The sequence below is a fragment of the Rana temporaria genome, chromosome 3, assembly GCF_905171775.1.
Source record: "Rana temporaria chromosome 3, aRanTem1.1, whole genome shotgun sequence".
Taxonomy (NCBI): domain Eukaryota; kingdom Metazoa; phylum Chordata; class Amphibia; order Anura; family Ranidae; genus Rana; species Rana temporaria.
The window spans coordinates 140,145,407-140,206,354 of record NC_053491.1 but is presented as its reverse complement, the minus strand read 5'-3'; the positions used below and the strand labels follow the sequence as shown (position 1 = coordinate 140,206,354).

General features: G+C 44.7%; 2 protein-coding genes across 2 annotated transcripts; one reads left to right on the top strand and one right to left on the bottom strand.

Moving 5' to 3' along the window:
- Positions 1-13,834: 13,834 nt before the first annotated feature.
- Positions 13,835-20,653, top strand: EFCAB10 (EF-hand calcium binding domain 10). Its single transcript, XM_040343521.1, has 4 exons — positions 13,835-14,011; positions 17,518-17,682; positions 19,522-19,603; positions 20,542-20,653. Exons 1-4 carry the CDS (start codon positions 13,909-13,911, stop codon positions 20,582-20,584), a joined length of 393 nt encoding a protein of 130 aa, XP_040199455.1. The 5' UTR covers positions 13,835-13,908; the 3' UTR covers positions 20,585-20,653.
- A 3,175-nt stretch (positions 20,654-23,828) lies between these two features.
- On the bottom strand, positions 23,829-48,448 carry RINT1 (RAD50 interactor 1). Its single transcript, XM_040343520.1, has 14 exons — positions 48,214-48,448; positions 44,820-45,076; positions 43,697-43,938; positions 42,812-42,985; positions 42,562-42,717; positions 40,899-41,055; positions 37,393-37,503; positions 36,368-36,593; positions 35,826-35,963; positions 33,290-33,489; positions 30,429-30,643; positions 28,084-28,264; positions 26,717-26,835; positions 23,829-24,231 (listed from the first exon to the last, which is right to left on the bottom strand). The coding sequence occupies exons 2-14, from the start codon at positions 45,036-45,038 to the stop codon at positions 24,009-24,011; spliced, it is 2,361 nt and encodes a 786-aa protein (XP_040199454.1). The 5' UTR covers positions 45,039-45,076; positions 48,214-48,448; the 3' UTR covers positions 23,829-24,008.
- Between the last annotated feature and the right edge of the window lie 12,500 nt (positions 48,449-60,948).

The following is a 60,948-nucleotide window of genomic DNA, read 5'->3' as shown; positions in this document are numbered from 1 at the left end:
AAACATAACAGGAACAGGAATGGGCAAAGTCCTGAAAAAATATAAAACTTGTGGAAGATGTACCATTTTGAAGGCTGATAATCTACCCCACCAAGAAAATTCGAATTTGCTCAAAATCTGAAGGTCAGTTTGTAGTTTACTTCTAAGGGCAAGGTAGTTGTGTTCATATAATTTTTCGGTGGTCCTTGTGAGATGAACACCCAAATATGGGATGGTGGAATCCGCCCAAACATAGGGGAATTGATGTTGCAACAAATTTTTATTAACAGCATCAACTCCAATGTCTAAGATGAGTGACTTCAAGGCATTAGCCTTGTAAAATGAAACCTCGTCAAACCAGGATAGAAGCTTTTGGATTTCGGGTAAGGAGGAGAATGGATTAGTTATCATTAAGATGACATCATCCGCAAACAAGCTTATTTTATGTACTTGATTGCCAATATTAATTCCTGAAATTTTAGAATTAGTTCTAACATGTTCTGCCAGGGGTTCAATCAGCATGTTGAAAATTAGGGGAGAAAGTGGACACCCCTGTCGAGTTCCATTGGAAATATCAAAAGGTTTAGATAAAAGACCTGAGGTAAAGACTCTGGCTGTAGGAGTAGTATACAGAGCCAGTATTGCTTCAAGGATAGGCCCAGCAAATCCAAATTTCCGAAGAGTCAAGTTCAAGTAGTCCCAATTAACCCTGTCGAACGCCTTCTCTGCATCCAGAGAAAGAAGCAGAGAAGGCGTTCCCATCAGTCCCACATTGTGAATCACATTCACCATTCTCCTAGTAGCATCTGAAGCCTGGCGGCCTCTCATAAAACCCGCTTGGTCAGTGTGGATTAGGTCTGGGAGAATTTGATTCAATCTGCTGGCTATCAACTTGGCATATATTTTCAAATCAACGTTAAGTAAGGAGATTGGCCTAAAATTAGAAGGAGAGTTGGGTTCTTTACCAGGTTTGGGTAGAGTAACTATAATGGCCGACAACATTTCTCTTGGAAAAGCGGAGGTAGAAATCGAGTGGTTGTACAGTGTTGTTAAGTGAGGGGAAACTAAATCCTTAAATAACTTGAAATATTCCCCAGTATACCCATCAGGGCCCGGAGACTTAGAGGAAGGCAGACCATCAATGGTTTTACTGATTTCATTTATAGTGATAGGGGCATTCAATTGCTCAAGATGTTTAGCAGATAATTTAGGTAAAGTGATTTGATCGAGGAAAGACCCAATCTCCTCACTAGTTGGTTGATGGGTGCTAGCATCCAATTTGAGGTTATACAAATTATCATAATAAATGCCAAAGGCATCGGCAATGGATTGTGGATTGATGAGCTTTTCACCAGAAGTCGGGTGATAAAGGTAGGGGATTTTAGTTTTAAATCTAAGACCTCTGATGCGACTAGCCATTTGCTTCCCTGACTTATTATTAGCAGTGTAGGAGGCTGCTTTAAGTTTCCTCAAATTAAGTTCATAGGATTCAAGTAGTAAGGACCGTAATTCGTGTCTCAGCTCAAATAGTTGGGACCGAAGGTGAGGCGACGGAGTCGATTTATTTCTGAAATCAACCTCCTCTATCTTTTTGGATAATTCATCGAGTTTCTTAGTTCTTAATTTCTTAACTCGCGATCCGAGTTGAATGAAGAAACCTCGCATATAAGATTTGTGGGCATTCCACAGTACCGCCGGGTCGGACACCGAACCTACGTTGTTGGAGAAAAATTCCATCAATTTTTGTTTAAGAAATTCCTCGTGAGTAGGGTTTTGGAGTAGATAATTATTAACACGCCACAGGTATGAGTGCTGTTTAGAATTCTTATTAGCTATTTTAATACTGATTGGTGCGTGGTCCGACCAGGTGATAGAGTGGATGCGAGAGTCAATAACATTCTGTAGTAGCCATTTGTCAGAAATGAACATGTCAATCCTGGAATAAGTGTTGTGACGCGAGGAGAGAAACGTATAGTCCCTCTCCTCCGCATGACAACACCTCCATATGTCAAAAAGATCATTCTCTCTAAAAAAGGTGGATAGAGGGGAAGAAATCCTCTTGGGACCGGAAGAAACATCCATAGTGACATCTGGAACAATATTAAAATCCCCACATAACAGCAGATGACCTTCCTGTACTTTTCGAACCTTCTCAAGCACGGATCTATGAAACTTCAATTGACCGTGGTTCGGGGCATACAAGTTTGCAATAGTATACAAAACATTGTCTAATTTACAAACTAATATAACAAACCTTCCATTCGGATCAGTAGTGCAGGATATTAACTGAAAAGAAATAGTGTCACGGATGGCAATCAAGACACCCCTTTGTTTTCTAGAAAAGTCAGCCTTAAAAACATAGGGAAAGGATCTATTGTTACATTGGGGGGTCGCCCCTTGAGCAAAGTGCGTTTCCTGCACGCAAAGTACATCGCATTTGTGGGAGATAGCAGTTCTCCAAAGCGAAGAACGTTTTGCTGGGTGGTTCAGTCCCTTCACATTAAGTGAAAGAAAATTGATAGACATTGTGAATAGCGTGTAGAAGCTGCTGGAATGTGCCGATGAAGTTCAAATTTTGGGAGTAGTGTGCAGAAAATAACTACCTAGTACACTATATACTAGAATGATAAGGGGAAAAGAAAAAGAAAAACACAAAAACACAGGGCAAAACAAAACAAACAAACAAAAAAAAAAAGGCACACAAATATAATAAAAAATAGGTATCAGTGAGTTGCTCAATCAGAACAGGACCAAGGAAGTAGGATATTCAAGGCAAGATATGCTTAAACAGAAATATATCCTACAAACTTGGATAGAGCAATACCAGAACAAAAGTGTCAAATGCAACTAATGTCGGGTGATATTAGTAACCCGACACTATAACAGGGTAATGTTCAAACAGCAAAGGATGTAAAGACTGGCATCCAGGGAACATTGTTGCAGTGAAAAATAACATCAACAAATACTTCTTCAATGTATTACTTTGCAGCAGGGATGTGATGAGCTGTGTTGCTTCCTTTACCAAGATGTATACCGTCCATAGCCCGTCTTTCCTCATCAGATAGTTTAGGGAGAATGCCCCACGAGTGCAGCAAGCGAAGTCCATCCAGAGGCTTGGATATGATGATGGTTTTCCCGTTAGATGTTATCAGCAATGTAGCAGGATGTCTCCACTTATATGGGATCTTATGGTTGTTTAAAGCTTTTGTGACAGTTTTCAGCTGCCTTCTCATATTGAGAGTATATTTTGACAAATCAGCGTACATATGAACCTCCTTATAAGGAGCAGGGAGTTCAGGTTGGGATCGAGCTCTGGTCAGCAATTTCTCTTTAGTAGGGAAAAAATGTATTTTCATGAGAACATCGCGTGGGACGGATGCGTCCAGGTGTTTCGGTTTAGGAATGCGGTGTATACGGTCAATCATTCTTTCTATTGGGGATACGTCCGGTAACAAGGCCATTATCATGTCTCCCGCATACTTTTGTAGATCTGCCTGAGCAATAGATTCAGGAACTCCCCTCAGTTTAATGTTTTCCCTCCTAGAGCGATCTTCCAAATCCGCGATTTTAGCACGCATCCAATCTGCATCATCCATTTGATCTCTATATGCTTTAACCAAATTGTTCACAGTTTTTGATTGTTTCTCAATCTTATTTTCTACATGGAGGACCCTCTCTCCCAAACCTTTCATTTCAATAGAAAAGTTATTGAGCATAGCAGATATATTCACCATAAGTGACGATTGAAGGGATAAAAGCATATCCTTCATGGTAGTATCAAGGACCGGTTGGCCTGAGGTAGGATAACAGGCTATTGATGATGCCACTTTAAGGCCTACCTGGTCCTGGCTTGATGATGTCGCAGGAATTACAGGGGATTGCTCTGAATGGTCATATTTCATCCGCGTTTTAGCCGGGCTTTTAGAGGATGGACTATGAGGGGGAGACACCTCCGGGTTAAATACATGAGAGTCTGGATCCCAGTTGTCCTGTATCTCATCAGGGAGATCAGTATAATAGGAGGATGGCATTACCTCAGATCTGTGGGGGCCATTTTGAAGCTGATCCTCTGCTGCAGCTGACATATCAGACATGTCAGTCAGCTTTCTAAAGCGAGTTTCTTTAATCCGCTTGCGTGACTGCATCGAGTGTGGTCTCCCCTCACAGAATATCAGTCTCAGGCGATTCACAGAGCGATATTTTGATGGATTGGCCGAGAAATCCCCAGATGCCAGTCAGAGCTGTTAGCTCAGGCATCCATCACGATGCATGCAGGCCACGCCCCCAACAATAGGAATATTGATATAGGAGGTATAAGAAGTAGTTGCGATTAGACATGATATGCACAGTCTGCTGAAGCAACTCAGACATACAATGGAGAAACAACTTAGGGTCTGGTGGGACATCGCCACCCTGGAAATGTATATTAAAGACAAAATGACCCCTAGAAGGCTCAGATGGGACATACACCCTAATGACAGTATTAATGATGTAGCACTTATGGAGGAGTGGCACACATTCTTCAATAAGTGTTGAAAATGATTTACTGCATAAAATTGTCAAGAGAAGATAGTATAAGCTTAGGGGAGTGGAAGAAAGCATAATAGAAATTAAAAATCTGTTATTACCATTTGCTAGCCAAACTGATTATTGAGATAAGGAAAGAGAGCTTCAGGAGTTAATCAAGAAATATGATACTGAAATACAGGCAAAAAAAAATGAAGAAATTTAAAAGGGATGTCCTTGACTATAAAAGTATGAAAGTTTATAAATGGCACTACAAGACTTAAATGAAGAATTGCATCACACACTTATAAATGAAAGCCCGGGTGAGGCCTCAGGGGATATGAGAGTGGTAAATCTGGGAAGTACACCCCAGCAGGTGGGCACTACTAACCTGGGAACTTGGAACCAGGAATGACCCGAACCTCCTAATTGGTGTCCAGAAAGACCTGAAAGGAGGAGGGTTAACTACCAGGAACCAGATATAATGTGCCCACGTATATCAGGTTCTTGCCAATATGGAGGGATAATCATTATGACACATACCCTGACCACAGAAGAGACCCTAGAGACAATAGGGATTTTCCCAGGGGTGGACCACAAGACAGACCACCTGGGAGATGGAAACCATGGGTCCCCTACAGGAATCCTGGATGGAGAGGAATGAATAGGAACAGGGGGGAACCAGAGGAGGGAATCGCAGGGCCCCCGGACATCAAACCTCCGAGGACCACCCAGGGCATATGAGTTATGGCAATCCCAGAACACAAGGGGACAGCAACCAAGGAAGGAACCTGGCACCCATGCAAAGAAATCAGAAAAGAGGAAGAAGGCCAGAGGATTCAGGGGAGAGAAGAAGAAAACGGCCAAGAGAATACTAGACAAAGGTATATATAACCTTAGTGATGTCCAGTTTAATGATGAAGAAATGAGAATCCTTGACCTAGGCTTGAAATTTGCACCTGAAAAGCCGCTGGATAAATTCAAAGCTTTTATTGATTTACAAAAGTTTTTAAGGAAACTTAATATAAAGAAGCATTTTGCACTTAAAGCGGTAGTTCACCCTCCTTCACCCCATTATTCCATTACTTTCGGCATCGTAGCGCGAGCTACGGTATGCCGGTCTTAAATTTTAAATCCCCGTACTCACTGTGCTATTGTTGATTGAAGAATCCGACTCCCGCGGGGAATGGGCGTGCCTATGGAGAGGGAGGATGATTGACGGCCGGCTCTGGCACGTCACGCTCCCCGAAGACAGCCGGAGTAGGTCTCGGCTATTCACAGCGCCTGCGCACAGGCTATGCGCAGGCGCCGTGAATAGCCAAGCCTATTTCGGCTATTTCCGGAGAAGCGTGACGTGCCAGGGCCGGCCGTCAATCACCTTCTCTCACCATAGGAACGCCCATTCCCCGGATTCTTCAATCAACGATAGCACGGTGAGTACGGGCATAAAAAATGTAAGACCGGCATACCGTAGCTCGCGCTACGATGCCGAATTTAATTGTCTAATAAAAAAAAACTTTTTTTTTTTTTTTAACAGGGCGAACCCCCGCTTTAACACAGATACTGGAATTATAGAAGACCCAGAATTTGCCCAAACCAATCTGAAGAACAATTCCATCTTCAACCCGAAAACACCGGGCAATCAATGTATTACAGCTTTCAAAAAGATGGTAGAGGATGATTTAAGTAAACTCGGAAAAAAAAATATTAATAAAACGAAAAATGTCTGGAAAACCATTAAGGAAATAGGAAAGAAAAATGAAGTAGTGATAAGACCAGCAGACAAAGGGGAGGGCTAGTAATTTTAAATAAGAAGGATTATGAGGATGAGATGAATAACCTCCTTATTGTTAAAGATACGTATAAGAATCTTAGGGGGAACCCTAAAGCAAATTATATGAAAAGATTAAAGACTTTTGTGAAGAAGGGAAAAGATACTGGTATCTTAAATAAAAAAGAAGCTAAATATTTGGTCTCTAATTCCATAAAAACCCTGATGATCTACTATACTCCGAAGAACAACAAAAGGCTTGAAAAGCCTTCCGGGAGACCTATAATCAGTGGAATAAATTCGTTTTTTTTCAAGGCTGGGTGAATATTTGAACAAGTTCCTTAAACCCCTCATAAAACAGGGAAAGTCCCACTTACGTGACAGACAGGCCCGTCGCTACAGGACAGGCAAAACAAACTATTGCTTGGGGCCCCAAGCTGGCCTGGGGCCCCCAACTTCCCCTTCCCAGGCTGTAGCGTGGCCGAGCCCCTCTTCCTTCCACCTGGAGTCCTGTCAGTCTGACCGGGTACCGCGCGTGGTACAGGAGATTCAGTTTCCTGTTCCCAGCCAGACTGACAGGAAGTGCACACTGAGTGCTCACTTCCTTTCAGTCCGGCCGGGAAGACAGGAAACTGAATCTCCTGTACCACTCGCGGTACCCGGCACTATCTGATAGGGGACTGGGGAAGAGGCAGGGGAAGAGGAGCTCGGCCACGCTACAGCGGCAGCCTACAGAGAAGAACGGGGGGTAAGAATAGAAAAAAAATGTAGTGTAGCGTTAACGTAGGCTTTGCATGCGGGGGGGGTGCTTGGAGCCCCAAAATTCCTTCAAACGGCCCTGGTGACAGCCTACAGCTGATACAGGATTTACAAGGCCTCCATGGTGTCCAAGAATACCTATTGGCTACTATAGATGTCAACTCTCTGTACAAAAGCATTATCCAGAAAGATGGACTATTGGGCGTAGAAAAAGCACTACATGAGCTCACAGATATGAAGCAACAGCAGATTGATTATATAATAGAAGGAATACAAATTGCGTTGGAGTGAAACTACTTCTGGTATAACAAATAATACTATGTGCAAACTAAGGGGGTGGCGATGGGGGCACGCTATGCCCCTAGTGTAGCCAACCTCCTGATGGACATGTGGGAGGAAGAGTATATATATATGAGAAGAGACTTCCCCAATTAAAATTGTACCGAAGGTAAATGGACGATCTCATTCTATTATGGGATGGCACAGTAGAATCTTTTGAAAAATGTCTTAAAGAGTTGGACAATAACAGATATGGTCTGACCTTTACTGGGAAGTAGAACCACCAACAGATCGACTACCTCGACTTAGAGATTTATAAGCAGAATAGCAGGTTGCATAAGAGAACTTCCTTCAAGGAAACTGACCGCAATGGGTACATACACACCTCTAGCTGCCATCACCCTAACTGGAAAGGTTGTATCCCGAAAGGGCAACTTTTGAGATTGCGGAGGAATTGCGATACAGTAGAAGATTTCCATATGCAGGCCGATTATGTTGATCAATAGATTCCAGGAAAAAGGGTATGTCCGAGAGAAACTGCTGGAAACAAAAGGAGAAATTGCACATATGAAGAGAAGCACTTTGCTGAGTAAAACCAAGAAAAATGACAATCGCATGGAATTAGCCTTTGTTACAGGTTTTATAAAAAGATTTTGAACATATCTTGAAAAAGTACTAGCCCATTTTAAGAGAAGACTGGGTGTTGCAACACCAGGTTCTAACCAAAATATTGCCGCTAAATCAAAGTTTGTTTACAGACGAGCGCCCACACTTCGCAACCACATAGTGCATAATGTAATTGATTCACCTAAAGAAGTGAAGATTTTTCCAGGTATGAAGGGATTCTATAAGTGCCTGTAGAGTGAGTAGAAAGCAACCACAAAGGAAGGAAACGTTTAAATCCAAAACTGATCACAAACAATATGAAATCAAAGAATTGATTACATGTAACAGTACACACGTTACTTATGTTATCGAATGCCCGTGCCATTTGCAGTATGTTGGGAGAACCACCGGCCCCATCTGTGTGAGGATACGGAACATATTAATAATATAAAAAAGGGGTTCCCCAAACACACCTTATCTCGCCACTTTGATGAGGTTCACCATAGGGATCCAAGAGGACAATTTTTTTATGGCATTGACCTCATTAAAGACAACTGGAGAGGGGGCAATAAAGAGATTTTGATCTCGCAAAACGAAACCAGTTGGATATATCGTTTGGGGACTCTTGTCCCGAAGGTGATAGATTTTTTATATAGACCTCAACTGTTTCATTGCTAACCCATGAAATTGGATTTGGGCCCTGCTGGACCTAGTTCTCCCCCACGGGTCAGTCACACTTTCCATCTTGAGGTATTCTCCCCTTTTCTTTACTTATTTTTTTTTTCATGGTTTACATCCCCATCTGTGTACATTTTTTCGTGGTTCCCATTATGTAGACTCCCCTATTTTTAGTGGTTTATATGGCCTGGGCTACCCCTGAGTCTTAGAGGGATGGGAACTAGATAGTTCACTACGAAGGAGCTAGTTCCCATCCCGCTAAATGACCTTTCTTCATTATTACCATACAGGTCATATAGAGGGATGGGAACTAGAACGTTCACTATGAAGGAGCTAGGGAAGAGAGGGAAAAGGGGGGAGAGAGAGAAGGAGGGGGGAGGGAGAGAGAAGGAGGGGGAGAGAGAGAGGGAGGGGGGAGAGAGGGAAGGGGGAGGGGGAGAGAGGGAAGGGGGAGGGGGGAGAGAGGGGGGGGGAGAGGGGAGGGGGAGAGAGGGAGAGAGAGAGGGAAGAGAGAGAGAGGGAAGGGGGAGAGAGGGAAGGGGGAGAGGGGAGAGGGAAGGGGGGAGGGAGAGGGAAGGGGGAGAGAGGGAAGGGGGAGGGGGGAGATAGGGGGAGGGGGAGAGGGGAGAGGGAAGGGGGGAGAGAGGGAAGGGAGAGGGAAGGGGGGGAGAGAGGGAAGGGAGAGGGAAGGGGGGAGAGAGGGAAGGGGGAGGGGGGAGATAGGGGAGGGGGAGAGAGGAGAGATAGGGGAGGGAAGAGAGAGAGGGAAGGGGGAGAGAGAGGGAAGGGGGGAGAGAGAGGGAAGGGGGGAGAGACAGGGAGGGGGAGAGAGGGGAGATAGGGGAGGGGAGGGGGGAGGGAAGAGAGAGAGAGGGAAGGGGGAGAGAGAGGGAAGGGGGGAGAGACAGGGAGGGGGAGGGAGAGGGAAGGGGGAGAGAGGGAAGGGGGAGGGGGGGAGAGGGGAGGGGGGAGAGAGGGGAGAGGGGAGAGAGGGAAGGGGGAAGGGGGAGAGAGGGAAGAGAGAAGGGGGAGAGAGGGAAGGGGGAGGGGGGAGAGAGGGGAGGGGGGAGAGAGGGAGAGAGAGGGAAGAGAGAGAGGGAAGGGGGAGAGACAGGGAGGGGGAGAGAGAGGGAAGGGGGAGAGAGGGAAGGGGGAGAGAGGGAAGGGGGGAGAGAGGGAAGGGGGAGAGAGGGAAGGGGGGAGAGAGAGAAGGGGGGAGAGAGAGAAGGAGGGGGGGAGAGAGAGGGAAGGGGGGAGAGAGAGAAGGGGGAGAGAGAGAAGGAGGGGGGAGAGAGAGGGAAGGGGGGAGAGAGGGGGGGAGAGAGAGGGAAGGGGGGGAGAGAGGGAAGGGGGAGAGAGGGAAGGGGGAGGGGGGAGAGAGGGAGGGGGAGAGAGGGGAGGGAGAGGGAGAGAGAGGGAGGGGGAGAGAGGGGAGGGGGAGAGAGGGAAGAGAGAGAGGGAAGGGGGAGAGAGAGAGGGAAGGGGGAGAGAGGGAAGGGGGGAAGGGGGAGAGAGGGAAGGGGGAGAGAGGGAAGGGGGGAAGGGAGAGAGAGGGAAGGGGGAGAGAGGGAAGGGGGGAGAGAGGGAAGGGGGAGAGAGGGAAGGGGGAGAGGGAAGGGGGGAGAGAGGGAAGGGGGAGAGAGAGGAGGGGGGAGAGAGAGGGAAGGGGGGAGAGAGAGAGGGAAGGGGGGAGAGAGGGAAGGGGGAGGGGGGAGAGAGGGGAGGGAGAGAGAGGGAAGGGGGAGGGAGAGAGAGGGAAGGGGGAGGGGGAGAGAGGGGAGGGGGAGAGAGGGGGAGAGAGGGGAGGGGTAAGAGAGAGAGAGGGAAGGGGGAGAGAGGGAAGGGGGAAGGGGGAGAGAGGGAAGGGGGAGAGGGAAGGGGGAGAGAGGGAAAGGGGAGAGGGAAGGGGGAGAGAGGGAAGGGGGGAGAGAGGGAAGGGGGGGAGAGAGAGAAGGAGGGGGAGAGAGAGAGGGAAGGGGGGAGAGAGGGAAGGGGGGGAGAGAGGGAAGGGGGAGAGAGGGAAGAGAGAGAGGGAAGGGGGGAGAGACAGGGAGGGGGAGAGAGAGAGGGAAGGGGGAGAGAGAGTGGGAAGGGGGGAGAGAGAGAAGGGGGAAAGAGATAGAGGGAAGGGGGAGAGAGAGGGGGAAGGGAGAGAGAGAGAGGGGGGGTGGGAGAGAAGGGGAGAAAGAGAGAGAGAAGGGGGGAGGGGATAGAGAAGAGGAGGGAAAGGGAGAGAGAGAAGAGGAGGGAAAGGGAGAGAGAAGGGGAAAGGGAGAGAGAAGGGGGAAGGGAAGAGAGAGAAGATGAGGGAAAGGGAGAGAGAGAAGAGGAGGGAAAGGGAGAGAGAGAAGAGGTATACAGAGAGGGGGAAGGGGGGACAAAGAGAGAAGGGGGAAGAAGAGAGAGAGAAGGGGCAAGAGAGAGAGAGAAGGGGATGGAAGGGAGAGAGAGAAGGGGATGGAAGGGAGAGAGAGAGAGGGGGGGAGAAGGGGGAGAGAGAGAAGGGGGAGAGAGGGAAGGGGCGAGAGAGAAAGAGAAGGGAGAGGAGAGTGAGAAGGGGCGAGAGAGAGAAGGGGGAGAGAGAGAAGGGGCGAGAGAGAGCAGGGGCGAGAGAGAGAGAAGGGGCAAGAGAGAGAGAAGGGGGAGAGAGAGAAGGGGGGGAGAGAGAGGGAAGGGGGGAAAGAGAAGGGGTAGATAGAAAAGGGGCAGGGAGAAGGGAGAGAGAGAGGTATACAGAGAGAGAGGGTGGTATACAGAGAGAGAGGGGGTGGTATACAGAGAGAGAGAGAGGGGTATACAGAGAGAGAGAGAGAGGGGTATACAGAGAGAGAGGTATAGGTAGAGAAGTATACAGAGAGAGAGAGGGGGGTATAGAGAAAGAGAGGTGTATACAGAGAGGGGTATGCAGAGAGAGAGAGAGAGAGGGGTATACGGGGAGAAAGGAACAGAGAAGATATCATATGAAAGAAGATGGATGGACAGGGAGAGGGAGGGAGAGACTTCAGGGTGAAAACGTGAGAGACAGTGAGAGGAAGGGAGGGAGAAAGAAAGAGAGATAGAAGGGGAGAGAGAGGGGAAGGGGAGAGGGGAGGGAGAGAGAGAGAGGGGGGTGGGAGAGAAGGGGAGAAAGAGAGAGAGAAGGGGGAAGGGGAGAGAGAGAAGAGGAGGGAAAGGGAGAGAAGGGGGAAGGGAAGAGAGAGAAAAGGAAGGAAAGGGGGAGAGAGAGAAGAGGAGGGAAAGAGAGAGAGAAGAGGAGGGAAAGAGAGAGAGAAGAGGAGGGTAAGGGAGAGAGAGAGAAGAGGAGGGAAAGGGAGAGAGAGAAGAGGAGGGAAGGGGAGAGAGAGAATAGGAGGGAAGGGGAGAGAGAGAAGAGGAGGGAAGGGGAGAGAGAGAATAGGAGGGAAGGGGGAGAGAGAGTGAGAGAGAGGAGAGGGAGGGGAGAAAGAGAGAGAGAGAAGGGGGGAGAGAAGGGGGAGGGAGAGAGAAGTGGGGAAGGAAAGAGAGAGAAGGGGGAGGGAGAGAGAGAAGGGGGAGGGAGAGAGAGAAGGGGGAGGAGAGAGAGAAGGGGAGGGAGGAGAGAGAGAGAAGGGGGAGGGAGAGAGAGAAGGGGGAGGGAGAGAGAAGGGGGAGAGAGAGAGGGAAGAGGGAGAGAGAGAGGGGGAGAGGGAGAGAGAGAGAAGGGGGAGAGGGAGAGGTATACACGGAGAGAGAGAGGGGGTATACAGAGAGTGGGGGGTATACAGAGAAGAGAAGGTATACAGAGAAGAGAGAGAGAGAGAGAGAGAGAGAGGGGTATACAGAGAGAGAGGTATACAGAGAGAGAAGGGGGGAGAAGAGAGAGAGAAGGGGCAAGAGAGAGAGAGGGGGGGGAGAAAGAGAAGGGGGAGAGAGAGAAGGGGCGAGAGAGAGAGAAGGGGAGGGAGAGAGAGAAGGGGTGAGAGAGAGAGAGAGAAGGGGCAAGAGAGAGAGAAGGGGCGAGAGAGAGAGAGAAGGGGCAAGAGAGAGAGAGAAAGAGAAGGGGCGAGAGAGAAGAGACAAGAGAGAGAGAGAAGGGGCGAGAGAGAAGGGGCGAGAGAGAGAGAAGGGGGGAGAGAGAGGGAAGGGGCGAGAGAGAAGAGGCAAGAGAGAGAGAAGGGGCAAGAGAGAGAGAAGGGGCAAGAGAGAGAGAGAGAAGGGGCGAGAGAGAAGGGGCGAGAGAGAGAGAAGGGGCGAGAGAGAGAGAGAGAAGGGGCGAGGGAGAGAAAAAGAAGGGGCGAGAGAGAGAGAGAAGGGGCGAGAGAGAAGAGGCAAGAGAGAGAGAAGGGGCGAGAGAGAGGGGGGGGGAGAGAGGGAAGGGGCAAGAGAGAGAGAGAAAGAGAAGGGGCGAGAGAGAAGAGACAAGAGAGAGAGAGAAGGGGCGAGAGAGAAGGGGCGAGAGAGAAGAGGCGAGAGAGAGAGAAGGGGGGAGAGAGAGGGAAGGGGGGAAAGAGAAGGGGGAGATAGAAAAGGGGGATGGAGAAGGAGAGAGAGAAGGGGCAAGAGAGAGAGAAGGGGCGAGAGAGAAGAGGCAAGAGAGAGAGAAGGGGCAAGAGAGAGAGAGAGAAGGGGCGAGAGAGAGAGAGAGAAGGGGCGAGAGAGAAGAGGCAAGAGAGAGAGAAGGGGCAAGAGAGAGAGAGAGAAGGGGCGAGAGAGAGAGAGAGAGAGAGAAGGGGCGAGAGAGAGAGAGAAGGGGCGAGAGAGAGAGAGAGAAGGGGCGAGAGAGAGAAAGAGAAGGGGCGAGAGAGAGAGAGAAGGGGCAAGAGAGAGAGAAGGGGCGAGAGAGAGGGGGGGGAGAGAGGGAAGGGGGGAAAGAGAAGGGGGAGATAGAAAAGGGGATGGAGAAGGGAGAGAGAGAGGTATACAGAGAGAGAGGGTGGTATACAGAGAGAGAGAGAGGGGGGGGTATAGAGAAAGAGAGGTAGAGAGAGAGAGAGAGTGAGAGAGTATACAGAGAGAGAGGTATAGGTAGAGAGGGAGAGAGAGAGAGAGAGAGAGAGAGGTATAGAGAAAGAGAGGGAGAGAGAGAGAGAGAGAGAGAGAGAGAGAGAGAGAGAGAGAGAGAGAGAGAGAGAGAGAGAGGGGTATACGTGGAGAAAGGAACAGAGAAGATATCATATGAAAGAAGATGGATGAACAGGGAGAGTGAGGGAGAGACTTCAGGGTGAAAACGTGTACTGACTGTTTTTTTTTTAATAATGCATGCTATGCTATGCATGTTATTCCCTCCTATTCATTTCACGTTCCCGCCCTCTATTTCCTGTTTACTGGTCACGTGGTCAGTCTCCTAGTAACCACAAACGCTGAGTGAAGTCATGGCGGCCAGCAGGGCGATGGAAGCTGAAGAATATTTGCGAGAACACAAGATCACAGATCTGATGAATAATCTGACCAGCCTTCTGCTTTACCAACAGCCAGGTAATCAGTCACTTCTCCCGATCTCCACACTGCGATGGCCGTTTGTGTTACAGCTGAACTTCACAAGGAGTTATAGGGGAAACAATATTAAAGGAGTGCTATGGGGAAATAACTTGGCATTACCTAAGCTGTATTGGGGCTTGTTAATGCTCACAGCTGGGGGCAGTAAAGCTCATTGGTTGAAGGGATTGTAAAGGTACATTTTTTTTTTCTAATAACAAACATGTCATACCTCCACTGTGCAGCTCCTCCCGCAAGAACTAACCACCTTCATGAAAGCTCGCATGGTGGTTAGTTAGTTCTTGCGGGCAAGCTCCTGTGATACAGCCGGTGGCTAAAGCCGCTCACTGTATCACTCGGCCCACGGCGCCGCGCCGCGTCATTGGAAGTGATTGACAACAGCGCAAGCCAATGGCTGCGCTGCTTTCAATCATCCAATGTATGAGCCGAGAAGCCAGCGCGTTCATGGCATGGGACTTTCGAGGGGTCAGGTAAGTAAACAGGGGGGGGGGCTGGGGGGCCGATATTCCTCAGATGTTTTTTTACCTTAAAGTGGATGTCCGCTGAAACATTTTTTATTAAAAGCCAGCAGCTACAAATACTGCAGCTGCTGACTTTTAATATCGACACTTACCTGTCCTGGAGTCCAGTGCCATCCGCAGCAGAGGACGAGTGATCGCTCGTCACTCTGCTGCCCCCCCGCCATCCTCTGTGAGGGAACCAGGAAGTGAAGCGCTCCGGCTTCACTGCCCGGTTCCCTACGGCGCAAGTCGCGATGCGCCCTGCTGACTGGCTCCCGCTGTGTTCTGGGAGCTGAATGTTCCCAGAACACAATGGGGGGGGGGACAGGAGGTGACATCCTGCCCGCAGACTGTGTGGCCGGAAGTGGGTGTCTTTAGACAGGTATCTGCACCCCCTCCCCCCTGAAAGGTGTCAAATGTGACACCGGAGGGGGGGAGGGTTCCGATCAGCGGGAGTTCCACTTTAGGGTGGAGCTCCGCTTTAATGCATAGAATGTACCTTTTTAAGCTGTGCTTTTGTTGCCCCCACAATTGCTAACCTCTTATTCTGTAGAGGCAGTGGTTGGTAGTGTACATGTACCGCCTGCGCCTGTGATTCGAGGTTGCTGCAGGAACTATATCCTCTGTCGCTTAGAGCAGGTGTAGTGCCTGCTGAACGACTTATTCAAGTGAATGAGCAGATCAGCAAGTGCCCCACATCAATCAAGGGGTACAATATCTCCTTACCCCTTGTCCAATGCTCTCTGAAGAGCGATCTTTACAAGGATTGCTCTTTTGAGACCAAAGTTCATGTGAACAAGCCCTGCGTTCCCCCAGTAACCATTGTATCAGCTGCAAGTAATTCCATGTTTATCCTCCAGAACACTGGCCTATGTAGTCTCAATGGACTTTAAAGTGACATTGTCATCAGAGAATAAGGAAATGTATTATATAGGGTTGTCCCGATACCACTTTTTTTGAGACCGAGTACAAATATCAATACTTTTTTTTTTCCAAGTACTTGCCGATACAGATTACCGATACTGTTTTTTAATGTCATGTGACAGTGGCAGTATTTTTTTTTACATTTTTTATTTTTTTATTTTACAGTGCATTCTATTTTTTAGGGGGGGGGGGTGGATTGTCTGTGTGTTTTTTTTTTTTTAATAAAATTTTTATAATTTAAAAAAAAAAATTATTTATTGGATTTTTTTTTTCTTTTTTAGCAGCCCTGTTGGGTGGTCTTTGAGATATCAGGGGTCTTAACAGGCCCCTGACATCTCCCCTTTGAGACAGAGAAAGGGACTAAGGACACAGATTCCCCAGTCCCTTTCTCTGCAGCCTCAGCTAAAATGAATAGAGAGAAGCTCCTCTCCATTCATAAACTGAAGCATCGTAAACACAGGTTACGATGCTCAGTTATATGAATGGACAGAGTCAGTGATCACTGACTCTGTATATTCGGAAAAGGTAGGAGCCGGATTTAGCGGCTCCTACCTCCACTCTCCATCCTGACAGATCGAGGGGGTGGAGGAGGACATTGAGGGGGGAGAGCAGCACGGTGGGGGGAGAGCAGCACGGAGGGGGACAGCACGACGCACGGAGGGGAACAGCACGACGCACGGAGGGGGACAGCACGGCGCACGGAGGGGGACAGCACGGCGCATGGAGGGGAACATGACGGCGCACGGAGGGGGACATGACGGAGCACGAGGACATAGTGGGACAGCACGGAGTGGGGACAGCACGGAGGGGGACAGCACGGAGCACGGAGGGGGACAGCACGGAGCACGGAGGGGGGCAGCACGGAGCGGGGGGAGCACGGAGGGGGACAGCACGGCGGATGGAGGGGGACAGCACGGCGGATGTAGGGGGACATGACGGAGCACGGAGGGGGACATGACGGAGCACGGAGGACATAGGGGGACAGCACGGAGGGGGACAGCACAGAGCACGGAGGGGGACAGCACGGAGGGGGGGAGCACGGAGGGGGACACGACGGATCACGGAGGAGGACAGAACGGAGGACATAGGGGGACAGCACGGAGGAGGATACAGGGACAGTCAGTGGTGATCGGTGCGGCTTTGGGGGGAGTTACAAGCACCGATCACCGCAGTATAACTTTAACTAAAGCAGCTGAAAAGGGGGCAGATCAGTGCTTGCAACTCCCCTGCCGCACCGATCACCCTGATTGCCCAGGTATTGGGTGAAGCACCGGAGCATTTCCCCGAGTACAACTAGTATCGGTATCGGGACATCCCTAGTATTATACCTACCTCTCTGACTGTGTTGCCTCTGCTGCAGGGCTACAGCCTCCATCTGAATCTGCAGTATTTCACACTATAGGGCAGTGATGGAGAACCTTGGCACCCCAGATGTTTTGGAACCACATTTCCCATGATGATCATGCACTCTGCAGTGTAGCTGAGCATCATGGGAAATGTAGTTCCAAAACATCTGGGGTGCCAAGGTTTGCCATCACTGATATAAGGCATGTATCGTGCCTTTGTGTAGGTTTTGATTTTTTTTATACACAGACATACTCATTGGCCACTTTATTAGGTACATCTGTTCAGTTTCTTGGTAACACAAATTGCTAATTAGCCAATCACATGACAGACAGTAACTCAACTCATTTAGCCATCTAGACGTTTTAAAGATGACTTGCTGAAGTTCAAACCAAGCATCAGAATGGGGAAGAAACGGGGCTTTCATTGACTTTAAACATGGCATGGTTATTGGTGCTAGATGGGCTGGTCTGAGTATTTCAAAAACTGCTGATCTACTGGGATTTTCGCGCACAACCATTGCTAGGGTTTACAGAGAATGGTCTTTAAAAGAGAAAATACCCAGTGAGTGGCAGTTGTGTGGAGGAAAATGCCTTGTTGATGTCAGAGAAGAATGGGCAAATTGGTTCAAGATGATAGAAAAGCAACAGTGACTCAAATAACCACCATCAATAAATCAAATATTTATTTTGCCTGACTTTAGAATTCTGTTTGTAGAACGACCCCGAGAGTTTCTCATCTCTCAACTGGAACAGCTGAAGCTTGCTAGGCTTGCAGATTTGGAATATCCTTGTCTTTTTGATGAATCTAATGTGGAGGCAGTTTTTGGAATCCTGGACCCTGCTGGACAAGGTTACATAACAGGGACTCAGTACACTGAAGGTGAGAAACAGGGCACAATTCAGTTGATGCCTAAACTATTTTTTTTTTATATACTGCCATGTTTTATTATTTTACTTTATTGTTCTACTTCCAGAAATCTGCTATAGCCTGTTGATGTCACCCATATGTGCAGGATAACGAGCAGGGCCCCCCGATTCCTCCTGCTTTGAATTGTATTGTAACTTTAATGTCTGACTATATGTTGTAAAGTGCTGCCCAAAACCGCAGCAGTCCCTTCTTGCATCACAGGTGCCCGCAGCGAAGTCCCTCCTTACATCACAGGCGCCCGCAGCGAAGTCCCTCCTTACATCACAGGTGCCCGCAGCAAAGTCCCTCCTTACATCACAGACGCTCGTGAAGGCCCCGGGCAATATGAGATTATGGGACCCCCAGGCAATAGATTATAGGGCCACACAGTACACACACACACAGTATACAGACACATACACACACTGAAAAGGTACTGTAGAGACAGGACAGCTATAATCTTGGGATTTTTTTAAAAACACAGATTTTTACATACTGTTTCTGGTTTTACTGAGGCTGGCAACCCTGATGGGGCACCCTAGTGGCATGGGGCCCTCGGGCAGAGCCCGAGTGGTCAGTCCACCCTGCCCGCAGCAAAGTCCCTCCTTACATCACAGACAGTCTCCGCGCCATTTACAGAAGACCAGCTGAGCTCGTGGAGGCCGAAGGCAAGAACCAAGAGGTGGAGCCTGGGTTCCAACTATTGTTTCTTCCTCACAATATCTGGTCTTCTGTAAAATGGTGGACCTCTAATGGTGGCAAAATAATTAAAATATAAAAAAAAAATCTGGAAATTCCTGAAACAGTAAGACTGAGACAAAGGTCTAAATACCGGGAATGTCTCTGGAAATTCAGGACAGTTGGCAGCTATGTAAATCTTGTATTATAATTTCATACTGCCTCATATACACACACGTGTTTGAGCTGGAAGGACCAGCTACTGATTACATAAACGATGTTTGGATAACACAGTGATAACTAGCTGTAGACAACATTACAGCTTTTGTCTTAAAATGCCTCCAATGGTTGCTCTAGCCCAGGGGTGTCCAAACTTTTTTCAAAAAGGGCCAGATTTGATGAAGTGAACATGCGTGAGGGCCGACTATTTTGCCTGACATTCTTTGAACCATTATAATTCGGTCTAAGTGTGTTCGTCTGAGCACCAATACACTGCCCATCAAGAGTTCTCTTGCCTTTGTGGCTGGGTGTGGTGAAGAGATGAGCTTGGGCATGTTATTTGGATATACTGTATATATTTCTTTTGTGGCCCCAACGAATCCAAGAGTGCTGCTCAGGACTAAGAACGAGCTTGGGCGTGTTATTTGGATATACCATATTTATCGGCATATAACACGCACAAGCTTACCATTGCCATGAATGCAGTCTTACCATTGCCATGGATGCAGCTTCAGCATTGGCAAAAACAGATATTTAATTTTATACACTGTATAATAAAATAATGTCAATTCCAATACTTATGTTGCACAATAAGTGTTACTGTCTATCAAATCTATATTTTCAATAAAAAATACAAATTATTTTAGCGCACACATTATAGTAGCCATTTTTTTTTTGTAAATTATTAAAAGATCAGTTTGTATCAAATGAATAAATACCAAACCCGAAATTGTCCATTGGCAACACTCAAAAATCTTTTTACAGGTTATCAGTTTAGGTAACAGGAAATTATGTCCCCAGAATTGTTGCTGACACTTCTGTATGCACAGTAATACCAAATATGTATGGCATAATCTTCATTTTTGAAATCAAAGCTTTTCCTACTTCATAATTTTACTTGTTTTGTACCTGCAGCTTTAAAAACCTTGGGCATAGACATTGACAACTTACCTGCACCTCCGGAGAAAATCACACTGGAAGTCTTTAAACATGATGTGTAAGTGTGTATACTCTTTATATATTTGAAATACACAGGCTGTGCCATGCCCCTCCAGCCTGTGTCTTGGCATAAGAGGGACGTGAAGCCTCCATCAATTTACATGTAATATTTAACCCCCATGTGTTTAGCTGGTTAGAGGACATGGAGGAGGGAGTGGGCTGTCATTTACCACTGTGTATTCACCCACATGTGTGACTCTATAGGCACATGGGCTGCTCAGATGTGATAGGGAGGAAATGCTCAAGGTAGAAATACACTGAAAACTGAGCATGTGCACTAGCTGCCAACACTGCTCTGCAAAATCCCCAACTGCAGTGGGGACATGAACAGCAGGATCAACCAGATTTTCTGCAGAATACAGAAAACCAAACCCATAATGACTGAGTGAGTATGAACAGCATGCAATACAGCCATTATTGATAGTTTGTGCGTTTAGTGACACTTTAAGGTTGTGGGAAGGTTATGTGTCAATAAGGTGCAAACTGCCCAAGTAAAGGGAAGAATTTTTTATTTTTTTTGCGGCAACAGCAAGTGCAATTGTTTTCATTTTTGCCTTCTGAATCAATTTTATTGAACTGATTATAAAGCCAAGCACCAGAAGGGCTGTTATCAATATATTGCCAAATGATGTGTTTCTCTCGCATCTGCTAGTTATACTGTAGACCTTTCTCTAGATCAGGGATAATAAATTTGCGAACCTCCAGCTGTTGCAAAACTACAAGTCCCATCATGCCTCTGGGTGTCATGTGGCTGTCAGTCTTGCTTTGCCTCATGGGACGTGTAGTTCTGCAACAGCTGGAGGTCCACTAATTGCATAGCCCTGCTCTAGATGGACACTGTATAAGAGTTGTGTGGCTGACATGTGCATTTTATTAGGTAGATGGCATTGTAATGAGAGATACAACATCTAATATGAACTAATCTTTCCCCCACAGAAGAATTCATCTGAAAAAAATGTGTGCGACGTTTAAGGCATAGCTCCATTTAACGCTCACCACCTGTTCTGAATATATGTTTCTATTTAATAAAAAGTCTGAATTTGTAAAATGAGTCTCACGTTTAATTTGCTCTTGTGGGTGGAAAAAAAACTGATTAAACATTAAAAGGAAATAGAATAGGAAAGTTTGCATTTGTGTAGCATTCACTTGAGAATACCTTCATGAAACAATAAGTATGTTAGGCCATTAGCATGCAGCACCTGAAGAACAATGCAAATGCACTGCACGGAGAAGGTAAGTATACAGGAAAAGTACAACAGAGGCCCAAGAAAAATAAATCAGTTCTCGATTTGTTCTGTTAATTATATTCTGAAGCAGGGGCTTGATAAACAGCATAAACCTGAAAAATATAGTTCCGTGATATAAATGAGGTTGCCTGCCCAAGGAACCAAGCTTGCAAAAAGATAACCAAAGAATGTGAGAAACTTCACAGCCTAACATCTCATTAGAATAAATAAGAGACCCCTGAGACTGTTAGAAAATGTAAGGGTACCAACCATGAAATCATCAGGAATGAAAGGTATACTGCAACTCTAGAATGGTGTAGGGGAATGTCAGAACAAGATAAAGGAAAAACCTGCCACTTCAACAGCTGGAGATGCCTTGGGGCTAAAGTAACTCTGTAGGACATGCATAACCTTGAGCACAAAACAGTTTTAAGGATTTCCTGACCCACCATAGACATGTAGTGAGGGACAGGGAACTTAACCACCCTGCTAAGAACATTCACCTCAATGAGTGGAGAACAGAGGAAGTGATCTGGGGAAAATTCAAAAAGCTGTGGATCAGCCACAGAAGGCGGTAACAATGCCAAGACAGTGTTTCCTCAATGCCCTACATACTCCCCTATTATTAATGAATGGTTCAATGACACATAAGGTGTAGACCCTTTGTGTGTGAGTTTTATTAAGCAAAAACCGATCTTGGCAAAACTTGCAGGTGTTTAGAAGGGACATCATCTGAACATCCCACATTCGGGATGCCAGGAAAAAGCACTAGCGTAGACACAAGGTCAAGCGATCTGAGAAGTAACAGGTGCCTCCAAAAGGCCATTGAGAGGCCAGGCAGGGAAAATCAGAACTGTTCCTGGTAGACCTTGTAGGTCAGCAAGTTCCTCTAGAGAGGAGGGTTGCTACAAGGTTATTCAACAGTAAACAAATTTATAGGATTCTCCTGAAAAAAGGAGCGGAAGTTTAGGTGGGGTACAACTCCAGAAGTCAAGTCCCCACTTGAACAGGGACAAGGGGTCCCAGTTTCTGAAGAACTTAGAAGACCTGGGAAGTATCTTTACTTTGTGCCTTTGTAAAATAGGGTTTTCTTCCGTCCGCAAAAGCAGACCTTTGCGGACGTTAGCGGATGCATCATCCGCTAACGTCTGCAATCCCATAGGGAACCATTACAAGTCCGTAAACGGACTTGTAATAAACCAACCGTTTGTCCGTAGATGTGAATTTTCCCACATCTTACACTTGACTTGACTATGATTGCCACCGACATTTGACAGAGAGCTAGACCAGTGAATTAAGGAAGGACATTACCTGTCTGTGAAATTTCCAACAGGCGAGTACAGCCTCAACCAGTCTAGTGTAAAATTCTGTTAAGGTGGGTCACTGGTGTATCCATGGTAGGAATAATCCACCAATTTGCAAAGTTCTGTACAAAGGGAAAAAATTCTGAAACCCTCTGTTTTTCTTTTTTGCATACTGGTATTTATGAAATAGTGGGTGTAGTGCAAAGGTCTTTGCATTTGTAGAAGCGCTAAAAGACTCAAAGTGTAGAACAGCAGGCCGATCTTCTGGATGCAGGGTAATATGCACTACATCAATAGGACTAAAAACAACCCCCTATAAATCTATGTAACAACAAGTTGGCACATTGAATCTATGTCAGGGGCCACAGGCTGGGCTTGGTTTAAAGGGCTCAAGAGGGCTTTTCCTAACAGTGCTTAGGAAGACTATGAGAACAAAGTTTCCAGGTTACAGTTGCCAGTTCCAAGTAAACCCCCTCAGAACCACTAGATTATTTTTGATGGGGGGGGGGGTTTACTAGGACTAGCTTACAATTTTTTCGATTTGCCAGTGTTCCAACCTCCTGTAACCAGCGGTATACCTTGACTGTTTCTGAATTACTGCATCAAGAACAAAATACATTTTCAAAGTTCAGACACTGTGGGTGCATTTATTCACGCCGTTGCTTTGGTTTTTAAGCAGTTGCATGGGAATGTGTCCTAATTTCTGCGACAAATCATTTGAGATTGCAGCCATGGGTAATTAGTGCCTCAGCGCAAACTGTTAGAAAAATTATCTTCTTTTGCACATTTTTCCATGCACTTTGAGCTTGCTGCAGAAAATAGTGCAAGTTCTGTCACAGAAGCGACGCATCTGTAATTAAATAGTGCGGAGAGAAGGGTTCCTGCAGTTGAAGTGCCTCCCCTTGCTCCCTAACTAATTTCCATGCCCCTTCTCCTAGCTCCTGATCTTTCACTGAAGCGTATAAAGATGCGAGCGAGGACTAGTTTTAAAAAAAAAACACTTGCTGCTTGTTTAGAATATATAAAAATTCCAACATCTGAACCGGGCTCCTAAGAGTGCTGTACACACAGGCATCAAAATGGAGGACATTCCTTAAGCCAGTCATAGATGGTTCAATCTCAGTCCGTTTAACAAGGACCAGCCGAGATTTGAACCATCTATAGGCAGGCTTATTGTACCCAAGTCAAACCATCGATCAACTTGGGTACAACCAGCACGATAGATTTTTACATGTGATTATTGTCAGTGGCTATAGCCGCTAACAAAAATCATTTTTGTCAAATATTAAAGCAGCGCTCCAGCCAAAAGTGAATAAAAAAAAAAAAAAACACCACTAGATGTCCTTAGTATGATGGACAGCATCATTCAACTCACTTTCTTTGAGCCCATGCTGTCTTGGACCTTCCCCAGGTTGTGACTGGACAATGAAAAAGAGAAGCAGTGCAGTGATGAGCCACTGTGCTCCTCTTTCTTTCAAAATGCTGTTTATTGGCACATAAACTGATTGACTTGTGCTGCTTCTCCCTCTTACACTCCATCACTGCTGTATTGGGATTGCAAAAGGCTGATATCAGGTCAATACTTGCACTGCTTGCATTTACAAAAAATACATTTAATTAAGTATTTATACTTATAGAGCTGCATAAATGAAGTGTCTTTTATATCTGTCTAGAATTCAGCTTCAATACCATGGGTGGTAATTGTTTTACTTTTTAATAAAACATATTTACAAAAAACATAGTCCTTACCACTTAACATGTGTTATTTAGAGGAAGCAACCTTCCAGCGGAAAAGCTATAGTTACTAGCAAAGCGCTAGTAGATCTATTATAGCCAGCAGACAAATGACTGTTAAACTGTGCATATGAAAAGATTATTTTCCAGTATTTGGCCAATTGGTCCGTAGGTTAAAAAGAATTTCTACATCTTGTGGTGCCAGCTTGTAGATTCCAAGTTCATTTAGAGCTGCTGTAGCAGAGGGCACTTTGCTGTTGATGTCGGTACTATCTCCATTGTGTGCGGCAGACTGTAACACATCCCTTAGGAGTAGCGCTGGACCTATACCCAGGTTGAGGATAATGCATGCCTCCTTCACACTGAAATGAATGCACATATTCATTATTATTTTACAGATCATTTAACAGTTGCTACACAAATACTATTTAGCAGCCTGGATTTCATGTATAATTTTAGACCCCAGTAAAAGAATACATTTGTTCCTCTAAGATGTTTTTTTTTTTTTTGTTTTGCAGCTGGGCAGGAGTTGGTGATCACATAGGAACTTTGCTCTGTACACCATATAAGAGCTGTTCTCATATAGTGTATAGATGCATAACACAGCGCCCCTCCAACTCCTTTGTTTTCCAGCAGCATATTTACATGCTGACATATGAACACTTTTTCACCAAAACTGATGTAATCTAGGCCTCAGTATCTCCTCCAGCTAGCAGCACTTAATAGTTTATAGGTAATGCTAAATAGCTGAAATCATACACAGCCATCCACTTACTTTCAGTCCCATCTGCCAGCAAACACTTCAGCACATCTTCTTCCCAACTTAGTCTATGGAGGTCTGTGATTGACCACTAACATAGCTAGATTCTGCTGCAGCAATCGGAGAAGCCTCATTGTGGCGGTCTAATTTTATCTGCCTTTTCGCTAAGATCAAGTGTAGTATCTGTTCTTATCAGTTGCCAAGAGGTGGCGCTGTGCTAACCGTCCCTGTTCCAAGGCGGTGGATTAGGGATGGCGATGGCTAGGCAAGATCTCTTGGCGTAATGGCAACCAGGACAGTTAGTATCAGGGCGGCCCGAAAGTGTACTGCTCGACGAATGGAGGGACGTTACTAGGCCGCCTTTAGAAAAAGCCAAAAGGGAAGCCTCCTGATGAGGATTGAGAACCATTGGGTCTGGCTGAAGGGTCGAGTCCCTGGCCTTCTGGCCTAGATTTGCGTGGTTTCCACCCCTTTCAGTTTTTTGGTTGGGAAAGCCTGCCCCTTTTCAGTGTTCTTGAGGGGGAATTGGCCGGTACCGCCAAATATAATTAGGTGGGAGCAATAGTGGAGGTTTTGCCAATTTGGCTTCTCCAAAGGCTCTCAGTGTTCTGATACCTTCCTGGCTGGGGCGGGGCTGCATTCGTCTGGGCTGTTAGTCAGGGTTGAGAGAAAAGCCTGTGGTGAATGTGCCTCTTAAATGACAGTCCAGGGGTGCCAGAACTCGCACAAGTGTTGAGGGGCACTTTAAGATTTGGCACCTTGGTCACGTCACTACACACTTTTTTCGCACCTGCCTCTAGGGCCAAGCCTTTTGGCTAGGACCAGAAGAATTTTTGATTCCTGGCCGTAGGGCCGGCCATGGTATTGCACAATGGCCACTTTCACTTCTCCCATCTTCCTTCTTCCCACTTTCTTTTTATTTATCCCTGTGTTTGTCACTTTTATGTATTTTTTTTGTTGGTTGTTACACGTTTTGTCACAGTGTTTAGTAGGGTGTGGGACCTTGGGCCTACCCTGAACATCTTAGAAGGGGGTAGGCATGGCCTTCTGGCTGGGTTCGCCCCCTCTCTCATGGGGTCTCCCTTCGAGGGAGCTCCACCGAGTACTTGGGTGGGTCTGTTTCGGCAGACCCTCCAGAGAAAAGGGTCCCTCTGGTTTTGGCCAGATGGACCTAGTGAAGTACCTAAGCCCCCATCTGGAACCCCCAGGGGATCAGGGTAAGGTCCTTCCTAGTGGAGGACAGTGCAACACCCATTCCACGAAGCCTGTAGAGTCTTTATTTGTTTTGTTTTATTATTTGCTTGCAATAGGTTTCTTATGTAGATCGTTAAGTTGGAGTTTAAGGAGATGAGAGTTACAATAGGCACCTTTGTTAAGATATGCTGTATTCCTCTCACCTCTTGTGACATTTTGTACATGGAAATGATTATCTCTTGTAAACAATATTTTGCTTTGTAAACTTGATATGAATAATTTTCAATACAAATTATTGGAAAAGAAAGTATTGCTCAGAGCTGGATTAACTCTGTGTGGCAAGACTGGGCACAGATGATAGGAAATCTTAAACTGTACATTGTGACATAAAAAAAAAAAAAAAAACATTTGGGTTTACATCCACTTTAATCATCTATTTGTTACAAGCTCCTACTTTTTTTTTTTTTTTTTTTTACTTTTGTGTTTTTTTACCGATTTGAAATGATACATTGTTGTCGTCTATGGAACAATACACACAGCTGCACAAAGATCAGTAATACAGCGATGCGTACAAAGCCATAAAACAAAAACAGAAAATGTTACATATGAAAGCAGTGGTTTTTATTCGCATACACGTGTTTACGGGAGTATAAAGGAGTATATTACAACACTGACAATGAAGAATAATTTTACTCCTCTATACTCATACGCACCTTTACAAATCTATACTCAATATTACACACATTTTTTTTTCACCAAGGGACTGTCAAGTTTCTGAGAAAATATCAGTCAATTATGACACCCATGTGCAAGGGGTCCCAATGTACATGCTGTCAAATTTTACAGAGAAAATTGTATTTATTCTGTTACCATTTGTAAGGCCTGATACTCACTGCTTAAAGTAATTCTCTGGCCTCTTGCAGTAGTGTGAAAATAAAGGAAAGAGATTCCGGAACATATCAAATTGCAGTTGTGCTGCTCCTCCTTCGTTAAAATGATTTGCCAAAATAATCTGTAAAAACAAGATGAAAGCAACATCAGCTTAGCAGGATATGTACACTTTTTTTTAGCACTTACCCTTTCCTGTTGTCCCCTACCTCCCAGCACAATCCTAATAGATCATACATACCTACAACCCCACTCTTCTAAGATATTCACTGTGCAGCCTACCCAACACCACACAGCCCCTGCCTAAAATCTTCAAAGCAGAATTCACACGTGTGTTCTGTGGCCTCCATTCACTTTAACTGAAAGACCATCGTCAGCCTGATCGATTGGGGCTTCAATTAACATGCATGGATATCATGGCACACATGCACATGTAATGCTTTGAAGAATTCAGACAGGAGCTATGAAGTGCTGGGGTTGCAAGTAAGAATGACCTTATGTATGTAAACCAAGTAGTAGTAGTAGTGGTGGTGAAGATGAAAAAAATAACTACACTATAGGTGCAATTTATCTTAACACTGTGTCTCCACTGGCTGCCAAGAAACATCCAACCCAATCTGTGCCGACTGCAGCCATAGGAAGGTAAGGAACCAGCAATTTTTAGAAGCATATATACACATAGCCTCCATAACTAGTCAGAAACTTAGGTATTAACAGATTGCTTCCTGCTGGCCCCTCTAATACTGTTCTGCACAGTCTCCTTTGCCTTCTATTCTCAGCACTTTGCCAAAAATCATAGCAATCAGACAGTAACTTAGTCAGTAGGTGGCCATCTTTTGACAGGAGGGAGGAATAAAACAGCCTGTGCAGAGGAAGGACTGATATGGGAGAGAGAACGAGAAAAGCAGATGAGCCGACGGGAAAAACTATGCTGTTGGGGAGACACAAAAGCAAAGAGTTAAACTTACAAAGAGTGTCTTATTTTAGCAGTCTCCCTCAGCAGCACTATGGATTTGAGCACTCTGCAGTGCCTGCATCTCCCCCTCTTGCTGAGCCAAGACATGCAGTCAAGGCTGGAATTATACACAGAATTGGCGGCACACAGAACTGCAGAAAGTGACATATAATTTTTGAGACCAAGGACAGAGGAGAGTTCTCAACAAGAAAGTGACTGCTCTGGTCTCCAGCAAAATGGCGGCCTCCAGCAAGAAGAAACAGAAGCAATGCTGGAGGCAATTTACAGCACATCCTTATTTTCCTGGTATAATTATTCATGTAGAATGCATGTGCATTGCTAAAGAACATTCATTTTTATCAAGTTGTTATGAGTGAAGTTCTGTTTTAAATGCACCCAAAAAGCTTGTTTACTTACATCTTGATATATGAACAAATCCAGCTTTTCTGCAAGCATCTGCCAGACAGTTTTAAACAACGTATGACAAAGCTGTTGCTCCAGTTGTAGAAGGCGGTCTCTGAGTGCTAGCAGCATAGGGCAGGCTGTACTAGATAGTGACATCACAGCTTGTTCAGATTGTGACGGCAGTGAAAGCCACCTGGAATAGACAGAACAGAGGAGTTCCTCAAAATTCCAATAAATGCATTACATTTAGAAAAGTCCATATGAAATATTGACTGGAAAGTTTTAAATATTTTTGATTACTAAGCAGTATTTGAAGATGACCACACACGCACATGCCACTGTATAAGTGTGCAACCTCCTTTAGATTCACCAAGAACTATGAAGTGCAAGGATCTACCTGATTGGATATACACGGAATACAATTCCTAGCTAGACCCTTGCTCTTCAAAATGAGCATTAAGCAATTCCCACATCCTGCCCTGTTGCTAGGATGCAAAAACAGTTGTTTTTCACCCCTGTAATGCCGAGAGTGAGTGTCAAATGATATTCATATCCTAGTATAGTAACAAGACATGACTTAAAGAGGTTGTAAAGGAAAACATTTTTTTTCATAATAAGCATCCTTTACCTGCAGACATTATTCTTTTCACTTCCTCATTGTTTGTTTTTGCTCAGAAGTTGCTCTATTTCTTCTCTGTTCTGGTCACTTCCTGCTTGTCTGATTTTACTGACCACCGTGATGGGAGGCTTTACTGCGGTGGTCAGTGACGTGCTCACCCCCTCCTGGGAACTACATCTGTGTGGCAGGACGCTCTCTACGTGTTAGAGACTTCAAGGAGGTGTGAATTACTGGGCGTGCCGCACTGCATACTGGGAAATGTAGTTCTTACATGAACGAGCGCCGCAAACCAGGAAGTGAATGAGAGAATAGAAACTAGAATGCCCGAGGCGATATAGATGAAGGAATTTAATCGGTATTTACTCGTTTTTTAACAGAATCATTACACTATTCTGTCTGTCTACCTTGCAGACATTAATTTTAGGCAACATTTTTTTTCCTTTAGTGACCCTTTGAGTATTGTTAACTGAAAGTTTTTCAGGCAGGATTCTGGGCAGGCCAAATGGCCTACAGGTATGACAATAAAATACATGGACATGTTGCAAAGCTAAACCGTTTAATATCTACTGGGGCCCTCTAACTGCATAGGATAATTTCTGGAAAAGAAAAACTTAAGTCTTTAACAGTAACTCTGATTGCTTTATTTTTCAAAATCAAGCTGTAGTACTAAACTTGACAAACTATGAGACAGGTGGCTAGCTACCCCAGGTATTTGTTCCCTTGATCTAGTAACCTTCAGATTAATACAAGGTTATAACCCGTTTCTCTTTCTCCCTCTGCATGGAACGTGTTGTGGTTTATTATCACAAGAATTCTTACCCAAGTTTAGTTTATGATGCAGTCTGTGATGGGATGTGCCAAGATGTGAGGCGCGCCCAGGGGCAATATCTACCTCTGCCTAAACAACCTACCACATACAGGATCAAAGCACTGCATGTCAGAGAGGTTTGAGGCAGTGTGTGCAATTCAGTAGTATGAGGCACTGACTAATACAGAGGTTTGAAACACTGCATGTAAATTTGGGGTGCAATGATGCTTGGGAGTGAGGGTGCAGATCTCGCTGGTAGCATGAATACTGGCCAATTGGGTATATGCGTTAAAGTGCAGATCTCAATCTTGGCAAGGTTACTTGGCAGTGATGGTATGTTTTTGAGTGCAGTTCTCAATAGTAACATGGACATCTGATACTGAGGGGTATGTCCTTGATTGCAGATCTCACTGGTAACATGGATGCTGGTGCATGTTAATATGCATAACGGGGAAGGGACTGAAGTGTTTGCATTGCTCTGCAGATGTCAGTGGTGGCATGAATACCGTGAGATGTGGTCCCTGGAGCGCATGACTTTAAGAGTAGCATAGATACTGAGCAGTAGGAATTATGTCCTCAAGTTCAGATCCCACTGATAGCATGGATACTGGTGGGTGCTGATATGCATATGGGGAAGTAAAATGTGTGCACTGGTGTGCAGATCTCATAGTGACAGGGACACTATAAAAAAAAGCAGCATAGTATTGTACCACGTCATGCAATAAATCACTGACCACATCATTTTGATGTGAGACGAGTGTATTTATACATTACACTTCCCTTAGGTGCTAGAAATCATCGACTTCACATCCTTTGTGTATTAGTCTTGCATCCTACATTTCAGTGGAAATGTGAGTACTTTAGAGGATCACTGTAAAACAAAACGAGTTTGATATACAACCAAGACAGCTGCTATCTGTACAGACATACCTTTCTTTCTTGTACATCTTTGCTGCTTCTTTTACTTCTCTGAACACATGCTCTACCTGACGACTTAACATGTCATTTTTCAGTCTCTCAAGTAGGTTAATCATATCATCAAAGACAGATATTTCCATAGAAGCCAGCTGTCCCAGCTGAAGCTTACTGCTAGAATGAATGTCAGTGCAAACCTCCAGAGCAGCCTGCTGAAGCTGTAAGAAGAACTGCAAACAAGGATACTATGTAAGAGAATTATCATAGGAGTAAAAATATACAACAATGCTTGCACTGACATTTTATTGTAGGACTAAATTTCTCAACACTGGAGCAGAGCACAACCACAGCAAAACATGGGCTTCATTTTTCGAATAAAACAAATAATTTGACTGGTTGCAATATGCAACAGCGTAGCTGCTGTCCACTTTTGTTTACCCCCCCCCCCCTTTTCACAAATAAGCCCTATTGTGGCCTTTACACCGGTCTGGATTCAATTTAAAAGCAGTATTAAACCCAAAAACAAATGTAATGTATTGCAGCTTATCAATTCTTAGATGTTATGACTGCATTCATGTTTTTATTTTTTTGGCTTTTTTCCCCCCTTTAGTACCCCAGACAAAAAAAATAAGCCTTGTAGAATGTTGGCCTGTGTATATGGCAGCCGGTTTGACCGGCTTCTGTCGAAGGGTCATGACCGAAAAAGGTCTGGCAACCCGCTCCCGATCAGAACTCTCAGCCAATCGCTGACTGGAGTGTTCTGGCAGGGGGCCGCCCCCTGTCAGAACACAATATCAGAGCAGGGGAGATCGCTGTACTAACATTGGATAGTTAGTACAGTGGTCCGACCTGAGCGGACAGTTATTTTTTGTTCAACCCATTGGGTTGAATGGAAAAAAAACTAGAAGTGTGTACAAAGGCTTTAGGGTGTCTGCATTCTGAATGCAGTAATAAAGCAGGCAACATTGGATAGCAATATTGATGGTCTGGGGAAAGAGTAGTTTTAGACTAGCAGATTTAGATAGACCCGACTAACAAACTGAATTTGATCTCCAGCTACTATAAGCGGTTACAGCAAACCGTTTTGTTTCCTTTCGGGATAAAGGCTTTAAATAAAATTAATTAAAGCTGACCATTGTAAGCACCACTGTCAAAAAGGTTAATCTTTGTCTTAACCCTCCAACGGCTACCTTGTCTGGACCGCAAGGTGAAAATAAAGGAAAAAGCTTAATTTTTTTTTATATTATATATATATATTTATTAGTGGGGTGTACAACAAAGGCCTACAGAACACCCACTCAGCGCTCAATTTAGCCAAGTGGCTTATGTGACATCTTACTTAAGGCCCATTTTTATAGGCTTCTGGTGAGTTTAACCCCCTGGGGGAGTGTGCATCACGCGTTGGATTGCGTTCTAATTTTTCTGGTGGAAGGTGCACACTAGGATTACTACTCATTTACACCATTCAACACTTTGGACTGTTTACATCTTCTTTACTACGTTTTACACTTCCCATCAGTGGTTTTCACGAGTATTATTATCATTTAATTTTTAGCGCCGTTTTGTGTATTCTAATACTTCAGAGATTGGACTGTTTTATTTGTATACCATCATTTATATATATATATATATATATATATATATATATATATAAATTTTCATACGACAGAATACAACTTCAGAAGTAACATAATATGTTGACTAGTTTTGTATGTATTCTTTCGTTTCTGTGCATGCGTAGTCTTGCTCTTATGATTTTTTTCGTATAAAAACCGTACTAATTAAATGAAACTCGAACGTTGAGTTCACATACAACAAAAATGTTATAGTCTGCACATCCAGCTTTTGTTTGCCGAAAAAAAATGGAATTGGCTGTCTAAAGAACCGTACCAATGATCCAAAAATCGGCAGATCATTAGTCGGACTAATTTTTACTTCAGGATTTTCGTATAGTGCGTACGAGCCTTAAGAATTGTTGAGATACAATTTAAAGTGGTTGTAAAGGCACAATGTTTTTACCTTCAAGTAATATTAAAGATTATGTGTTTTTTAAAAGAAACTTAAACTTGTTATACTTGCTTGCTCTGTGCAATGGTTGTGCACAGAGCAGCCACGATCCTCCTCTTTCCAGCTCCCCGGTCTCCTACTGTTTGGATTGCCCCCCATAAAACCGCTTTTGGGGGCTTGCTCCCATTGCTATCACTATGCCCAGTGATAAGGGAGAGAGACGCTGCTCTAATGCATAGCGCTGGATTGGGAATGAGCTCCGGTAAAAAAAAAAAGCTTTAGACGTTAGAACAGCCATTCTCAACCAGGGTTCCATGGGGGTCTCTCTCTCATATGCAGCAGTGGAAGCCATTGGCTCCTGCTGCTGTCAATCAAATCCTTAGAGAAGGGGGGGGGTGTAAATAAACACACAGGGGTAGATTCAAGAAGCAATTGTGCCTGTGTAACCATAGGTTACACAGCGCAATTGCTTACTTGCCCCGGCGTAACGAGTGCTCCTGATTCAGGAATCAGGCATTTTGCCGGCGCGCACGCGCAATTTACGGAGCTTCTGCTCCATGAATCAAGGGCAGCGGAGCAAATTTGCGGGGGCACAGGGCAAAAACGTTGCCCTGCGCCTCCGTAAATAATGCGCAAATCTCTTTGAATCCGGCCCACAGTCCAGATCAGGATTGCTATGGGGGGACTCTGTAGAGAGGAGGATCCAGGAGCGCAGACATGTTTATTATTAAAATTCTAACTTTAATCACTTTTCGTTTTTGGGTTTAAATACCCAATTTAAAATATGTCTCAGTCCCACATTAATCTATGCATAAGAAATTACTTGGAAGTTGGAATTTAATTGAAAAATAATAAATGTATGTACTCACAACATTGTCAGCCCAGTCAGCTAGAACAGATGCTATGTAGTTGACGGCATTGAGGATTGCACAGTATTTAGGATCTAGCAAAGCTCTGCTCTCTTCCTTCATCACTTGTGTTAGACGGATCCTGAAGTCATCAACCAGTTCCTTTTGCAGTTCCAGGAACTTCAGCTTCTTCTCTTCTGTGGGCAGGTTCTTATACCTGTCTGATAGTTATAACATAAGAAGACACATGGAATATAAACTGATTTTATTTTATTAGTGGATCAAAGTTAGGAGAGTTAAATCATGCCTACTTCCAAAAAGAAAATTTGACCAATTATCTAGAAAATCAGATCTCTGTTGTCATTGCTTCATCCTTCTATGAAGTCTTATTTGTGGGCGATCCTACTGTGCAGCTCAAGCAGAGCTAATTTGTTACCTCCTTCTCTGCTGTGAGTGCACATGTCGGACCAACCTGTGTATATGTTTCACTGGGAACCGGCGACTCGTACAAGAGTAGTACTCCTATACGAGTAGTGATGGTACCGGTCCCTGGTATGTGCCTACTGCTTGACACAAGTGATGTCATTCATAACCAACTATGTATTTGTTTCTAACCGAGCAGTGTGGTCATACAGCGTTAGTGGGAGGGGTTGTGCTGTTGATCACGCTATCTCAGCATCCAAAACACTGATGAAAACCCACACATAGTGCTACATGCACTTTTCCCCTGGCGGCCTGGAGGAACAGAAAATGTTTGTGGTAAGACTTCAACTTTAAAAGAAGTAAAAAATGTAATGTGTATCTGTAGTAATTTTTAGACATACGCTGCCTGATGAAAAAACTACAGATTGTTCAAGCACCAACAGATTTAGCATAACATGTGTGAAGTGTGTATAGGGAACCAGGACCATTGCAAATCCATTTTAGTGTCTGTCTAAATTGTCACCTCCCAGTGAAACCTCCAATACTATGGGGTTTACTAAAGCTGGCGAGTGCAAAATCAGGCTCACTTCTGCATAGAAACCAATTAGCTTCTAACCTCAGCTTGTTTAAAGTGGTTGTAAACCCATGGAGACAATTTAATCTTATTAGCTAGTCCATAGCACAGGCAGCTGATCGCTGCCTGTGAAAGTGTACTCGCATCTCTATTTTCTCCTAAAATCGAGTTTTTCGTTTGAATGACGTCACCCGTGCTTGCGCACTATTGGCCGTCATTAACGGCACCTATGAGATGCCGTTATCTCATTTATAGCTATTCCGGAAATGATAGTGAGCGATCTTCTCCTCTGTGCTGTTCAGAGGAGAAGTCTTGCGATGTTTCAGTCATTCTCTGCTTCCTGATTCTCCCCCATGTGACTGAATAAGACGTCACACAGGGGACTGAATCACTGCAGCCCGAGACAGGCAAGGAAACAAGCAGTTCTTGCCAGTGCTTTAGCATTCATTTCAATGTATTCTGGTTGCCGCGGTAACGGCAATCGAGATCAAGGCTTGGTTACGGCGCTACGGCCCATGCGTGAGATTACCTACAGGCGAACAGTAAGGGCAGAAGTGGCGTCCGAAACTGATTCCGAAAACAGCAGTAACAATGGCGCAGTCAGCACCCGGAAATACAGAGAAAATATACTTAAGAAAATAGGTATTTATAGCCCTCGTTTTTTGAAGCTGTATACATAGTATGCATTGCGATGATGTAGTGTAACTGAAAATTAAAAAAATTAATAAAAAGGCCTGGGTTTACTTCCTCTTTAATTAAAGGGGTTGTAAAGGTTCATCTTTTATTTTCTAAATTGGTTCCTTTAGGCTAGTGCATTGTTGGTTCACTTACCTTTTCCTTCGATTTCCCTTCTAAATGTTTTTTTTCTTTGTTTGAATTTCTCACTTCCTCCTGCGTCGACTTGATTCTGAGCATGCGTGGATTTTTAACCGATGGTTGTGCCTACTAACGATCGTTTTTTTCCCCATCAGTTAGGAATCCATTGGTTAAATTTAAAGTTGGCTTTTTTTTAACCGATGGTTAAAGAACCGATGGCGCCCACACACGATCGGTTTTGACTGATGAAAACGGTCCATCGGACCATTCTCATCGGTTAAACCGATCGTTTGTACGCGGCATAACTGAGGAGGAACAGGAAGTGAGAAATTCAGACAAAAGAAAAAAAAACATTTAGAAGGGAAATCGAAGGAAAAGGTAAGTGAACCAACAATGCACTAATGCACTAGCTTAAAGTAACTTATTTAGAAAATAAAAAATTAACCTTTACAACCCCTTTAAGCTTTGGCAATACGACCTGGAAGCTGATTGGTTTCTGTGTATAAGTGAGCAAGTTTTGCACTCTGCAGTTTTAATAAATAAATCCCTATAGGTCTGTGCAACCACCATCTTTAAAGACTGTTCCTGCAACCACAAGACTGAGAAAGCACAGAAGCCTTCTGAACCCATATTTCACCAGCTAAAATATAAAATCTGCTGCCTTTCCATAATACCTCATTCCTTACCATGCTTGAAACATTGCTATTAATTTTATATCCAAATAGATAGCAAAGGACAATTTACCTGTAATAACAAGCAGTAGAGTCATAAATGTCTCGGCACAGTCTGGAAACTTCATTTCATCCACATCACTGATATCCTTGTACTGAGAAGCCCAGGCAGCCTCTGAAGACAACATGGAATCCATCTTCTCTAGAGCCACTGACAATTTAAATAAAAGATTAGTTTAAAACAATGTATCCCTTAAACATGTATATAGGGCCTTAAAGGAAATCTGTACTGACAGAAATAATGAGCCTGTTATTGCCGACATCTTCTTGAAAATACTAGTTTCCTGGCCTTTTCAATACTTTTTGATTTACTAGCTACAAACATGTATGGAGCATGTCGGTCAGAGTGAAGCCAGAACTTTTAATGTGCATGAAATAAGATCATCCATGATTCTGCATTATAAGTGTATAAAAGCAATTTTTCTATATTCACAGAAACAGGGAAATGCAGCAAGACTTGTGTGGCAACATGGTAGCCAAGACTAAGCCACGGAGTTGTTATACATTACTTATCCCTTAAATTGGATGCTAAGCTGTAGCAACAGTTCCACTTACATTTCCTTTCCACAGTCAGCCATCGCTGAAAGAAGGTGTCCTCGGATAGAATGTGCATGCAGTTTGGCAGACTGCTCAGGTAACCATGGGCTGAGTGTAGTTCTCTTTGAAACAGAAGCACCTCATCTACTAAATGGCAGTAAAGGACATCATCATACAGCAAACATGGGATGTCAGCAGACAACTTCTCTAGCACCAACATCACAAGACCACGGGTAAACTCCATCTAGGAGACAAGACCAACAGAAATGTATAATTGCATAACAACAAATAACATATCACCACTTCACTGAGGTTATGTCACTGTCATGTACCACCATAACATGGAATATGTAATAAAAAAAATTTAATAAAAAAAAAAACGTTATTTATACCTATAGTGCTTATAGTGTATGGTCTACCTGTAAACAGAGGGCAGTTGATCATATAAAGATATAAATGATTCCTGAAATATTTATCATAAAAAAAATGCCATAAATATAATGATTGGGATCATCAGAGTGCGTTTTTATGGCTATGGAAGAGGAGAGAACAAGAAAACATCTTCACATCTGGTATCTGACAGAAAACAATAGCCATAAACTGAGAAAGTTTGATGCAGCCAAAGCAAATCCCTAGCACTTGCGGTGGTGGAGATTGTCAACTAATCTAGTTGAGATAGAGTATCTTTATGATGCCCATATATTTGTGCATTTTCCTTTTAAATTAGCTTGCATCAAACCACAGTTTTCTGGTTTTAAGTAATCAATCACAAGCTGTAAAACTTTCAGTTAATTTCTCTATCAGTTTGCTGTAAACTAGGAAATAATTAGAATTTTATGGAAAGCCCCCTAATTGCCATCAAAACTGCCTAGTGTATGAACAACATTAGCGTGGAGTGACCACATTCCCAGTTAAACCCCAAATCCACAGAGTATGCTCATGGTAAAGCTGCTAGTTGTCATTAACTTCCAGAAAACTCATCATGCCAAATGCATTGCCTTGAACCAAAACCTGCTGTATAGATTTCCCCTTTTAATACTAACCTTAGCATTCACTGAGGAGTTTGCCTTAATCAGGATAGGCTGAATCTTGTCATGTAAAAACTTTGTGTGGTTTGAAATCCACATGAGCACTTGAGTTAGGTACCACTCAGGCTGAAACATAAAAAGAAACACTGTTTAACATGATTAAGAAACAAACTAAAGCAATATACACATGTAAGGCCCCTTTCAGACGGACGGATAGAATGGTGCTTTTAGCTGTGGATTTTCTATTTTTCTACCGCAGCTAAAAGCACACAATGTTTTCCTATGGCCCCATTCACACACATCGTTTACGTGCGATTTCATTACATGCGGTTTGGTGCGAATAAAATAAATAGAATTGAATGCGTCCAGGTGCGATGTAGCGCAGCTATATGCACATAACCGCAGGTAATCGCAGTCTTTTTCGTCAACTGCGGATAGCAGCGTTGGAAAAAAAAAGAAAAACAGGAAGTACATCATAATCCCAAAAAATAAAAAGGGTTGCTATGGAATTGAATACCGCAGCTAAACGCGGCTGCAATTAAACGCACATAAACGCATGTAATCGCAATGTGCAAATGCAGCCAATCGCAGTGCCTGGAGCCTTGAATTTCACAAAACATTGGTAGTGATTTTTACTTCGGCAAAACAGCCGTCTGTCTGAAAGGAGCCTTAGGGTTGGTGGAGAGTGTAATATCTGGTGCAGCTGTGCATGGTAGCCAATCCGCTTCTAACTTCAGCTTCTCCAATTAAAGTGGTTTGTAAAGGCTCAAGGTTTTATACCTTCATGCAATCTATGCATGAAGGTAAAAAACTTCTTTGTGCAGCAGCCCCACCTAATACTTACCTGACCCCATCTCAATCCAGCGATGTGCACGAGAGCCTTGGCTGTCCGGGGACTCCTCCTCCTTATATGCTGAGATAAAAGTGGGAGCCATTGGGTCCTGCTGCTGTCACAGATAGTGAGCCCATGAGAAGAGGGGGCGGGGCCAAGCCACGGCTCTCTGTGTGAATGGACACACAGAGCTGTGGCTCGGGAACAAACCTGCTTGGGTGCCTCCATTGCAAGCTGCTTGCCCTAGGGGTAATCGGCAGTAGGGAGGGGCCCAGAGCACCAGCAAGGGACCCAAGAAGAGGAGAATCAGGGCTGCATAGAGCAGGCGAGTATGACATGTTTTTTTTTTTTTTTTTTAAGAAAAGCCTTTATCACTTTAAGCTTTCACAAAAAAAAATTATAATAATTGGAAGCTGGTTAGTTTCTTTGAACAGCTGTACCAGATTTTGAGATCCTGTTTATCTCATGAACAGAAAGTCATGCAGCATTCAGACTCACGTTCCATCCAACCTAGGAGTCAGCAGACACTTGCCAACAAAAACACTAAAAAGAGGTAACCACTATAACATCCATCCATTTGTGAATGAGGTAAAAAATAAAAAAGCCATCGATATATGGTATGGAATTAAACCACGCCATTAACAACCAATTATCTTCACCTTTCGGACTAGGTGGATGAAAAAAAAAATACGTAACAGACCGCACCATCTCACCAAAAGGGTATAACAAGTATAGAGATATTGCACAGTGCCATTAAATCTGAACTGTGAAAAGGATTATCTGCTCGTTTTGTCTAAGGGACAGGTAACAACACTTACTAATCTGATTCTCTGCTCCCCCATGTTCCAGCAATGGAATTCTTTTTTGCAGGAGACTGGAAGTGTGTCCGATAATCACTTCCAGTCATGCACATGACACATGAAACTGTTCTGACAGACTGCAGAGGGTACAGGTAGAAGTACCAGTGATACCTTGGACTGTATTGTTTATAGGCTGCTATTTAAAAGCTACAGCAGCCTATTTAAATTGGCCTAGGCCACATATATCTTGTGCTCATCTGCCAGCCTGCAGGTCTCTACGCCATTGGGACATTTATACCTTAATGCAGAGAATGCATTAAAAAGGTAAAAAATCTCTCACATTTAGAACCACTTAAGGCTTTCTTTCATTTATTTTCACCTGGTGATTTAAACTACGTTTGAATGAAATTAATGAAGCTGTTGAATGTCTTGAGAATTTGAATATGAATTTTCGCTGTAAAATCAAGCAGCGTATACAGGCGGTAACCGGTTACGAACAAGTTAGGAACTGTAAGTTTGTTCTTATGTTGAATTTGTCAGTCGGAACAGTACATTTCTAAAGTGTAACTCCAGCCTGGGCAATGATGTGGGATGTTCCTGGTGCTTCTGCACATGCAGTCATGTTATTTGAGCCTCTTGTGGCCATGCAGTACTGCAGTGTGGGATGTGTCCGGCGCTGCAAAATGGTTGCTCGGCGGTATACGGGACCAGTGTGGCGCACAAGCAGCCAGCAGTGATGTCACACCACCTCTGTTCATAAGTAGGAGTCGCTCGTAACTTGGATGTTCATAACTCAGGACTGCCTGTAGCTAACTTTAGTAGTAAGGTAAGTGGTCACCATTTTTTGCTTTTAACAACAGAGTTATGTTAGACCAGTGGTTCGGGACCCCCTCGGGGGTCGAATGACGATTTGCCAGGGGTCACCGAATCCTGGGCTGTTCTTGAAGCCTGCATCACTCGCCCAGCCTTTTCGCGGCTGCTCAGTAGGGCTGGCCCTGGAGCCCACGGCCGCCCACTTGGCCTCTTCACAGCTGCCCATTCAGTTCATGGCATGGCTACGGGGCAGAGACTAGAGGTCAGCTGACTGGTGAAGAATGTGAAGTGGCTGGGGCTGGAGGAGACCCTTTCTCCTGATTTCGACATAGGTGTCACTGCTACGAGACACCACAAAGTCAGAGACACAGTGAAGCTGGAGACGCAGTGAGTAACACTACCTGTGATTAGAGTTGCCATTAAAAGTCCCCACTACAGTTCTCAGATCAGCAGATGACCTTGATCAAGAGCACCAAAGTTGGATGATCAGAACTCCCCCCAGCATTGCCACTCATCCCATTCCCCCACCAAGGAGTAAGAGAAGGAATAAAAATAGAGAATACATGGAAGGGAGAGGAAAGAGAGGGGGGGCAAAGAAAAAGGGAGAGAAAGAATAAGAGAACAAGAAAGACGTCAAGAGAGGGGGACGGGGAAAAATAAATAAGTTAGGATAGAGAGAGATAAAAGGGAAAGAAAGGAGAACAAAGAGAAAGTGTGGTACATCCTAAAATGTACCATAAGGGGTTTTAATACTGTACGAGTGGAAGGGACTCCGGGAGCGCTAAATGTCCGTGGGTTAGGGGCGCAAATTACTTGCCTTGCCTTGGGTGTTAACCCACGCTACGAAAATTATTTTACTGTTAGGGGTCCCCACAACTTGGGAAATTTTATCAGGGGGTCACGGCACTAGGAAGGTTGAGAACCACTGTAGCAAAATCTTACATTTAGAGAAAGGTATAGCATTTATATTGCTGATTTAATAGGTGTGCTAGGCATGTTAAAATTTTGACAAAGGTGCAGTTGTCCATCAAATAACTCATATGGCAATGATTTAAACTCTATACAAGCATACTCACCTTGCTTAAAAGGTTAGTTTGCCTGTTGCCTGTAAAATGATAGCGGAACCTCTTCTGCAGAGGAGCCAACATAATCTGCATAGGAAGAATGATAGGAGGAGAGGATGGAAGGGAAAATTTATCTGGCATCTGTTTAGGTTTAGTTAGTAGTTCATCTCTAAGGTTACATGTTAAGAAAATAACATTTGACACACAAATAGTACTGAGTGAGTTAACTGTAAGATGAGAAATTCATTTCACATGCATTTGCCTAATTTGGATGAACTTTTCTTTAAGGCTGGGTTCACACGTATGCAGCCGCTAATTTGTGCCAGGGGTCCGGTGAACAGACACATGTCTGTTCACTGATTTTTGCCTGAATTCGCACCTGAACTGAACCCAAACACGCACCGGACCCTTTTTCAATTCAGACCACGGCTGCCCTGGACATGTGTAAACCGGCTCCATTGATCCTTGCCTGTCTTTCCGCATCCAATTCGTATATATGTGTGAACCCAGCCTTAATAAAAAAAAAAGTACGTGCAACAAATGTGACTAGTATTACTGGAATTCCAACAACGACTCTAAAATACGTGTATACTCTTGATCAAATTAAAATGTAATATTTTTTTTAACATGGCTGACTAATTGAAAGCTTTTAATGACAGAAGCCACAGAGTCAAGAGCTGCATACAGCATATTTTCTAAAATGTGAAAAACATAGTTAGTCAGGTTGAAAAACCAAGTAAAAATACAATCCCATATAAACAAACCCACACCCACAGTTGATCCAGAGGAAGAAAAACACCAGAAAAGCATGCTCCAATTTCCTAAAGCAGGGGAAAAAAATCCTTCCTGTTCCCCCGAGAGGCAATCAGATTTTCCCTGGATCAACTTTACCTATAAAAATGTTAGTACCCAGTTATATTATGTACATTTAGGAAATAATCCAGGCCTTTTTTAAAGCACTTTACTGGGCTGGCCAGAACCAGCTCTGGAGGGAGCCTATTCCACATTTTCACAGCTCTTACCGTGGAGAAACCTTTCCTTATTTGGAGATTAAATCTTTTTTCCACTTGTCCTCTGCGAAGACCTTAAAGTGTATAACTCAACACCAAGTTCACGATATGGACCACTTATGCATTTGTACATGTTGATCCTAGCCCCCCTTATTCTCCTCTTCTCAAGAGGGAATAAATTCAGTTCCTCTAATCTTTCCTCAGAGCCGAGTTCCTCCATTCCCTTATTAGTTTGGTTGCCCTTCTCTGCACTTTCCCCAGTATCCTTTTTGAGAACTGGTGCAGCACCCCGCCAGAACACTCCAGTTAGCGCTCTCGGCCATTGCTGATCGGGAGCTGGTGGGCTGCTGGTTTGCAGACCAGCTGACATACACATGCATGTTTTTATTGAACCAGCTGATGTCTCCCGACATTCGGCCCGTGTGTACTAGGCATTAGACAGGTGTGTTGTCATGGGCTTTGAAGCATGTTTTTAGATTTGAGGTTTTTTTTCCATTCACCCTCATTAATAAGGTCCTGTGTTTGTGCCATAGTCAAACTTGGAATACTCCTTCCTAATAATGTGTGTACATACAGCTAACTAAATGTTTTTATTTTCAATAAAGAACTCCTTTGTTACTTTACTTCTAATAACAATCTTAATTGGCCTTATTTCTAAAGGATACGAAACTTGAAGCTTAAAAAGTTGAGTGAAGAGTGTTTGTAGGTTAGAGTAAACTTCATTAGCTCCAACGGAGGAAGATGATGGGGAAACTGGTGTTGGTGACTGATGAGGACTCACAAAAGGCCAATGTAACTGATTTAACACTTCTTCAAAATCACTGCAAAAAAATAAAAATACAGTTAGCAAATACACAGATCTTGAGTATGTCACGTTTACACGCTATTACAGCCTAAAGATTATGTCATAATAACCTTGTTAACTTGTCCTTAAGGATTTTGTGCCAGAACTGAACAGTGGAACAGATGAATTTTATTAAATGAGTACAAGAGGAATCCTGGAGCTTAATAGCTAGCTCAGCCATCGATACCATTGTATTAGTAGCTTCTGAAACATTGTTGGTCATCAGATGTTGCTGGATGTTGTCACTGGAGATGAAAGAAAACAGTGCTCTATGACAGTGCTCACAATAGACCTCTACAAGTTCTAAAAACTACTCAAGCTGGTAGCTGCCATGTCAACCAAAAAACGATGAACTTGGCTATTAAAGTGATACTAAAGTCTCATTTTTTTCTTGAAAAACAACATGTTATACTTACCTGCTCTGTGCAGTTGGTTTTGCACAGAGCAGCCTGGATCCTCCTCTTCTCTAGTCCCTCCCTTCTGACAAGTGTCCCCACAGCCAGCAGCTTACTATGGGGACACCTGTGCTGAGCCGCTGCTCCCTGTGTCAATTCAAACATGGAGCTGTGGTTAAGCCCTGCCCCGCTCTCTCGTTGTCTCACTGAATTTAACTGGCAGCAGCAGGAGCCAATGTGCCACGCTGCTGTCTCAGCCAACGAGGAGGGAAAGACCCAGGCAACTGGGACACTCCTCTGACATTACTGCATCGAGATGGGCTCAGGTAAGTTATAGTGCGAAATGTGAGCCTTTTTCTGTTCTTTGGCCGTGGCATGCTGTTTTGTGATTAATTTTTAATAAACCAGGACTTTTTTGGAGTGCGGCTGTCCTAGCCTTCTTTTCCTCAAGCCTGCATAAGTATTAGGGGGGCTGCTGCACACAGAAGCTATTTTATCTGAATGCATAGAATGCTTTTAGATAAAAAAAAAACTGACTTTCCAACCACTTCAACTGCTCACCTTAGTTCTTCTATTTGTGAGATCCATTTCAGGTAAGCTAGATGCCGCTCTACTTCACCAATCTGCTGAATTAGGGCTCCTAGATCCTCCATCCATGGTGCAGCCTCCATTAGGTGTTCATTGATGGATTGAGACATACTCGTCTCTCTTTCCAGAAGAGCGGCGAGAAAGGACTTGGTGTCTTCTGCATTGTTTAAAGCAGCCTGAATTCGCTTTGGAGCCTCAGAAGAGACAGTAAGTACCTAGAGTAAAGTGCAAAGTGTCACCATGCTTATTGTAGCAAAAATGTTTTACAGATGACCTGTCCTTATCCCTTAAAGCGGTGGTTCACCCTTATTAACATGTTTTTTAGCATAAAATTCGGCATAGTAGCGCGAGCTACAGTATGCCTGTCTTTATTTTTTTAGTTCCGTACTCACAGTGTAATCGTAGACACAAGATTTCGACTCCCCGCGGGGAATGGGCGTTCCTATGGAGAGGGAAGGTGATTGACGGCCGGCTCTGCCACGTCACGCTCCCTGAAGACAGCCGGAACAGGTCTCGGCTCTTCACGGCGCTATACGGCGCCTGCGCACAGACTATGCGCAGGCGCCAAGTCCTATTTCGGGTATTTCCGGAGAAGCGTGACGTGCCAGAGCCGGCCGTCAATCATGCTGCCTCTCCATAGGAACGCCCATTCCCCGAGGGGGGTCGGAATCTTGTCGCTACGATTACACAGTGAGTACCGGACTAAAAAAATAAAGACAGGCATACTGTAGCTCGCGCTACTATGCCTCATGTTATGCTAGAAGAAAAAAATGTTTTTTTTTTTTTTTATTAATAGGGTGAACCCCCGCTTTAAATAGATATTCAGCATTTTGGAAAGCACATATTCAACTTCCAAAAAAAGTAACAAATTATTAATCTTTTTTTTTTTTTATATAAAATATAATTTTGGAGTGGCAATTGTTTTGTTAAAAAAAAATCATTTACAATCTAAATATACTGGTTTCTTGCCCTATTCTTTCCATGCATGTATTCTGTGGTATTCTCAGTTCTGATTGAATTAAAAAGAGAAAAACATTTCCACACTAGTTGCACAATTGACAAAACAAATGTAAAAGCAAAGGATACCCCAGTATACCTGTTCTTCTAGGTGTTTGGTCTCTCCCGATATAGTCTCTACAAGAGCAGCTACCTTTCGTAGAGACTTGAAATCATTTCCAACCTCTTTGTCCACAAACTCGCAGACATAATATGGAAGATCACAAGTGTATGGATCAGATTTGTCACAGCTACTTATTCCCTCTGGATCACCGTTGTCCGAATTGCTTGCTTGGTTCTCACTTTCACAAGATGACATATCGGACTAATATACCCAGCTGAAGAAATATACGTCATCTAAAAAGAAGAATTTATTGTTTACAACAGAGCATTACCATAACAGGATTACATATTTATTCAAAAACATCATGATGATGGCCTGTGTTCAGATAAGTGTGAGTGCAAGGCTAGACAAATCCCAGGCCCCAGATCACCATCCTAGTGCCTGGGCCTTGTCAACCCATTTACTGTTGACACCAGGCGGGGGTAATTAGTGGTTCTGCATTTCTGGGTAGGGGGCACAAGCACGCCCACCCAGCTGCAGTCTCATTGGCTCTCTTACATGCCGATCACCAATCATCGTAGCAAGTGGCAGGAGAGAGATCTGGGTTTTAAGCAACCCAGATCTCTCTATTGACAGCAGGGATGTGCAGTTTTTGTCTCGAAAACTGGCACATACCTGGGTAAAAGAGTACACAGTGCAGTTACATTACACTCCTTAGGCACAGTGTTAACCCTTTAATTGCCCCAGATGTTAACCCCCTCCTACCCAGTGTCATTAGTACAGTGACAGTGCATTTAATTAGCACTGGTGATGCCAGTGTCAGCTGATGAAGAAGGCAAGGCCATGCCTTTGAACCGAGTTCTGATTGGGCGAACAGCATGTGGGCGGCTCCCCAGTTTGCGGCCCTGGACCACTCCCACCCAGAGACACACAGCCTCAATGAGGCCTATCGAGGCTCCAGCTGCGGCTAAAACACGGCGCTCATGGATCCCTCAATAAAGACTTTCTGTCAGCCCTCCTGTGCTCTAGCACTCTGCAAGTGTTCCAACATTTTTCACGCAAGTTTTTAGTCTAGTTTTATACTGAATAAATTCCTTAGCTGTTTAAAGAATTGGTTTGGTGCTTCTCTCTCCTCATTTTGCTTGCCAGTGTCAGAATGCCTGCAGTATTATTACAGTCCCCCTATAAGTCGCTAATTGCTGCCATAAAATATCCAGTATATATACCGTCATTTGAGGATGATATAAATTTTCACACAAACCAACATACGCTTATTGGGATTTGGCAGATAAATTTTGGCCTAAATATATGAAGACATTTTATTTTTTGAGGGGATATGTTTTTCGAGCAAAAAGTGAAAAAATCTTTTTTTGTTTGTGCTATAAAGAAGAAAAACAGTGATGATCAAATACCACCAAAAGAAAGCACTATATGAAACAATTATATTAGCGTATTTATCAGCGTATAACACGCACAGGGGTATAAAACGCACCCTAAGGCCCCTTTCAGACTGGGGCGGGATTGCCGCGGGAATCGGCCACTAGCGGTGCGGTGTTAACCCCCGCTAGCGGCCGATAAAGGGTTAATACTATAGAGGCGCATTGCGGGCGGTATTGCCGCGGTTTCCCATTGTTTTAAATGGGAAGGAGCGGTATACATACCGCTCCTCTCACCGCTCCAAAAGATGCTGCTGACAGGAGATTTTTTTGTCTCCTTTTTTAGGCGGTATAGCAGCGCTATTTTTAGCGCTGTACCGCTTGAAAAACACCTCAATGTGAAAGGGGTCTAACTTTAAGAGGGAAGTTTCAGGAAAAAAAAAACTTTACGCAGGCATAGTTTACTCCCTAATTTCAGGGTAAAAAAAATGTGTTATACGCCAATAAATACAGTAATTTTGTGTACAGTGTTGCATGACCACACAATTGTCAGTTAAAAGTAGCCCAGTGCCATATAGCAAAAAAGCTTTGTTAGTTTAAAAAAAATAACAAAGAACAAGTCTCCTAACTTTTTTTAGCTGGCTCCTAGATTCAAAACAAATTTGTCAAGCATGTTAGTGGATGTACAAAGCACAAAGTTGAGGATTTTTTATTATTTTATTTTTTCAATCATACTTACCTAGGTGGATGCAGCATCGATCTGATGCTGTATCTGTCCCTTGCCGGCTCTAAGGCTGAAAGCCAAGCTGTCAAACATCTCTGATTCTCCATGATCAGAGAGCTGGTGACTGCCCACCGCGGTCACTGGAGCGCTGAGCTATGGAGGGGTCAGGAGTAAGGATGAGCTCCAGCGTGTTCGCATAGTACACGTGCAGAGCCTGCCAGGAAGTCGGCACCGCGCTGTGCTAATCACAGCCAGGGAGACATTGTTCCGATGCTCGGCTGCAGAGATCGGGAAATGTCTCCCTGGCTGTGATTAGAGCAGCGCCGTGCAGACTTCCTGGCGGGCTCTGCACGTGTTCTATGCGAACACGCTGGAGCTCATCCTTAGTCAGGAGCGGCTGGCTCAAGCTCTCAGCGGCTCGCGAAGAGGCTCTGAGCTAGGTCCAGGGATCTGGGCGGAATTGCGACCATATGGTCACAATCTTTTCCCAGTCTGGACGAGCTCTGTGACATCAGCTGACAACACTCGGCACGCTGCCAGTTGTCTAAGGCTTCTAAATTAAAGGAGAAGTTCACCTTTGTAAAAAAAAAAAATGCACATTTTTTTGCAGGTAAAAATGTGCATTTATTTTTTTACTAAGAGCCTGCAAAGCACTGCAGCTCATGTGCCATGCATGGCTCTTGCAGACTATCAACGTTAGCTGTCTGCTTGTACCACGTATGAGCAGGCAATTACACAATGACAGGAAGAAACAATCCGAGCTGTTCTGGCTGGGGGTTAGTCAAGGTACTGGCCCCCTCCCTTGGGACTACATCCCTGCGGGGAGACACTGTGAACGTTCACAGCGTCTCCCCGCAGGGATGTAGTACCAAGGGAGGGGGAGAGCTCACTAACTAACCCCCAGCCAGAACAGCTCGGATGATGGGGGGCAAACAGGAAGTGAGAAATTCAGACAAAGAAAAAAATAAAACATTTAGAAGGTGCAAATTAGAAGAGTCAGGGACTTGATTCCTCGCGCCTTCCTCAGGTACGGCAGCCCACTGAAATGAATTGGCGTAGCGCAAATGCAACCGTACAGAGACTCACATATGTAAACCTAGGGGGGAGAGAGAAATAAAGAGAGAGAGAAAGAGAGACAACCCTTAGGCAGTGGCACATGCAGTGACTAGAAGATGAACCCAATAAATCTAGCTCAGCCAACAGGAATGTCCCACACTGTATATAATATATCCCAGTCCAATAACATTTTCTCATATAGGCAGATGACAGAACACAGTGTACAGGAAGTTACATGTGTACAATGAATACAGGCAGCAATAGCCTCAAGTACCTGCCAGTGTCCAGGACCAGCGATGACAACTCACACCGACAGCACAGCTCACCACTACACACGTCACTTCCGGCGCCCGGACATCACGTTTTTTTCGATAAACTTTATAAACAAAAGGCATAGTCCAGCTGAGAAAGATTGTATGGCCATGGCCAGAAAAGACTTGTATATTTAAGCTGGCGCGGCTTACCACCTAAAGAGTGAACGTAAAGGGCCCTTATAACGAGGATTCGGGATGAACTCCAGACAGGCAGACGTTATTTTGGCGTTTATAATGAAGACAATGCAGTACTCATCTCGAGCACTAGATGGCGCGTTAGGGATGATGAAAGTTGAGTTGGAATTCACATCATTAGTTCTTATAGGAATTGATATACCTAGAATGAAAACAGTGGATAATTTCTCATTGTCCCTGAAGTTATTGTTATTATACAGCGTTTATCTAGCACAAAGAGCTGGCACAGCACTATACAAGAACAATAGTATGGTTACAGAGTACAGTTTCCAACAAAGCAGATATAGGGGGTTATTTACAAAAGGCAAATCCACTTTGCACTACAAGTGCAAACTACAGGTGCAAATTGCACTTGAAAGCGCAGTCGCTGTAGATCCGAGGGGGACATGCAAGGACAATAAATAAAAAAACAGCATTTTTGCTTGTAAACGATTGGATGATAAAATCGGCAGAGCTTCCCCTCAGATCTACAGCGACTGCTCTTCCAAGTGCACTTGTAGTGTAGAGTGGATTTCCCTTTAGTAAATCAACCTCATAGTATGGTTATAGTACAATTCTAGAGGGTTAGGAGAACTCTGCTCCTGACATTTTACAATCTCTCTTTTTTTTTTTAACAGTTTTAAGACATTCTACAATCTTAACCACTTCCCGCCCGGTCAATATACAATTGACGCCCGGGAAGTGGTTGTGAAATCCTGACTGGACGTCTATTGATGTCCTGCAGGATTTTATGCCGGCGCACGCCCGTGGGGGCGTGCAGCGCGGCGATCGGTGATGTGGGGTGTCAGTCTGACACCCTGCATCTCTGATCCCGGTAAAGAGCCTCCGGCGGAGGCTCTTTACCACGTGATCAGCTGTGTCCAACCACGGCTGATCACGATGTAAACAGGAAGAGCTGTTGATGGCTCTTCCTCACTCGCGTCTGACAGACACGAGTAGAGGAGAGCCGATCGGCGGCTCTCCTGACAGGGGGGGTTCGCGCTGATTGTTTAAAAATGTCATTTGGGTACAGAGTAGCATGACCGCGCAATTGTCAATTAAATTGCGACAGTGCTGAAAGCTGAAAATTGGCTTGGGCAGGAAGGTGCGTAAGTGCCGGGTATGGAAGTGGTTAAGAGAAGTATGGCAAACCATAGGTTGCAGGAAAGAAATTCGCTCCATGTAGGACAATCCATCAGATTAGGTAACCGAAGTGAACCAGGTTTGCTCATTCAAGAGGTAGCTGGGTGTAGTAAGAGGTCTGCTGCCTTCTTCTGACTGCAGGTGTTCCATCTGCAGTCAGAAGGAGGCAGAAGCCCTCTTAGTACACCCAGCTACGTCTTGAAGTTAAGAGTAATTTTAGCTATAAAGTGAGCGTAAATAAATAAATATAGTATGTTGACATCTGTGATGCTGTTTGCACGTTTCATTGCACGACCATTTTTCACAACTTGAAAAACGACAACATGAAAAACGTCGAGAAAAAATTGATTTTTAATGCCCATTTTTCACACTGTGGAGCCTACAAACCATCGTTTTTAATGACCGATTTGAAAAATGCCATTTTTCTCGTCATGAAAAACAGTCGTGTATACGCCAGTGTTGCCAACCGTCCGTAGATTTACGGACAGCATGTAAAAACAGGGCACTTTTCTCCTGTCTGTGAAAGTCTGTGGCAGGAGAAAAGTGGCAGTAAAAATCGCGGAGACCGACTCGTGACAGAACTGCGCATGCGCAGTTCCGGAATTCGGCAAAAATATACGATCTTCCTAAGCCGAGCCTTCCTGCTGCCTCTGCTAAGCCCAGACCACCCGCCGCGCAACCAATGATGTATCAGGCAGGGTCTGAGGGGGCGTATTTGAGGAGCCTTGTCGTGGTGAAGTGGACAGAGCACTGAACAGACGCTGGCGCGTGTGGGAGTCGGTCGCTGCGCGGACTGGACTGGTGCAACGGACCCCTGCCTGGCTGAGGCTGACTGAGCCTGGTGGTGAGTGCACTCACAGTCTCAGAGAAACACTGAGACAGACAGCCGCAGGGGGGGATGATGATGATGGCAGGCCGCAGGAGTGACTGATGTCTGATGGTGGCAGGCCGCAGGGGGTGACTGATGTCTGATGGTGGCTGGCCGCAGGGGGTGACTGATGTCTGATGGTGGCACTGGCAGGCCGCAGGGGGTGACTGATGTCTGATGGTGGCACTGGCAGGCCGCAGGGGGTGACTGATGTCTGATGGTGGAACTGGCAGGCCGCAGGGGGTGACTGATGTCTGATGGTGGCACTGGCAGGCCACAGGGGGTGACTGATGTCTGATGGTGGCACTGGCAGGCCCCAGGGGGTGACTGATGTTTGATGGTGGCACTGGCAGGCCGCAGGGGGTAACTGATGTCTGATGGTGGCAGGCCGCAGGGGGTCACTGATGTCTGATGGTGGCAGGCCGCAGGGGGTGACTGATGTCTGATGGTGGCACTGGCAGGCCGCAACGGGTGACTACTGATGTCTGATGGTGGCAGGGGCTGACTGATGTCTGATGGTGGCAGGCCGCAGGGGGTGACTGATGCCTGATGGTGGCAGGGGGTGACTGATGTCTGATGGTGGCAGGGGGTGATAACCATCATCACCCCCTGCCAACCATCAGGTTGGCAGGGGGTGATGTTTGATGGTGGCAGGGGGTGATGATGGTTGGCAGGGGGTGATGATGGTGGCTGGGGTGATGACTGATGGTGGCAGGGGGTGATGATGGTTGTAGTGGGTGATGGTTTCAGGAGGTGATGGTGGCAGGGGGTGATGTCTGATGATGGTGGCAGGGGGTGATGTCTGATGGGTGGCAGAGGGTGATGATGGTGGCAGGGGTCTGATGATGGTGGCAGGGGGTGATGTCTGATAGTGGCAGGGGGTGATGACGGTTGGCAGGGGGTGATGATGGTGGCTGGGGGTGATGACTGATGGTTGCAGGGGGTGATGATGGTTGTAGTGGGTGATAGTGTCAGGAGGTGATGGTTGCAGGGGGTGATGTCTGATGATGGTGGCAGGGGGTGATGTCTGATGGGTGGCAGAGGGTGATGATGGTGGCAGGGGGTGATGATAGTTGTAGTGGGTGATGGTGGCAGGGGGTGATGGGTAATGATGGTGGCAGGGGGTGATGATAGTTGTAGTGGGTGATGGTGGCAGGGGGTGATGGGTAATGATGGTGGCAGGGGGTGATGTCTGATGGTGGCAGGGGGTGATGATGGTTGTAGTGGGTGATGGTGTCAGGAGGTAATGGTGGCAGGGGTCTTTAGAATCCCCTCACTTTCTGTGGTGGTTATGGAACAGAAGTGAAGGGGAAATCTCTCCAGTTGGACATGGGTGACAAAAACTGATGGACTAAATAATCCGCCCTTATTATATCGAAAATAACAGAAATATGTTTTTTTACACTTAATATCTACCTTAAATCACATTGCTATTTGCCTAGTGTACTTGTTTGTAGCCTAAATACTGGAATTTGCACTTAAAGATGTAGTTTTGTAACTTTTGTAAACTGCCAGTAAAAAAGTTGCGGTGCCAGTAAATTTTTGGTGTCCTGCCAGTAAATTTCATTCTGGTAAGTTGGCAACACTGGTGTACGCGGCATTAGCGCTGAGCAGTGCGGGGTGTAGCAACATGGCCTCCGCCACCTTCCTACTGCTGGCGTACAGCTTCTTTCAAAATGTAACCTCCAAACAGCATCACAGATGTAAATTTACTATATTTCTTTATATACGCTGACTTTTTTTATTGCTAAAATGACTCTTAAATTCAAGACGTAGCTGGGTGCACTAAAATGTCAGCTGCCGCCTTCGGAATGCAGGTGGTCTGTTAAATTAGCAAACCTGGTAGCGGTGGACGCATGCACAGGTGACGGAACGTCGCTTCTGTTAACTAATCTTACATAACACCAGCCTTAGTCCCTATGTTGTGGAAATGAGGACAATTGGAGGGATTCAGTAAAAGACAAGTGAGCAGTCCTGGAACACGGCTGTGGCCGGCGACATGTTTCCAGGAGATATTTCCAGATATTGCAGGCTCTGGTGCTGTGATTGGCTGGAGCCACAATGACGTCACAGCAGCTGAAAAAAGGACACGAGCGAGCCGTTTTTTCAGTGCGCATGTGCCAATGACGTCGGCACATGCAGATACAGTGCATGTAAATAGTGCAAGTTAAGATATTCACAGTACCTACAGGTAAGCCTAAAGCCTCATACACACGGTCGGACTTCAAACAAACTTTTCCTTGTATTTTTATCTGAAGGGAGTTGGCCGGGCACACCCATAGCATACACACGCTCGGACTTTTCTGCAAACTTTCCCAACATCATGTGGTTTTTCTGCTCTTTACCGCCACCCTTTGGTTAACTTCTGCTATTGTTGGTTGATTTTAACATTGGTTCTGGGCATGCGTATTTGCACTTCGGACAAAAGTCCGATGGACTTCTGTACACACGATAGGACTTTGCACCATCGGACTTTTGTTGCCGAAACGTTCGCAGAGCGAACTTTTGTCCGATGAAAACCGAAAAAGTTTGTTCGATGGGGCGTACACACGATCGGATTTTTTTGCAAACTTGCTAATTTTGAAGTTTGTTAGCAAAAAGCCCGACCATGTGTACGGGCCTTTATAAGCATATCTGTAGGTAAAAGTGGTGTAACAGGGTTTACAACCACTTTAACAGATATTTTCTGTATTTGCAGAATCTATATTCCATGGCATAGACTTTACACAATTCTCCAAATTACAGTATATTAAAAGAGAAGTATGTGATTTTGTTTTCAGTATCATTTTTACCTAGATGGATTCTGCAGCTGCAGGCATCATCCCAGTACCGTTGTTTAGATCGGGCGATCAGCTTTCCAGTGATAACAACTGATGCAGCTAAAAGCCGCTCGGTTGTTACTCCGGAGGAGCGGGAGGGAATATCCCCCCTCCGCCGCTCTGACCGGGCCTCCCGTTCTACCATTTCCTGACTGTAAACACGGAAGCGACGTCACTTTTGGTTTACTCGGCTGCCAATAGCACCGGATTTAAAAAATAAACAGTATTCAAAAACACAGTTTTTGGTGATCTGAATACTTTGACGTACAAAGGAGGGATTGGGGGGTCTTTTAGACCCCCGATCTTTCCATAAAGAACCTGTCACCAACCAACCAATGTTACATTCCTTGTCACAGCAATAAAAGTGATTCAAAGTTTTTTTCTTTTTAAAACACAATTTAATAATATAAAAATAAATACAATAAGAAAATGTTTTTTTTAAAGCGCCCCTGTCCCTGCAAGCTCGCGCAGCAAAGAAAACGCATACGGAAGTTGTGCCCGCATATGCAAACGGTGTTCAAATCACACATGTGAGGTATCGCCACAATTATCAGAGCGAGAGCAATAATTCTATGTGGACTGGGACATCAACGCCTTCATCAACCAGTCATAATTTAATACTTGTTTTTTGATTCTTGCCTAAACAATTTAAGATATTTGGGGTTTAATTATTATTTTGTTGCTCTTTTTTTGATGACCCATATTGTCCCAACTATTTGGGTCATATTTGGGACTGTGGGATTATTTTTATAATGTGTATTACCCATATTTAAACTATTCGTGAGACCCACCTCATAGTTAAATCATCCCCATAAAGTACATTTGGCATGATCCCCCAGAGAGACCAGTGACCATTTGCACATGTGTGGTTCGTTTTTGGGCCGCACGTCCCCATCATGGAAGGTCTTTGATGTGTATGGATGAGATACTGCCCTCCTCCATGTATTTAGATATGGGGGCGGTTCTGTCGTCCCTAATGGATATGACCTGTAATGGGAAGTAGGGCCCGCCCCCAGTCACGTGGGATTGATGGTGGTGCCTGCCTCCCTATTGCCTTAAGATGATTGGTTGCGTGCCTGTGGAGCGCACATCGTCACGCACGGCGGTGTCCATCTCTTCACCGCTGTAAGGTGATTGGCCATGCGTCCACGTGCGTGAGGAGTGCACATAGAACAGATGGAGCGCACGTTTGTGTGGTGCGCTCCACCGCTCTCTCCTCACTACATAGAGGAGGAGACTTTATGGGGAATCACCGAGCATCCTCCAATGCGCATATGATGAGGCCTGCAGCGATCCAATGAAGGATTAGAGCCAGGGGAGGGCTGGGCTGGGGGGCAATTGCCTCCCAGGCCGCCCTAACTTATGTTCAAAATGGCCAGCAGCCGCTGCCCTCTACCATTTTCTTTTTTATTCTGGTCTAGGAAGTCTGGCCAGGGGCATGGCCACAGCGGCCGACCACTAGCTGTTGCATTCCTGGGAGTTGTAGTCCTCGCTAAAGCTCCTGGTGGGTGGAAAACAGAGCAGCGCAGAGGAAACTACAACTCCCTGGGACCGGATTCTTGGAAGCAGGCAGAGGCAGGGTGTGCCAGGGAGTCGGAACTCAGGGCTGGGCGCTGGCTGCAACTTGACCCCAGGACCAGGAGCATTACCCCCCCCCCCCAGGAGGGTGCAAGTACCTGCTGAGCTGAGATCACTGAGATGAGATACCCTGACACCCCTAGCTGACCCCCCATCTCTCCCCTCACACACCCCATGTAACCTGCCCCAGCTGCACTGATGGGCACTGGTGAGGCTGCATTGAAAAACCAGGTGGGCCATGGATGGTGAGCTGATTTGGTGGTTCAATGGGCCACTTGACTGGACTTGCCCCTTAGGCCTAAGGCTGCCAGTCCTCCCCTGATTAGAGCAGTCCGATTAGGGGACAGATCCACTATTTCCACTTCCGGTACTTGGAGCGCACGCTTCAGATGCAGGGCGGAGGCAGGAAGTGATTTGACACGCACGCCGATTCGGAGGTGTGCAGGAGAATGGGGTCTCACGTAAGTGTAATGGTGACATCTATTTAAGCGCAGGGGAGATGGGGGTCCAGTGTATGCCCCTGTAGAAGTCTTTGCAGACGAAACCGGTTGGGTACATTGGTCCCATCCATCTCCTACTGCGCAATTTGTATGACATTTTTCCATTTTCAATTTGTGGATTTTTGGCTGATTTGGATTTGGATGTGGTGATTTTTGGATTTCAGTGTTTGTTTTTGCAATTTTAACATTAAATTTTAAGCTTTTGTACACTATGAGGAGTTTTTCTCCTTTTTTCCCTGTTTCAGCTTGTTTTAAACACAGCTGAATTCATCCATTGGAATTTGGATTGGAGTTCCATATCTGGCGGCAGTCCTATCCAGATGCAGTTTAAGGTGAACCACGTCTAGCGCAAGCAATGAATTGGACCGCGACAGTGACCAGATAGGGCAATCGGCCCAATACGCATTAGTGACCCACCACCGTACGGTGTGTTTATGGGTCCACGTATTCCGTTAAGGGTATTTCATCTTTTGTGAGTTCCTGGGATTATATCTTTGAGGGGAACTTCCTTGCTGACCTCACGGGGATTGTTTCATTATCACTTTCCAGAGTGTATGGACACTTATTAATTATTTGAAGTGGATTGGTTGTTTCAGGTTTAACCCTTGAACTTCACAGGACTACTCATCACTTCACTGGAGTACACTTAGGGCCAGATCCACGTACCGCGGCGCTTCTTTACGTCCGTCGTAGTGTATCTCAGGTACACTACGCCGCCGTAACTTACAGCGCATTTCCCGTATCCACAAAGAATTTGTGCCGTAAGCTACGGCGGCGTAGTGTAACTGTGACGGCGTAAGGGCGATCAATTCTGCAAGTGTTCTTATTTACTATTGCCGTTTTCTAGCTGGTCTCAAAACCACTTTTGACATAAAGGGACACATTTTGTTTGCTATGGATAATCTCAAGTTTTCAGGCAGAAAGAAGTATATTTAATATAAAACTGCATGCAGGGCACTGGAGAAAACACTAGGGACAAATGGGGGATTAAATAATTTTATACAGTGTACTGTATGTATTGTGAATTTTGTCATTTTTTAATTTGCCACCAAAACGCTTGCAGGGAACGGAGCCTGGCACACACCTATCGGGCGGAGGACACATCCCTGCTGACATAGCGAGGGGACATTGCAAGATCCTGGGGACAAGGCGAGTATACTGCATCTGGATCCTGCAATGCAATCCCGAGTGTGGCTCGGGGTTACTGCTAATGGTACTGAAATTTAACCCCTGAGCCACACTCGGGAATACCGCCAGGGAGGCTACACCAGACCTTCACTTAACAAGAGAGTGTGCTGTGGCCCTCTTTGCAAATTTAAATGTAAAAACTTTCAATAAAGAACATCTGACTGAAAAAACAAAAAGCAAGTATGCTAATGTAGAAGGAAAAAAAGGTAAGTGGGGGTAGTGGCGCTGCCTAACCGGGACACAATAGCTACGGGGACCTACAAAGGGTTAACTGTGCTGTGTCCTAAGCTTAATTAAGTGATAATCCCTCACCATCCATGTGAATAGTTACCGGGGACCAAATGTGCACCTGTATCAGTGTTGCCAACCTACCAGATTGAAATTTACTGGCACGACACCCGAAATTTACTGGCGCAGCCACGTTTTTACTGGCATTTAACAAAAGTTACTAAATTACATTTTTAGGTGCAAATTTCAGTATTTAGGCTACAAATAAGTACGCTAGGCAAATAGCAATATGATATTAAGGTAAAAAAACATATTTTTGTTATTTTCGAAATAATAAGGGCAAATTATTTAGTCAAGTTTACCCCTGCCTCCACCCCCTCTGCCACTAACACCCCCTGCCTTCACCCCCCTCTGCGGTGCCACAATCTCACGCCTACCTCCAATCTCCCTCTGCCTCCAATCTCCCCCAGGCCCCCTGCCTCCAATCACCCCCTGACTGCATCGTCCCCTGCCTCCATCCCCCTCTGTGGTGCCACCAACAACCCCTGTCTCCATCCCCCACCCTCTGCGGTGCCACCATCCCCCTCTGCGGTGCCACCAACACCCCCTGCCTCCAATCATCCCCTGCCACTAACACCCCCTGCCTCCATTGCCTCCTGCCTTCATCGCCCTCTGTGGTGCCACTGCAGCCACCATCACCCCCTGCCTCCAATCACCCCCTGCCTCCAATCTCCATTAGCAGTTCCAAGTCGAACCGATCACGGCTATTTTTACTGGCACATTCCCACAACTACGGACATTTACGAACGAGGGAAAAAGGTGCCAGTTTTTACGAACTGTCCGTAAAAATACGGACGGTTGGCAACACTGACCTGTATAACTATAATACTGGGGTGCCTGAATGTCTATTCAGTATTATTCATAAAGAGTGAGATCTCTAGTCATACCTCCTTAGGAGAATATGGTGAGTAAATAGAATGAAAATAAAATAAATACGACAGTCAAAGCTGCTGACTAGTGCCTCAAGTGGTTGAAACAATATATAAGTCATGGTCATATATATGTGCACATGTATCACGTAAGTATAAAAAGCAAAGATATATCAAAAAATATCTATAAAATACAGGAAATGTGTGAACAAAGTAAAAAATAATAAATAATAAGTAAAAGTCCAATCACAGGTTTATATAAAGTCCCATAAATTACACGTTTGGGATTCCTTTCGTCAATATCCAAAAGTCTCACAATGCAAATTAATAGTGAAACAGCAAGTGATCTTGAGGTGAATACAGGTGCTCTTGAAGTGTTAGCGGTGCTTCCCCACATGGGTCCCCACTCACCGAATCCAATCACCCCTCCAGGGGTATAATGCGTATAGGATAAAACTCCTGGATCTCCACTCCTCTGTTTCTCCACTTGCCAGACTGGTTGTTTGCGAAAGAGGCTTATCAGAAAGTAGGCAGTGATGTATATCCAGTGTCCTCAGAAAAAGAAAAGTAAGGCTTCCATGGTGTAGTATGTAAAAATATATTTATTCCAAAAAAAGTACAGGAGAATGGTGTACTACAATATAAAAGGTTAAAAATATATATTTATAGCCGCTGCCTGTTTCCAGGAAGTAACCAAAAATAAAATGAATAAAGTGAATGATGAGCGCAAAAAAAATTAATTAATGAATGGTGCACATAAAGAAATTTATGTGAATGTGAAAGTCCACTGTGAGCAAAACTCTCTTAAAAAGGGAAAAAACACCAAAGTGATAATTAATCAATACCACTGTACTAAAATACAGTGGGTGATACGCACAATTGATATATGGTGCACTATGTGCAATAAAAATAATATGAACAAGATCTAAAATTAGAACAATAAACACAAAACAGTTGTGGCAAAAGTTCATAAGTGACAATTCCTATGTCAATGGAAAAGGAGTGATGGAATATCCCAAATGATGACTAAGTGTCCGTGTATAAGTGATGGAGCAATCCTCATATGCAGCTGGGCTCACAGAGCGCTTACCTCACCAACATGTAAAGACAGCATGGTATCTCCTTAGATGGGGTACGTCCCGGGAAACAATTCCTCCTCAACTTTCTCCCTGCTATGTCAACAGCTGTGGTCCTGTAGATCTCAGAAACAGCGTCCTTCTCACTGTATCAGCGGCTACGGTCTTCACAAAAATGGAGGCTCCGTGTGCAAAAAGCACTCGAGATGACCCAAAAATAAATGGAAAAAGCTCCAATGGTGAAGTATGTCTCCTCTGCTGCCGATTCCAAAGATGTCACATCTTTGGAATCGGCAGCAGAGGAGACATACTTCACCATTGGAGCTTTTTCCATTTATTTTTGGGTCATCTCGAGTGCTTTTTGCACACGGAGCCTCCATTTTTGTGAAGACCGTAGCCGCTGATACAGTGAGAAGGACGCTGTTTCTGAGATCTACAGGACCACAGCTGTTGACATAGCAGGGAGAAAGTTGAGGAGGAATTGTTTCCCGGGACGTACCCCATCTAAGGAGATACCATGCTGTCTTTACATGTTGGTGAGGTAAACGCTCTGTGAGCCCAGCTGCATATGAGGATTGCTCCATCACTTATACACGGACACTTAGTCATCATTTGGGATATTCCATCACTCCTTTTCCATTGACATAGGAATTGTCACTTATGAACTTTTGCCACAACTGTTTTGTGTTTATTGTTCCAATTTTAGATCTTGTTCATATTATTTTTATTGCACATAGTGCACCATATATCAATTGTGCGTATCACCCACTGTATTTTAGTACAGTGGTATTGATTAATTATCACTTTGGTGTTTTTTCCCTTTTTAAGAGAGTTTTGCTCACAGTGGACGTTTCACATTCACATAAATTTCTTTATGTGCACCATTCATTAATTAATTTTTTTTGCGCTCATCATTCACTTTATTCATATCATTTGTTTGTTGTTATTGCAATTTAGATTTGAGCAGCATTATTATTTCACTTACAATTTAAATTTTATTGTATAATTTTCCACCCCTCACTTTGGAGTATTGACTAGCGCTTTAGTTTCCCCCTTTGTATTTGTAAACCAAAAATAAAAACAATGGGCACAGTGTAACAGCCAAGTTGGAAACCACAGCGTGCGCTTCAACTGCGCTCCAGCTGGCAGTACCCAGATAAGACGTAAGTGCGTAACTCCGCTTTACGCGTTTCGTAATTAACGTCTTCTGAGCCGGTGTCACCTACTGCTGGCTTATGTCCTAAAGAAGGAGCGCCGTCACCTTGTTCCCGCCCACCTATACTGGGGTTAACCAATCCAGAGAATTGTACCGCAGGTTTCCACCCTTATGCCAATGATGGGCTGTGTGAGCTTGGAAGTTTTAACCTTGGTAAAGCTATTGGGATACGTGCCAACGCTCTTATTTTACATTAAACTCAATATATTGTGTAATCTAAAAACATGTGTGTCTAGAACCAGACACAAAAAATAATAAAAGACAATAATAAAAACCTCCCAACCAAAACGAGCAATGTGTAATCTTTATATTTAACACAATCAGGCACCTATCCATAGATCTATGTGTAATTAGGTGCAAGTATATATCATAGGCTGTGCTTGTTCACCTGGGAGAAAAAACTTCTGTGGTAGAACGCAGTAATTACAACATTCTATGGCAAACCCAGATATTACCTAGTAAACCAATGTCCTACCTAGTAATTGGACGAAAGAACACAGAGGGGTGATTTTATTAGTGCATACTCCAAACTCCCTCACATAAGGTGGGGGGGGACAGAGTACTACATAAAGCGCCATACCGGTAGGTATTAGACAGAATAAGGAAAATCAAAGAGATTTTGTTTTAAAAAATAATAATAAGATAGGGCTATGGTCCTTATCGTTACACATCAGCCCTTGGGCTCCAAAGAGATGAAATAGCCCCCCAGGTCCCCTTGGGGCATACATGTGTGCATAAGGGGGAATAAACCCCCTTAAGCACACGGTTATAACCGTGTGTGGTAGTGAGTGTGGAGGTTATTATTAGCCCCATCATTTACTATATCACAAAGGGTAAATATCTAACTTACATCTAGTGATTGATCTAGGGAAGCATATTGCATACAAAAGAAAACTAGGGTTGGGACTTTAAATGAGGCGTATGAAAAACACACGCCTCCATCCCTATTGGATACAAAAAAAAGGGGGTTATTGGG

Bases quoted from the DNA above. Each gene is read 5' to 3' on its own strand.
- RINT1 (XM_040343520.1), bottom strand. From the start codon at position 45,038: ATGTCATCTTGTGAAAGTGAGAACCAAGCAAGCAATTCGGACAACGGT. The intron at 35,964-36,367 runs GTAAGTGGAACT...TTAAATTGTCAG, and splicing joins GCTGACTGTGGAAAGGAAAT to TGGCTCTAGAGAAGATGGAT. The intron at 33,490-35,825 runs GTAAATTGTCCT...TATAACTATCAG, and splicing joins TCTACTGCTTGTTATTACAG to ACAGGTATAAGAACCTGCCC.
- EFCAB10 (XM_040343521.1), top strand. From the start codon at position 13,909: ATGGCGGCCAGCAGGGCGATGGAAGCTGAAGAATATTTGCGAGAACAC. The intron at 14,012-17,517 runs GTAATCAGTCAC...TTCTGTTTGTAG, and splicing joins TCTGCTTTACCAACAGCCAG to AACGACCCCGAGAGTTTCTC. The intron at 19,604-20,541 runs GTAAGTGTGTAT...TTTCCCCCACAG, and splicing joins GAAGTCTTTAAACATGATGT to AAGAATTCATCTGAAAAAAA.